The 72,089-nt window shown below is 44.2% G+C and overlaps 1 protein-coding gene across 2 annotated transcripts; it reads right to left on the bottom strand.

Moving 5' to 3' along the window:
• Positions 1 to 17,798: 17,798 nt before the first annotated feature.
• On the bottom strand, positions 17,799 to 63,381 carry LOC306917507 (sodium/potassium-transporting ATPase subunit alpha-1). 2 transcript variants are annotated; one of them, XM_079495771.1, is made up of 23 exons: positions 63,170 to 63,381; positions 50,238 to 50,348; positions 48,585 to 48,644; positions 46,569 to 46,670; positions 45,155 to 45,256; positions 44,224 to 44,337; positions 43,731 to 43,865; positions 42,294 to 42,411; positions 40,099 to 40,367; positions 38,812 to 39,120; positions 36,475 to 36,609; positions 35,801 to 35,993; positions 32,616 to 32,791; positions 32,260 to 32,396; positions 31,769 to 31,919; positions 27,936 to 28,104; positions 27,222 to 27,376; positions 25,678 to 25,801; positions 23,551 to 23,696; positions 21,026 to 21,156; positions 20,101 to 20,202; positions 19,596 to 19,687; positions 17,799 to 18,551 (listed from the first exon to the last, which is right to left on the bottom strand). In XM_079495771.1, the coding sequence occupies exons 1-23, from the start codon at positions 63,179 to 63,181 to the stop codon at positions 18,523 to 18,525; spliced, it is 3,072 nt and encodes a 1,023-aa protein (XP_079351897.1). In that variant the 5' UTR covers positions 63,182 to 63,381; the 3' UTR covers positions 17,799 to 18,522. The 2 variants fall into 2 exon arrangements, with proteins under 2 accessions (XP_079351897.1, XP_079351898.1); XM_079495772.1 differs by lacking the exons at positions 36,475 to 36,609; positions 38,812 to 39,120; positions 40,099 to 40,367; ... (6 more) ...; positions 50,238 to 50,348; positions 63,170 to 63,381 and adding an exon at positions 36,256 to 36,275.
• Positions 63,382 to 72,089: the final 8,708 nt, after the last annotated feature.

The following is a 72,089-nucleotide window of genomic DNA, read 5'->3' as shown; positions in this document are numbered from 1 at the left end:
GGTCATATCCTCTGTGCTACCTAGACATGAAAGATATTGCGGGAATTCAATACTTGACCTTTTGGAATTTATGTGGGCAACAAAAGACACTTGACAGAAGTGCTTTATTTTATTATTACTGATTGTTGTTTGACACGGAGGCATTTGATGTTTAAGGTTGTTTATTTTTCATTTGTTTGATTGGCAGTGAGTGGAGTCACTTTTGAGGCATTTTGTTTGTTTTAGTTTTTATATTGAGTTATTGAGTTTTGTACCTAGAACCTTGGCTTTAGTTAGCAAACGCCTAGCTTTTTGGCTGCGCCACGCTGGCACAGCAAATGATACCGGGAATGTTATAATTGACCTTTTGGGATTTAAGTGGAGCGTAAAAGACCGTTGACAGAAAATGTGTTTTACTGGGCTTGAACAACTGACCTTCAGTTTGCAAGGCATGGTCATATCCTCTGTGCTACCTAGACATGAAAGATATTGCGGGAATGCAATACTTGACCTTTTGGAATTTAGGTGAGCAACGAAAGACAGTTGACAGAAAATATGTTTCACTGGACTTGAACCACTGACCTTCAGTTTGCAAGGCATGGTCATATCCTCTGTGCTACCTAGACATGAAAGATATTGCGGGAATTCAATACTTGACCTTTTGGAATTTATGTGGGCAACAAAAGACACTTGACAGAAGTGCTTTATTTTATTATTACTGATTGTTGTTTGACACTGAGGCATTTGATGTTTAAGGTTGTTTATTTTTCATTTGTTTGATTGGCAGTGAGTGGAGTCACTTTTGAGGCATTTTGTTTGTTGTAGTGTTTATATTGAGTTATTGAGTTTTGTACCTAGAACCTTGGCTTTAGTTAGCAAACCCCTAGCTTTTTGGCTGCGCCACGCTGGCACAGCAAATGATACCGGGAATGTTATAATTGACCTTTTGGGATTTAAGTGGAGCGTAAAAGACCGTTGACAGAAAATGTGTTTTACTGGGCTTGAACCACTGACCTTCAGTTTGCAAGGCATGGTCATATCCTCTGTGCTACCTAGACATGAAGGTTATTGCGGGAATGTAATACTTGACCTTTTGGAATTTAGGTGAGCAGCGAAAGACAGTTGATAGAAATTATGTTTCACTGGACTCGAACCACTGACCTTCAGTTTGCAAGGCATGGTCATATCCTCTGTGCTACCTAGACATGAAAGATGTTGCGGGAGTGTAATACTTGACCTTTTGGAATTTAGGTGGGCAACAAAAGACACTTGACAGAAGTGCTTTATTTTATTATTAATAATTGTTGTTTGACACTGAGGCATTTGATGTTTAAGGTTGTTTATTTTGCATTTGTTTGATTGGCAGTGAGTGGAGTCACTTTTGAGGCATTTTGTTTGTTTTAGTGTTTATATTGAGTTATTGAGTTTTGTACCTACAACCTTGGCTTTAGTTAGCAAACCCCTAGCTTTTTGGCTGCGCCACGCTGGCAGAGCAAATGATACCGGGAATGTTATAATTGACCTTTTGGGATTTAAGTGGAGCGTAAAAGACCGTTGACAGAAAATGTGTTTTACTGGGCTTGAACAACTGACCTTCAGTTTGCAAGGCATGGTCATATCCTCTGTGCTACCTAGACATGAAAGATATTGCGGGAATGCAATACTTGACCTTTTGGAATTTATGTGGGCAACAAAAGACACTTCACAGAAGTGCTTTATTTTATTATTACGGATTGTTGTTTGACACTGAGGCATTTGATGTTTAAGGTTGTTTATTTTTCATTCGTTTGATTGGCAGTGAGTGGAGTCACTTTTGAGGCATTTTGTTTGTTTTAGTTTTTATATTGAGTTATTGAGTTTTGTACCTAGAACCTTGGCTTTAGTTAGCAAACGCCTAGCTTTTTGGCTGCGCCACGCTGGCACAGCAAATGATACCGGGAATGTTATAATTGATCTTTTGGGATTTAAGTGGAGCGTAAAAGACCGTTGACAGAAAATGTGTTTTACTGGGCTTGAACAACTGACCTTCAGTTTGCAAGGCATGGTCATATCCTCTGTGCTACCTAGACATGAAAGATATTGCGGGAATGCAATACTTGACCTTTTGGAATTTAGGTGAGCAACGAAAGACAGTTGACAGAAAATATGTTTCACTGGACTTGAACCACTGACCTTCAGTTTGCAAGGCATGGTCATATCCTCTGTGCTACCTAGACATGGAAGAGTTTGCGGGAATGTAATACTTGACCTTTTGGAATTTAGGTGAGCAGCGAAAGACAGTTGACAGAAAATATGTTTCACTGGACTTGAACCACAGACCTTCAGTTTGCAAGGCATGGTCATATGCTCTGTGCTAACTAGACATGAAGGTTCTTGCGGGAATGTAATACTTGACCTTTTGGAATTTAGGTGAGCAGCGAAAGACAGTTGACAGAAAATATGTTTCACTGGACTTGAACCACTGACCTTCAGTTTGCAAGGCATGATCATATCCTCTGTGCTACCTAGACATGAAAGATGTTGCGGGAATGTAATACTTGACCTTTTGGAATTTAGGTGGGCAACAAAAGACACTTGACAGATGTGCTTTATTTTATTATTACTAATTGTTGTTTGACACTGAGGCATTTGATGTTTAAGGTTGTTTATTTTCCATTTGTTTGATTGGCAGTGAGTGGAGTCACTTTTGAGGCATTTTGTTTGTTTTAGTGTTTATATAGATTTTTGTGAGTTTTGAACCTACAACCTTTAGTTTGTGAACCATTGACTATTAGACTGCACCACGCTGGCACATAAAAGATACTGCGGGAATGTTATACTTGACCTTTTGGAATTTAGGTGAGCAGCGAAAGACTTGACAAAAAATATGTTTCACTGGACTCGAACCACTGACCTTCAGTTTGCAAGGCATGGTCATATCCTCTGTGCTACCTAGACATGAAAGATGTTGCGGGAATGTAATACTTGACCTTTTGGAATTTATGTGGGCAACAAAAGACACTTGACAGAAGTGCTTTCTTTTATTATTACTGATTGTTGTTTGACACTGAGGCATTTGATGTTTAAGGTTGTTTATTTTTCATTTGTTTGATTGGCAGTGAGTGGAGTCACTTTAGAGGCATTTTGTTTGTTTTAGTGTTTATATTGAGTTATGTACCTACAACCTTGGCTTTAGTTAGCAAACCCCTAGCTTTTTGGCTGCGCCACGCTGGCACAGCAAATGATACCGGGAATGTTATAATTTACCTTTTGGGATTTAAGTGGAGCGTAAAAGACCGTTGACAGAAAATATGTTTTACTGGGCTTGAACCACTGACCTTGAGTTTGCAAGGCATGGTCATATCCTCTGTGCTACCTAGACATGAAAGATATTGCGGGAATTCAATACTTGACCTTTTGGAATTTATGTGGGCAACAAAGACACTTGACAGAAGTGCTTTATTTTATTATTACTGATTGTTGTTTGACACTGAGGCATTTGATGTTTAAGGTTGTTTATTTTTCATTTGTTTGATTGGCAGTGAGTGGAGTCACTTTTGAGGCATTTTGTTTGTTGTAGTGTTTATATTGAGTTATTGAGTTTTGTACCTAGAACCTTGGCTTTAGTTAGCAAACCCCTAGCTTTTTGGCTGCGCCACGCTGGCACAGCAAATGATACCGGGGATGTTATAATTGACCTTTTGGGATTTAAGTGGAGCGTAAAAGACCGTTGACAGAAAATGTGTTTTACTGGGCTTGAACCACTGACCTTCAGTTTGCAAGGCATGGTCATATCCTCTGTGCTACCTAGACATGAAGGTTTTTGCGGGAATGTAATACTTGACCTTTTGGAATTTAGGTGAGCAGCGAAAGACAGTTGATAGAAATTATGTTTCACTGGACTCTAACCACTGACCTTCAGTTTGCAAGGCATGGTCATATCCTCTGTGCTACCTAGACATGAAAGATGTTGCGGGAGTGTAATACTTGACCTTTTGGAATTTATGTGGGCAACAAAAGACACTTGACAGAAGTGCTTTATTTTATTATTACGGATTGTTGTTTGACACTGAGGCATTTGATGTTTAAGGTTGTTTATTTTTCATTTGTTTGATTGGCAGTGAGTGGAGTCACTTTTGAGGCATTTTGTTTGTTTTAGTGTTTATATTGAGTTATTGAGTTTTGTACCTAGAACCTTGGCTTTAGTTAGCAAACCCCTAGCTTTTTGGCTGCGCCACGCTGGCACAGCAAATGATACCGGGAATGTTATAATTTACCTTTTGGGATTTAAGTGGAGCGTAAAAGACTTGCCAGAAAATTAGTTTTACTGGGCTGGAACTACTGACCTTCAGTTTGCAAGGCATGGTCATATCCTCTGTAGTACGTAGACATGAAAGATGTTACGGGAATGTAATACTTGACCTTTTGGAATTTATGTGGGCAACAAAAGACACTTGACAGAAGTGCTTTATTTTATTATTACTGATTGTTGTTTGACACTGAGGCATTTGATGTTTAAGGTTGTTTATTTTTCATTTGTTTGGAATTTAGGTGAGCAGCGAAAGACTTGACAGAAAATATGTTTCACTAGGCTTGAACCACTGACCTTCAGTTTGCAAGGCATGGTCATATCCTCTGTGCTACCTAGACATGAAAGATGTTGCGGGGATATAATACTTGACCTTTTGGAATTTAGGTGGGCAACAAAAGACACTTGACAGATGCAAAATGCCTGTGCTGGACCTTCTGTTTGTAAGGCCTGAATCTTAACCATTGCACCACCATGGCACATGCAGAATTGATGCTATTGCACTCTCTACAGTGAAAGACTGGATAAAGATGCAAAGAGAAAAATGCCCATGTTGGGCTTGAACCCAGAACCTTCTGCTCCTTCTGCTCCTCCCTCTTCAACCGGAGCTAAAAGTTAGCGGGAGGAGGGAGTTGGGCTGCCTCGGTACTCTACACCTTAAAAAGCCCGAAAATGAAGGTTTACCCTGAGCAAGATTCAAACCCACCACCTTCAGCTTGTGACACCTATGCTTTTCTCTTGCGCCACTGGGCTTTTCACTCTAATACAATTTTGGAGGTAATATTTAAGGTTAAAGGGAGAGGTGGCAGGTCAAAAGAAGAAGAAAGAAAGAATCTTCAGAAAACACCTCTACCCCTGACAGAATGACTGAATCTACAGATCAGGGTTCATGATGACTCAACTGAGATTTACATTATTGTTTAAAACCATCTGTGGGAAAATTTTTACTCTGTTACCCACATTTACTTGTCAGATGACCAAAACGTTAGCACGTTTAATCAACCAGAAATATAATTGTTCTTGTTTAATACATTGCTTTTGCTGTTCTAACTCCAGACTTTATTATTTAAACAATTAAGGTGGATATAAAGTTTTCAACTGGTTTCTCAAACAGTGCTGTGACCACAGCACTTCTTGCTGAATTAAGTTAAAAAAAAAACACTAATGACAAATTTCAAATGAATGATCAATTGGGCCTATAGACAAATCCATAGAGGCGTGTCCTGGGCGCAGCCATTACTGAGGTGATTAGCAATCATCTACACCTGGCCTACAGGGCACTGCTCCATGGATTTGTATATAGACAAATACAGAAACAGGTCTTAAATCTCATGGTCACAGCAAACTTATTTCCTGTAGGCGGAGACGACATATCTACGGTGTAAACAGCCAGGTCTTCTACTACATTGAATGGTACAGTGACTGATGTTAGTCTGCTCAAACGTTACTCTTTTACTAACTGAACCTGTGTAGTTTATGGCTGCTCCAACAGTGGTGGCAACATTCAATTTGAGAAAAACAGAATGTACAAAAAAAATACACTGCAGTGGCTGAGACCAGAGTAATGGTTGAGACGAAGCAGTTAAAGGTCCTGAAAGATACACAATGTCAGTCTTACCCAATACCCAATCTTTCTGTTGTATGAACACAAGGCTGCTGTACTTTATACCACATACTAAGCATTTAAAGTATGAGGTATAAAATACATATTGGACTTTTGGTTGGCTCCGTTTAAAAGGTTAAAGAGATGACCCAGAGGAATGTTCTTGCCAACTTTTACGCTTGTATCACCAAGTGAAAGATCTTTCCTATTATCTGCTGTACTATATTGAGTTCTGCTTGAAATGTACCTATTCTGCATACTGTTAATAAATACTCCAATCAATCAAAAAGAGGGGGCCCACCACGTTTTTGTGTAGGCCTAATTATAATAATATGCCTCTAGCCATAAGATACATTGGCTTAAAAACCTGTATTTATAAGTGTCACAAATGCCTCTGTGTACATTTGGACTGTTTTTTACTGTATGCAACCTTGGCAGAAATAGACATATAACCTTCGACTACTTCAAATTTAACCCAAGGATATCAATTAGTGCAAAAGTGAAACACAAGTTCAGTGTAATCATAGGAGCAGAGACGTGCTTCTCAAGATAACTTAGATTTTATTGTAACAAAATATCAGTTTTAATTCAATCAAGTTATACAGTACATTTTAATATTTTAAAAGAGTAAACACAAGTACCGGGTCAACAATCAACTAGAGGGAGAAGATAAGAAGTTAGTGGGGTGAGGGTTCTGACTACTTCAATCTACAGCAAATCACACAAATACACTACAAAACCACTTACACACACACACACACACTGGTGGGTTAGGTGCACTCTAACACACACACACACACAGCATGCAGTGAGGGGGAAGAGCCCTCCAGATAACTCTCCCCCAACACAGTACGATGTTGCCTCCGTATACTCTGAATAACACAGGAAACAACAATTAGTATCAATTAACAGCTAATTGGCAGTTGAATAAGTACAATTAACAAGTTGCAGTTGGGTTATCAAAAAGTAAAATACAGTACAAAAAGATGAATAATCTAGAAAAGGGGCAAGCACAGCAAGGACTACGCCTATAAAACAAAACATAAATTAGCTACTGTACATAACAGTTAGCTCCCACCGTCATACATCAAAACACATGATTAAAATACATAGTTTTACCTCAGCAATTAAGGTCTGGTACATGGCAGGGACTCATCTATATATTGACATGGCAGGAGGCTCATGGAAGACATGGCAGGGGACTCATGGAAGAAGCATACTGTAGCTGTACATCAGCCTATACTGCAAGTACAAAATGAACAAACCCAAATGAGTACAAAATGAATAGAACCACAATATAAATACAAATACAAACATTACTTTGAAAATGGCCGATCTACAAGCTCCCCGCACAAGAACATACCTCCAGCAAACAGCCTCTTGGTCCTCAACACAGGCCTATGAGGAGGGCACCTGAGGAACAATAGGACCATTAAAATACACACAATAATCTGAACAATGGTTTAACATAAAAGCAACCCAATGCCTACTTTGCTCACACAAGTCAGTGCATACCGATAGGTGGCCAAGCAGGAATGATTGACTGAGTACCTGGCTTTATAGGGGGAGGGGATAATCAGTGACCACTTCCAGCTGAGTTATTGGGGCGTGGTGGACACAGAACTGTATGGAGACGGGTCTCTCTGTTACATGTATCATCTGTATCATGTATATATGTTCTCTACGTAATTGTGTTTTAATATGGACCTTGAGTCTGCAATAAAGACATTCATTCATTCAATAATTATTATTGAGCAGTTTTTCTCTTACAACATTAATATACAAATCCACTGTCACCATCATGGTTTATTCATCACCTGTACTCCTGCTTGATCAGTGAAAGATTAGATAATGTTAAAAGAGCCAGGTAAAAATTAGAGAAGATTTCTTGCTGGTTTTGAATCCAGAACCTTCTGTTTGGAAGGCCCATATCTTAACCACTGCACTAACATGGCTCCTACAGAATCCATGCTATTGCACACTCTTCAGTGAAAGATTAGATGTTGGAAAAATGCCATTACTAGCCTTGAACCAGGAACCTTCTGGTTGCAAGGCCTGTATTTCACCATTGCACCACCATAGTTCATACTCCTCATGCATCCTGTTCAGTGAAAGAAAGGGACTGCAATGCTCTATAAGGAGTTCCCAATGCAGTTACGCCCAATTATGGCCTGTGTCTAACTAACCTGATGCCATGTGTTGTCATGGCATCAGGCGCAAACAAATCAGTCAGCTCCATATATGGGCAATTGGGCACAGTCCATAGACTTGGCTGCCATATGACGTAATTTCCGAAAGCCAGACCTTGGAGGGGCTAGCTTTCTAAGAAAGAAAGAAAGCTGATAATGTGATGGAAAAAGGCAACCGATGGAGGTAGTGACATCTTATCAACATGTATAATGCACCCCCATGGTGCTGCATTATACATGAGATGAATGAGAAACCTAATGAAGAGAAATGAGCACAGCTGAGACACACACACACACACACACACACACACACACACACACACACGCATAATGTACCGTGTACGCACATCCATAAAATGGACGAATGCACAGAGACCACATTGTTGTTACACACAGATCCAAGTCGTGCACATCAACCTGCCTCGGCTCAAACGTCAACTCACACATACAGTATTGTGTGTTTTTTAATTCTTTATTTACCCAGGGAAATAAAGAAATAAAGAATTTCATGTACGAGTGCATGCATGGGCAGCAGCAGGCAATCAGGGGAATCAATCACCTGCTTATTGATTGATATTCTGCAGGGCCCCTATACGCACGTGCGCACGCGCACACACACACACACACACTCTCACACACACACACACACACACACACACACACACACACACACACACACACACACACACACACACACACACACACACACACACACACCAGTGCAACAGAAAGGTGCTGTCCACCAGTGACATCATCATTAGGCAGATTTTTTTTAAACAAGATTGTTTTTAAATACATATTTAGATTTGTATTATCGTGAGAATGATGGCTTCCATTTTCGCATTGCAACTTTTCAGGAATAGAAACCTGCAGTTTCTATTAGCTTGGATTCCCCATCGATGATGTCACTGGTGGACGGGTTTCTGAACTGCCCACAGCCCTCCTATGAGACACAGACTGAGTAGGAAAAAAAAGAAATGGTTCTATTTTATCATGATCATTAGTGAGGACCAATTATATGAAGGTAGGTTGAAAATTGGTGTGAAGTGGTCCTTTAAAGTAGCAAAGTAGTACTTGTGGTGCAGAATGTCCCGTTTCAAGTTTTCTAAGGTATAAAGATATTTGGAAAATATATATAATAGGGCTTTCCATCACTGACTGTACCGTTTATTAAACATTGTGGTTTAGCCTGAGGCTCTACAGCTAAAAATGGCTGCTGTTTGTGCAGACATTACCGGATATTAAATATTTTCAGATGGCTTTGAAACTTGCCGTCTGTTCCTTTTTTATATATTTTAAGGACATCTACAATCATGTTACAACATTTTTCAAAGGGTTTTTTATAATGTTTCAAGCGAAGAAAAAATGTATAAACCGACGAGAATGCACAGTGTTGTCACAGCCAGGTTTAAGTAGCCAGCCAGGTGATTGCAGAATGGAGAACAGCCAGGTGATTGCCAGGACCTCCCCAGTGCACATCAGCTCCAACCTAAAGAACAAACGAGCAGGGAGCACAGAGAGACGAGACAAGCCAGCTGCCATGGCCAGATATCATGTATTGTACTATATCCATTCTTGACATTTCTTTTTTTAACATAAATCTTCTATTCTGGGGTCTCTAGCACAAAACATTTTCAGATGAGGGTCTGCAGCTAAATATATATCGTTGTGGTGGTCTGAGAGGTTTGAGAACTACTTCCCTCAACACTTTTATTCTACTCTGGGAGCCCAAACCCGGCTTTTAAAGGGAAAGCCCTTAAGCTCGGCCCATGCAGCCATCCATCAGCTCCATGACTCAACAAACAAGCTACTCTCGAGTCAATACCAGTCAAATCTATATTATTAGTGTCACTGATAAATCATGCCTTATTAACACAGGGAAAAAATAAAAAAAAGTGCTGCACCTGTCCTTCACAGAGTTGAGTCCCGCCATGTGTGAATAACATCACTGCAGAGACAGACTGGGCACAAACAAGAATCAGCCCTATTTGTATTTGGACCTCGCATGCCGGAAAGAGAGGATCAGCGTCGCACACGTGAATGTGTGTGTGAGCTTGTAGATCTGCTATTTTTGGTGCATGCGACGATTGGTACGACGATAAATTAGAAACTAACCGACTGCAGATGGATAAGGAAGGAAGGAGTAATAGGGAAGGAGACAAATTGGGTGATGAATGAGGGATGGTAATACGCCCCCAAGAGAGATGGAGAGAGTTTATGATCGATTGGAAGCTTGAGAGAGGGGGAGAGAGAGAAGTATGTGAGGGAATGCAGCTGGTATTGAGTGTAGTATATTGGAAGGCATATTAAGTGAATGTGAATGGGAGACACTGTGCGTGCATGTGCATGTGTGTGCGTTTTAAAAGAGCAATAAGGAGAGGGTGAATTTGAGATTGGGAGTGTGACTGCAAAGCCTCCTGTGGAAAGGTGTTGAAAATTAGCACTTGTGTGAAGTGAGGCCTAGAGGTGCCCGAGCCAAGCCCCACACACACACACACACACACACACACACACACACGGCTGGGTAGATAAACCATCTCTGTCCTTATAAGGCCCCGATGTAGCGTTGGCACACATCATGCACGCTAGCGCACACACACACACACATTCCACAGTGAGGTATTCCTGTTACGTGTGTGTGTGTGTGTGTGTGTGTGTGTGTGTGTGTGTGTGTGTGTGTGTGTGTGTGTGTGTGTGTGTGTGTGTGTGTGTGTGTGTGTGTGTGTGTGTGTGTGTGTTGTTTTTAGACCAGCGGTTCCCAACCTTTTCTGTGTCAGGGTCTACTTGAACAAGTCAAAAGTGTTAAGGCCCACCCATCTGACCATTTAACAGGCTCAGATGGGTGCCATTCAGATGGGTGGGCCACACGGGAGTTTTACAAATTACCCCCCCCCCCTGCTGCAGCCAGCAGGAGGGGAAATAACGATAGCAACATCTGCTGGGCCATTAATGTGAGGGAACTGCAAAAAAAAGACGCTCGCCACCTGGCATTAACACCTCAACTAACACTGAGCTGACTCTGGCACTCATTTGCGGTCGACGTGTGACTTACATCCGGGCCGCCTTCTAGCACGTTCAGCAGTTCAACAGTTGGCCTGGCTTCGGACCACTATGAGACCGAGCCAATGCTACTGCAGCGATAGCCAAAGTCCATCATGCTGGCAGTGGATGGGTACACTTTGCTGGCATTAATGTGGGAGCTGATGCCCTTTATGTGGCTGCACTTTGTAGGCCAAGTCGGTGTAAATAGGAAGTAATGTTGAATGTTATGCTGCCATGAAGTGTCCCTTTAAGGGACAAACTGAATCCATTCTCTTTGGCTCTAATAGTAATCTCAGCAAGGCAAATGGCTTCTTGGTTAGAGTGGGTGACAATGTTATCACACGTAAAGATGAAATTACCTACCTATAGGTTCCATCCTGGAGGCTAATCTTTCCAGTGATAAAATGGCCACCAACGTAATCAAAAAGGTCAACCAAAGAACAAGATTCCTTTACAGGATCTCCTCACTGGTCAACAAAAACACCTTGAAGACCTTAACAGGAGCCCTTGTACAAGGTTTCTTTGACTATGCATGCACCTCCTGGTACCACAGCACCTCAAAGGCCCTTAAAACCAGGCTCCAGACTTCCCAAAACAAACTGGTCAGGCTCCTACTTGACCTCGCCCCCCGAACCCACCTCACCCCTGCCCACTTCGACAGGCTGGAATGGCTTAGGGTCGACGACAGAGTACAGCATCTTGCAATGGGTCTGGTCCACAAGATTCGATACACCACCAAGATACCCATGTACCTGTCTAGATACTTCCTTAATGTTAACGAAGTCCACACCCACAACACCAGAGGGAGTGCAACGAACCATGTACAACCCAGATTCGGCACAAACAAGGGACTAAATTATTTTCGCTCCTATGCCACCAAAATGTGGAACGCCCTACCAACAGTCATTAATGCGAATCCCTTGACTCTTCAAAACCGCTCTCAAAGGGCACCTACGGACGGCTGCAATTCGAAACTGGCCCCCGTAAAATCTGAATCCCCCCCACCGCCCCCCCCCCCCTTTTTCCCTCACTGTATATGTTTCTTTTTACCTCCTTTATGATGAATTCCTGTTCTGTCCTTTGTCTATATAGAAGTGTCTATTTGTACGTCTCTAAATGTTTTTGATGAATTGAACATGGTGGACCCTATTGGAAACAAGTGTAATGCTTAATTGGGTCGTCCACTCACAGTTAACAGCCTTTGTATTGAGTTTGTGCTTGAAATGTACTGTAATTCTGCAAACTGTTAATAAATATTTCAATCAATCAAAAAAAAAAAGGCATGCACCTTAAAGAGTGCATGCACCTTAAAGGGACACTTCACCCCTTTTGCAACCAGATATTTTTTTAATGATGTTTGGGAGACAAGAAAAACTTTCCTGGGTTTTTATTATGTGGGTAACATACATTTTTAGATATTTTAGTATTACCAAGTGTCTGTGATAATCTAAAAACACATATTACCAACACCCCAGTTTCTTGTCTCCCAAACATCATTAAAATAAGGTTTATGTTTAAATATGTATATTTCTTTTTTTTACTTGTTTATTTTTCTTGATCTCATATATCCACACTTTTTAAGCCCTCAGCCAAACAAATCATCGCTATGGGGTACACACAGACACAAAGCTGGGCATAGGGGCTTGCGTGTCTGTCTGTCTGTCTGTCTGTCTGTCTGTGTGTGTGTGTGTGTGTGTGTGTGTGTGTGTGTGTGTGTGTGTGTGTGTGTGTGTGTGTGTGTGTGTGTGTGTGTGTGTGTGTGTGTGTGTGTGTGTGTGTGTGTGTGTGTGTGTGTGTGTGTGTGTGTGTGTGCGTGTGTGTGTGAGGATGGTTGATGCATTATGTGTGCAGTGTGTAAGAGAAAGGCATAATGTATGCAAATGTATGCGTGTACGTGTGCAGTACTGTATGTGTGGCAGATATAGGCTGTTTGTGTGTCTCCATACCTTCATGCAGTTGTGCGCGCGCGCGCAAGTGTGTGTGTGTGTGTGTGTGCGTACGTGCGTGCTCACAGCCTCGCAGCGAAGCTTGGGGCGACCCTAAACAATGTGACCGTTGTGGAACTTGGTACAAAGAGGAGAGGAGGTGGATGGAACAACATAGAAACACATCACCTAGAAGAGCAGTGGTTTTGTTCCCTAAACCTTTAGCCCAAAACCCAAAAGACTAATTAGACGTTTGCCCTGTGAAGCAAACTAGTGAAAATAGCAGATCTACAAGCTCACAATGGGTTGCTTCCCACGTTGTAGGAATGTAGGAAACAAAAAAGAAGGGTATTTTTTCTTCATATACATCAGGTCTATATATATATATATATATATATATATTCTTTTTTAATATATGCATTTTTGGAGAAATAGCCATTCCATGAAGTTGTGTTCTGTAAGTGATTCTCTATAGATTCCACTAGTGGGGTCCGTTCGTGGCAAATACGGTATGCAGATTTGGTGACACAGTAAATAATGCACGTTGAATGCAGTGGTGATTTAGATTAAGGCATTTTTAGGATCGGCCTCAGGTCTAAAGTCAGAGTATCTGACAACTTGACCATGAGGTCAAACATTGGCGACAGATCCTGCACGTCTATAGGTGAGACATGACCTTTGACACAATCTAAATGTCTCAATAGAAGAGCAGGGAGAATAACACTTGTTTGTATGAGTTATATTGTATTAAAGTGTCACTTTAATAGTAGTGGTATAGAGTGAATCTGTGTGGTGTACTTCTATGATATGTGACAGGGTTCAGTGGTGTGAGGAAACTGTTCATTATCTCTGCACTGCAGTGTAGTTGGACAAAAACTCTCTCTCTCTCTCTGTGGTGGAAAAAGTATGTGATTGATTGATTGAAATATTTATTAACAGTTTGCAGAATTACAGTACATTTCGAGCACAAACTCAATACAAAGGCTGTTAACTGTGAGTGGACGACCCAATTAAGCATTACACTTGTTTACAACAGGGTCCACCATGTTCAATTCATCAAAGTATGTATGTATGTATGTAAGTAAGCAAAAGTATCAATACTGCAATGTAGAAACAATCTGTTACAAGTAAAAGTCTGGTACTCAACATTTAGTTGAGTGTTAATAAGTACAAAAGTATTGGTATGAAAAGTTAAAGTACCAAAAGTAGAAAGTAGCCTACTCATTATGCAGAATGTCCCATTTCACACATGTTCAAGTCCATGAAATCTTTTGAAAATGTACAAGCTCAGAATGCGTCGCATATAATAATCAAATAATCAAAATCTACAAAGTAACTAGTAACTGAAGTTTTCTAATGATTGTAGTGGGGTAAAAGTAGGCTATAATATTTGCCTCTGAGATGTAATGGAGTAGAAGTAAAAGTACTGACAATAGCAAACACTCCAGTAAAGTAAAACAAAAAAAAAAACTAAAAATTGTACTTAAGTACAGCATGATTACTTAGTAGCAGTGGTGTAACGTAACTAAGTACATTTACTCAAGTACTGTACTTCTCTCCCTCTCTCTCTCTATGTGTGGTCCAGGTCCTGTGTATTGTGCGTCCCCCCCTCAGTAATGAACATAAGGAGTGGACCAGGCGTCCAGCAGCAATTAATGCAGGCTGCCATGGCTGCATGCGTGCCAAGCCAGGAAACCAATCTTTGTTCTTCTTGTTTCATTCATTTTCTCTGTGTGCCACTTTTGTTTTTTTTAACCGGAAAGGGGAACAAAACAAACTTCCAAGCCCTTTCAGTTGCTGTGAAAAGGTGCTGCTTTTCTCCAGTGAGACAACTTGACTGGGTACTATTCAGAGTATTCAGTCTGCGTGTCCGGTACCTGGTCTGCAGTTCGCTGCAGCTGTCTCTTAAAGTAAAACATTTTTAATGAATAAAATGTGATTTTGTATGCCAAGATCTGTTCCCAAACATTGTGACGGGCCCCTTTATTTTTTTTGTTTCCTACTGTTTGTTTTTCATTATTATTTCAAAAGATTTTCAAAAAACATTAACCATAAAAAAGCTAACAATTTCACGAATTAAAAACTAAATTCAATTATTTTATACAGCAATTTCATGAAGAAAAAAGAAGAATCTAAGAAATTCCATGAATTAGATGTTCATGAAGTAGTGAAAACCACGACGATATAGTGACAGACGAGTATTGTAGTGTAAAATACTTAACGATCGGATGACTCCCCGACAACTTTAAAAGTCCTATCGTGTAGGGAACATTATGTTGCTCTGGAGAGTCTGGAGCTCTGCTGGAGCTGTTGCCCCCGCGACCCGACTACAGATAAGCGGTTAAAGATGGATGTTCTAATTCTGGTCAAACAGAGTTAGTGCTAATGATACGAATGAAAGCTCTGTTCCATTCAAACAGTCAGGGTGCTGATATTGTGCATGGTGGCTCGCTGGAAACACCCTGCTACACCATGGGTCTCAGTAACACCGAGTGTAGGTGTACGCATAATATTGTACCATTTGTAGTCTACACTCTGAGTTATGGGCGTCCTTGAAATGACCCCCACTCAGGGACGGATTAACCCTGAGGGCCCCTGGGCGGGTAATTTTTGCAGGGCACCCATAGCGCGTGTGCGTGCAACATTTTCGTGTTTTTATCATCTTTTTTACCTAAATTTAACAAAATCAATGGCCAATGAAGGGCCCCAGGAGCCCTTTTCAGGGCGTCAAAGCTAGTACTGCACGGTCCAATTTCCCCGAAGGGCCCCTGAGAGCCAAGGGCCCCTGGGCCACGGCCCCACTGGCCCAATTTGTCCCTGCCCCCACTCACTGGCCCCCACAGTAGGCTACTTGACATTTAACCACTTGAACCTCAGCATCCCTAGGGGACATTCACTCCACAAAAAAGCAGATCCCTATACAAGCTCACAACGTCATGCTTTGTGAGATTGTAGATCTGCTATTTTTGGCATAGAGATGTGCGTGTAGTCTGAAAAAGGATGCACCAAGTACAGTGCAACTCAGGGCGGTTTTACAAAGTCAATCAAAGTACTGGTATTCTGCGACACCCCTGGACTTGCATCACAGCAGCACCCACTGACCCACATTGAGAAAACCTGGTCTAAAACACTCATTAAGACTTTGTTTGGTGCAGCTGTGTAGTTGCATACTAGTCTGCCATGTCTTATCTGAAGAACAAATGACAGATCAGTCGGTCATGCATGAACCTTTTCAATATCAACACAAACACAACAAAGAAGAAACAACTAACATGATTTTACCTGATTTCCATCTAGAGCATGTGCTCCTCCAAAAGGGTTCTCCCCACGGTGTGCACCTCCTAAAGGATTCCCCTGAATACATGGTTGATTGATTGATTGATTGAAATTTGTATTCACAGTATGCCGAATGGGTACATTTCAAAAGCACAAGTCAATACAAAACCTGTTTAATACTGTGGACGACACCATGATTATTGATTAAGCATTACACTCGTTTACAACAGGGTCCACCATTTTCAATTCATACACATAATGTGCAGGGTTAGAAGGATTGCATTAAAAATGCATTCAGCTACAGATTACAATTCTATGTAATTAAACCAATAATTAATGGAATCCAATTCCATTCATCACCTTTTTCCATCCATCCATCTTCAACCGCTTATCCGTAGTCGGGTCGCGGGGGCAACAGCTCCACCAGAGAGCTCCAGACATTCCTCTCCAGAGCAACATTAGTAACAGCCTCCTGGGGGATCCCACGGCCAGTGAGTGGATGTAATCCCTCCATCTGCACCTTGGTCTGCCCCAAGGTCTCCTCCCAGTGGGACGTGCCTCGAGAAGCTGTATTCTGTTGATTTTTGGAGTCATCCAAACTCCAAAGTAGTGAAAGTAGTCACATTAAATTGTATCACAGGTAAGCCTTTGTTCATGCTTGTTTGTTTATATTTCGTACATTGTGTATTTGCCCTGCTACTAAAAGATTTGGTGATTTGTTGTATACTTCATAGGTACTTTGAGGTGTATCATGGATGTTTTACTTGCTGTTTTATAATGCGACATGTACGATGTAGTATTTTATTTCTGCCTCTTGGCCAGTTCCCACTGTGTAAAAGAGACACAGTCTGATGTGTTTTTACTGGTTAAATAAAATAATATCACAGGTAATTTTAAAAGTGGTACTATGTGACTTTACTTAAAGGACCACTTCACCACTTTTCAACTTATCTTCCTATAATTGGTCCCAACTAATGTTCATGATAAAATACCACCATTTTGTCCTACTCAGTCTGTGTCTCATAGGAAGGCTGTGGGCAGTTCAGAAACCCGTCCACCAGTGACATCATTGATGGTGAATCCAAGCTAATAGAAACGGCAGGCTTTATTTTCCTGAAAAGTTGCAATGCAAAAGTTGAAGCCATCGTTCTCACGATAATACAAATCTAAATATATTTTAAAACAAATCTTGTTTTAAAAGAAATCTGCCTAATGATGTCACTGGTGGACGGGTGTCCGAACTGCCCAAAGCCCTCCTATGAGACACAGACTGAGTAGGAAAAAATGGTGGTGAAGTGGTCCTTTAATAAATAGTGATGTCAATAAGTCAATACAATTTAACTCATACAATGGGGGTTTTGTCTCCCTGAACTTCTATCGAGACATTTAGATCTTGTCAAAGGTCATGTCTCACCTAGACACAGGATCTGAGACACATTCTCCATTATAAGAAAGAAATACGACACAGACGAAAATGAGGTGACACGACACCCATGTGGGACCTGACTCGAGCGTATATCTTTATTGAACGTTCATAACTGTTAAAAACATGTATAAAATATTGGTCCTGTTCATAAACAAGGCACGCATAGTCATGTCAGTGTAGTTCATAACATCATTAGCATGGTAACAACATCAGCATCTTCATCAGTCTCAGTGTCCATCTATTAGTAGTATCAAGCATTCTCTAATAACAGCGTCTATCAAACCGTTTTATTTACTTTAAGAACCTCCACAACTCTGACAGCATGCAAGATTACATAAAAAATGCATTCAGTTACAGATTACAATTACTTTTATGTAATAGTAATGAACCCAATAAGTAATGGAATCTGTTACTCATTGGTATTCCATTTGCACACTCTCAGAGTTATAGATCTTTAAGGGTCCATTTGGAACCCCCTCACAGGGAACCCCACATGAGGGGGTTCCACTTTGAGAACCACTGCGCTAATATAAAAACACCTTCCAATTTTATTTTATTCTTTTCTTACCCATCGTAGGTTAAAACATTAAAACATTTTTTGTTTTGTTTTCTTCCGAGCAGCAAGACAAAATATTCATGCAGATAATTAAAAATACTGGAGTAGGTTTGGAGGAGAGTAGGAGAATGCAGGCTGATGAGGAGATGGGGGACGGGACGGGTGGTGGTGGTGTGTTGGTTAGAGGGGGGGGGGGGGGGGGGGGATCGACCGATCCATCCACAGACCGGGGCACCTTCTAATAGTAGGTCTCTCGTTCCACCCAACCTGTGACGCACACAGGGAAAGAAAACAAAATATGCAGAGTTAGGTGACATTCACACCAGAAAGCTTTACTGCGATTAAAACTAATCCTGCTGCGTATTGTCAGAAAGTGCACTTCGTTTGGCAGGTGTGAAGGCTCATTCGAATCCTAATGGGCATCAAAGAACCGCATTCTACTCTGCAAAAAAAACAGGGGTTTCGCTTCGCTTCCAATCGCACTTGATTTCGATTCGGTGCAGGTGGGAATGCAATCCGTAGCAAATAAAGGAAATGAAGCAAACTATGTGGCGGATAAGGAGCTGCAGTTGGAGGCGGAGAAGGGATATTCATTTTACGCAGTACAAAGATGTCCCGTTAGGTTGCCATGTGACGTGGTCAAATAAGGAGACCGAAGCCTTCATCGAAATATGAGGACGAGCACATTAATCTATTGCTTAAGGAAACATAAAAAACACTGCAGTGTACAGAATATTATGTCTGTCGTGTGTAAACATGGAGGGCTGTCACTGTGTGGGGATCCGAGTGGAGACTTTCTTCATCTTGTTTAAATATAAATACTTCAAAATTAAAACGCATGTTTAGCTCAGCATGATTTATAAACTGTAGGCACAGCTAACATGGCATATGCATAATAATTGTAGGCTATATGGTGATCGGATGATCATCAATGGGACTCTGGGAGTAGCTATATATAAACTTCGGATAATTTTGCGTTAGTTAGTTCTGTATCGCACCCGTGCGAACTTGTTATAGTTACTGTGTGTGTGTGTGTGTGGTGCCTTGAAGTCAAGCACAGTTGTTGACATAAGCACAAGGGTTGTAATGACCCCTTATGTGACCCCAATCAGCAGGCTGCAAGGTCAATAGGTCGTACTCGGACATAGGGACATGCATACAGACCTATACACATATAGCTGTTCATCGGAGACGGTGTGCACTGCTCAAAAATAAAGCGTGTTGGGATGTGGCTAGTGAGAGACAGGGTGAGAGATAGTGAGAGAGAGACAGAGAGAGACAGAGTGCGAGGCGAGTCTTGTGGTCTCTCACCTCCTGGGCTGCGTCTGAGGATCAGCTTACGGATCTCATCGTAGATAAAGATGAGTAGGGAGTAAGGGAACGCACAGAACCACCAGGTGGGCCTGGAGAGGAGACACACAAACACACAGATGGAGACACAAACACACAGATGAGAAACCACAGGGCAATTTCACTTGAAAAAGACATGACACAACTCACGGTCTGTTCTTCTCTGGGCTTTTATCATTTATTTATTTTGAACGTATTAAAATAAATAAGAAAAGACAAAAAATAAATCCGCCTAAATAGTTAGTAATAAAAAAATCTACATCGACACGTTGTGAGCTTGTAGAGCGGCTAATTGAACTATTAAAAAGTATTTTTCAAAAAAGTCACTGGTGGGAAATTGGGCCCAATGTGCCCAACTCTCATGGGTTTATAAGACAATGTTACTCATTTGACAACATATTTGACAGTATATTCATAGTGTTCCGCCTTCTCTCCCAATCTTGACAAAGATACGCTCGCTACTCACTTCAGGGGGTACATTCTGAGGGCTACATCCATGCCAGGGCAGTAGGACAGGAAGGCAGCCAGGGCTGTCTCCTCAAACAGTCCAAATATGAGAATTTTGTTCCTGGAGGAGAGACGGCACCATTTTTAACCTCAATGCCATTGTTCTGACATGCAGTGGTGGAAAAAGCACTCACATATTTTACTTGAGTAAGAGTATCAATACTGCGAAGCAGAAATACTCTTACAATTAAAAGTGCGGAATTAAAATTGTACTAGAGTAAAAGTACAAAAGTATTGGTATCAAAAAATACCAACAGTAGAAAGTACACAATATGCAGAATATTCCATTTCACATGTTTTCGAATGCATGAAATGTACACAAATCTTTTGAAAATATGCGTCACATTGTGAGCTTATAGATTGGCCGAAATGTATATAGGGCTGAAGTGGGTATGTTTTGTAACTAATAACATAATAGTAACGTAAGTTTTCTAATTATTGTAGTGGAGTAGAAGTAGAAGTACTGAAATTGTGTGAAAGTACAGTACTTGAGTAAATTGACTTTACTTTATACCACTGCTGATGTGAGATGGAAAAAATATGTTTTCTGTATATTTAATGCTTGCCAGCAGAAATTGCAGAAAGGTACACCCAATGACGTCAAACAGAAAGGTACACCCAATGACGTCAAACAGAAAGGTACACCCAATGACGTCAAACAGAAAGGTACACCCAATGACGTCAAACAGAAAGGTACACCCAATGACGTCAAACAGAAAGGTACACCCAATGACGTCAAACAGAAAGGTACACCCAATGACGTCAAACAGAAAGGTACACCCAAAAGCGTCAAATGCGCCATTTGACACAAGGTGAAACCTTTTTTCCACAATTCCGTTGTGGAAAAACAAGCGTACAACACACTGCACGGCGGCCGTACTCACTTCATGCCCTGTTGGAAGACGGAGTTCCTCCTGGTCTTGCAGACGATCAGATCGGACCACTGCACGACCACGATACTGACGAAGAACGCCGTGTGACACGTGAACTCTACAATCTTTCTCTGCTCATAAGTCTGTGACGGAACAATGGCAAGAACACACAGCAGAACGCATTCACAACAGACCCAATGACAGTGAATCGGTGTGAGTCCAGTTCAATTCCAGAGTCTGCAGGTGGAACCAAATCTATTTGCACACTCTTGGAGTAAGGTTTTACCGTGACTCACTCTCTTCACATTCATGATTGTCCATTATGGATTATCAGACTACCCATCCATCCATCCATCCATCCATCCATCTTCCGTTTATCATTCATGCAATTTTATCTTGCCGCTGAACAACCCACTGTTGCAAATTCACCGTTTTGCACTCACTCAAAAAGTACAGACAATAGGCCATTTCTAATCGGATCTGAACGGCATCGAACAAATAAAGTAAAGTTAAGTACAACGCAACGTGTTGTGGGCTTGTACGTCTTGCTATTTTTAATGACTAAATTGGGGAGAAAAGGGCAGGACAAAGCAAAATAAACTAGAAAAAGTGCCCCTCGGGGCACAGGTCTCCACCAGGTTGTGGCCTCCTGGTGGCGCTATAATAGGCCAATGTGAAAAGGGTGCCATTTCTTCATAGCGCCTTTAATGGCAATTGGATGATTTGAGGCATTTTGTTCCAAAAATGTGTTTTGCAAAAATCGGCCTCCTGGTGGCGCTATAAAAGGCAGATGCGGAAAATGCAGGTCAAAGGTTGTCCTTGGCCTCTAGGGAGTGTGCATGCAACGTTTCACGCAGATCGGTGCAGTTTTAGGTAAAAAATGTGAAAAGATGCCTCATGGTGGCGCTATAACAGGCCGTTCTGGAAAATGTGGGGCAGAGGTTAATCGTTGGCATCCAGGGAGTGTGTGTGCAAAGTTTGGCATCGACCGGGTTAACGGTGCCGGAGATTAGCTGGTAACGGACGGACGGAAAGACGGACACACACACACACACACACACACACACACACACACACACACACACACACACACACACACACACACACACACACACACACACACACACACACACACACACACACACACACACACACACACACACACACACACACACACACACACACACACACACACACACACACACACACACACACACACACACACACACACACACACACACACACACACACAGTGCAAAACATACTCTCTCCCAGTGTTGGGTGTAACGGCGCTATTAATAACGGCGTTATGTAACGGACTACTTTCATTGGTAACGGAATAAAGTAACTACTTAGTTTTGCAATTTAGTAGTTAGTTACCTAGTTACATTTCCAAAAAAGTAATCCCGTTACTATAATGTGTCCCTGTTAATTTTGTTGGCAAGATTTAAAAAATAATAAAGCCCCGACTGCCCGCGGAGTCTATTTCTCCTGCCTTCTGTGTGAGTTATCCTTCCAAGCCCACTATACCATGTACTATACATCCTGCGTCTACTACATCCTGTAGTTCACTTAAGAAATAAAAGTATTGTTACAAGTAGCTTTTATTTTGAAGAGGAAGTTGTTTCGGTTGTAGCCAGCTGCCATGACAGTCTAGTCGACGAGAAGTGCCGGGTGGTAGTGGAATAATAATAACAACAACATGCTTTTAGCCAAAGTTCATGAAAACCGCATGCGTCTATGACTTAAACAATGTAGGCTAAACACTTTGGAATTACGTTTAACATGGTATATCCTCCGTGGCGGCGTCATTAGGTGAGTACTAGTTAATGAATTGTTAAGTTTCATAGTATCATTCATCATCAACAACAGGCTGTTGTTGTTGCCCCCCCAAAATTAACAGGTTACTGCCTACAGGATTCTCATTCTGTTACTGTCACTGCCTGCAAGGATGGCCGCCGTGCCATTGCTTATAAACTATCTAATTCATACGTGGGTCGTCGTGGGTCCACGTGGATTGTTGTTATTGTTCATGCGCCACGGCGCGCGGCGTGGAGAGGGCATCAGAGCGCAGCGCAACAGCCTAGTATGGCATATTGTAGTGTACTCTCTGCACTCTCTTTCTGTCCAGTCCTACGTGCCGATTGTGGCAAATTATATTCATTAATAAAGAGAGAGCTGTAAAGGGGATATTGTCTATGGTCAGTTCATGGTGTGTATCATTCTCGTTTTTAACCGGGCCGTGATAATGCGGCGCAATGACGGTAGGCAGTAGCCTAATACAATGTAACCAACTTGCGCAAGCATTCAAAAATGGGTTTTAATTGTCGGGTAACGGAAAATAACGGAAAATAATCTAACCTTTTACTTTTCTCAGAAGGTAATTTGTAACGGTAAGGGATTATTTTTATGGGCAGTAATCCAGTAACCTAACGACGTTACTTTCTAAAGTAACGATGCCCAACACTGCTCTCTCCCCATGCCTTCGGCCTGGTGGAGACAATAAATGAATACAAAAATCAATGAACGTCACTGACCCACTGCTGTCCATAGCTGTCCTCCAAGTCGTTGCAGAACTTGTTGTCCCAGTCCACCCTGATGCCGAGCAGAGTGGCGGGCAGGAAACCGTTCTCCGCCAGGATGACAAAATATGTGAAGAATCCTGCCAGGGCCTGGATCATACCTGGAGGGGAGAGAGAGGGAAAACACACAGGAATTAACGTTCAGGAGAGCCGAGTCCGGCCATCTCTGGGGCTGATTTAAAAACATTTATACGGGATGTTCGAGTAGAAAGTAGAAACTTTTACATTTCAAAGGACCCCCCCCCCCCCCCCCCCTCTCAACTACCTTAGAGTCACAGACCTGTAAGAGGCTATTTGAAACAGCCTCAAAGAACCATGTAAAATCACTAGTACCGAAATGGTCTTTGTTTTTTAAAAACGGTCTGTAACAACCAGTAAGACGCCTGAGGGCGACAAGCGAGGTTGTGTGCACGCATCCGCCTGGGTGACTATAGACGAGCGCTGGCACTTTGGCATGGGGGGGGGGGTCAAGATCAACATATCCGCCTGGGTGACAGCAGACTGCTGGGCGAGCGCTGGCGCTTTGGCATGGGGGGGGGTCAGATCAACATATGGAATGAATTCTGTACTGGCCACATATGGAGCGCGTCTTGAGTGTACAGGGTTTGATGAGGTCAAATCAACATATGGAATGTCCGAACAGGTCAGCTCCATATATGGAGATCTAAGGGTGACTGCATGGGCAGTGTCTGAGTATACAGGGTTTGATGAGGGCCCAGGTAGGGCCGAGGCCTCAACTTTCGTGCCTGTTGAGAACGTAAATATTGATCAAGGATCTCCATATATGGACTTAATTGCGACAGCAGGTCGCATTTACTATGACATCAGGGATCTTCATCACTGATGATGTCACATGATGTCACGAGACCTGGGCACCATGGGCTTTCCCATGTATGGGGATTTTGAGTGATTCACTGACGGACAGGGAATGCACGATTCAATAGTTAACTGCGACCATCGGTCGCAACAAGGGATTTTAATTATTTTAAGAAACTTTTGTAGATTATAAACAATGTCGTAAAAGTGGAATTTCTCTTTCCAAATTCACTTTTATTTTATTTTTAGTAATCACACAGAACATATTTTAAGGGCCGAGTCGCCGCATTAAAAAAACAACAACAAGGAGACGTGTGTTGTTCAGCAGGAATGTAGGCACTCAGAGGGGACTCTTATGAGAAGATTACGGGGAGTGGGAATGGTCAAACCTATTGTTGGCTTCAATACCAAAGAGGGGTAAAGAAGGAAAAGCCTGAGATAGCGGCCCGTCATCACTCGAGGATCACACACACACGTCCTAATCATCAGCCTATTTCTGGTGCATGCCTCTGTGCCAGTTATCTCAGGACCACCCACACTGATGATGGAGCCTTCCTGGAACAATCCAACATGGACACGCACGCACGCACGCACAAGCCAACCATACAAGGTCCAGGAGCAGTTAGGGGGTTCCGCGTCTTGCTCAAGGACACGTCCTTCAGACACCGGCCCTTTTTGTTTTCTTTGATACTTGAGCTGGAGATTGAACCAGAATTGAGCCTCCCTAATCCAAGGGTTTCCAAACTTTTCAGCCTGTGACCCCCGAAAAATAATCATTTGAACCGGGGGATCCCCCCAACCTGAAAAGCACTTGGAAGTTATAAGTCATGAAATTGCCACTTTAGAAATGTGCAGTTAACCCTGCCTGTATACACTTATACAGTATATTAGTTTGTTTACTGTTGAGTGAGAAAATAATGTAGCAAGCTAAGCTAATCATCTTGGGCGCCCCCAAAATCAATAACTGAGTTAGAACTGAGGGTTTGTTTTTTGAAAATTCTTTTCAACAAATAAATATATATATATAAACAAAAAAGATTTAGAAAGAAAAATCTAAGATTTTTTAATAATAGACTAAATTGATGAGTCTGATTAACCACTTGAGTGTTAATTAAGTTTTTATCGAGGCAAAAGGTTTGAAATAATCATGATATACTGATATACTAGTATACATTTTAAGTCATCTCCCTGGCCTAATTTAGGCACTTTACTAATGCCCTTTCACTGACCGTTGTAGTAGAAGTTTGTATAAGTTCTTAGGCTTACCGATCTGTCCGTAGGCTATACTGATGAGCCTCTCGTTGACAAGTTTGTCTGTCTTGGGGTTTCTGGGTTGTCTCTTCATGATGTCGCTCTCGGCTGCTTCGTAGGCCAGGGAGATGGCAGGGACCTGGGAGGACACAGCACCACATTACACCATAACCATAAGCCAGGGAGATGGCAGGGACCTGGGAGGACACAGCACCACATTACACCATAACCATAAGCCAGGGAGATGGCAGGGACCTGGGAGGACACAGCGCCACATTACACCCTAACCATAAGCCAGGGAGATGGCAGGGACCTGGGAGGACACAGCACCACATTACACCCTAACCATAAGCCAGGGAGATGGCAGGGACCTGGGAGGACACAGCACCACATTACACCCTAACCATAAGCCAGGGAGATGGCAGGGACCTGGGAGGACACAGCACCACATTACACCCTAACCATACGCCAGGGAGATGGCAGGGACCTGGGAGGACACAGCGCCACATTACACCCTAACCATAAGCCAGGGAGATGGCAGGGACCTGGGAGGACACAGCGCCACATTACACCCTAACCATACGCCAGGGAGATGGCAGGGACCTGGGAGGACACAGCACCACATTACACCCTAACCATACGCCAGGGAGATGGCAGGGACCTGGGAGGACACAGCACCACATTAAACACATTCTGCAAAGTCTCCAAGTGGCCCGTGGCTCTCCAACAGAACCAGAGATGCCATCACGTCTTTAGAGAAAACAGCTGGTCATATGAGGTTTCCACCAGACAGACAATATCATAACTGATTGGATGTTAATGCAGTTCTGTGTACTACCGTTACATGCAGACTACCTAGTATGCCGTGCCGATCTTCTAGAAGAAACGCGTACACCGCCTGCTAACCATTACATCCATTGACCACGTGCAAGCGTATACTATACGTGTGCATGTCGCGCAGGGAATAATTATGGTATACCGCCGTTCATCGTTAATCCGTCATTCTGGTCCGTTTCAAATATGTATGCAGTATGCAGCAGACAAGTGATCAGTCATAAATATCCAGGAGATATACCACAGGAGACAGCCACCATCATTTTCAGAGGCACACCATGTTAACCCATTTTGACCTGAGATCAGATTCTAAAAATGTCTTCTACATCCTGACAGTTTTCTGAAAAAGCTATGTTTCTATGTCAGTCGTTCTTGGATTTTTCAAAAATAGCAGACCTACAAGCTCGTAGCGCGCCACTCGGTGGCGCGCTATGAGCTTGTAGATCTGCTATTTTTCGATAGCTAAAGCATAACATAATGCTAACACCAAAAGGGGTTCCCGCCCCAAATTGGGTTAACAGCATTCTTCACAAGATCTTAAAAATGTGCATTGCCCAAATGCAAGTGCTTGAATGTGAATTCCGTCCAACATTTAATGTGCCATCGCTTTGATTGACTGGGTTTTCGGGTGTGAAAGTGGAGTGGAAAACTTGGTACAGTGTCTTCGAAATAGTTGGGGATAAAAACATCACAGTACAACATTGTAGGGAGCTGTTCTTCCTCACCATGTCAGTTCCCAGGTCGATACAGAGGATGGTGACGGTTCCCAGAGGTAGAGGGATGTTGGCGATGATGAACAGAAGAAACGGTGTGATCTCTGGAATGTTACTGGTCAGCGTGTAGGCGATGGACTTCTTCAAGTTGTCGAAGATCAGACGACCTGGTTAAAAAAAACAAGGCGACATTGAGTTCATCACAACCAAAACCTCCTTTGTTTTGTTTGAAAGGCTGCTCTGGTCGAATGCATTTCATGTCATTCTGAATTTCCAGTTGCACGTCGACCACATAATCCCTAAGTGTATGTCAGCAGATCTCGCGAACGTCTGATGTTTACTGTTGCTAGATCCCATGAGAGTGTGTTGCTGGGACAGAGAACGATTGATAATAAAGTTGATTTTCTGCTAATTTGTGTCTCTGAAAAAAGCAATTTTTGTTATGAGAATCTAGGGAAGATTGTGTGGCTCGTGGCCATTGGGTGCAATATCTTTGTGAGCATGGAGCTAAAGAATGGTTCAGAAACTGTATTCACGTTCATGGTTCACGGTCTCCTAGAAAGGCAGCCACCTACTCCACGCAGATATGGGAAGTAAACCGGACATGGCAGTTTTTCCCTTTCTTTTTTTTTGTCTTGGGCGCCCAACACTTGTAGATTTCGGTGTATGAAACTAAGTGTAAATCTGCCTTAACGAGTCCAGAAAGTGCCCAGATGTTCTTCTCACCCTCTTCCACTCCAGTGACGATGGAAGCAAAGTTATCGTCCAGCAGGATCATGTCAGCCGCCTGCTTGGAGACGTCAGAGCCGGAGATACCCATGGCAACACCGATGTCGGCTTTCTTCAGGGCAGGAGAGTCGTTCACGCCATCCCCTGTCACAGCCACGATGGCCCCCTGCAGAGAAAACAGAGATGAATGAAATGTCACAGCCACGATTGGCTCCTGCAGAGAAAACAGAGATGAATGAAATGTCACAGCCACTATGGCCCCTGCAGAGAAAAAGGTTGAGTGTTGCTCAGAAAGAAAAAGATTGATTGATTGACAGTTTGCAGAATTACAGTACATTTCAAGCACAAACTCAATACAAAGACTGTAACTGTGAGTGGACGACCCAATTAAGCATTACACTTGTTTACAAGAGGGTCCACCTTGTTCAATTCATCAAAACATTTAGAGACGTACAAATAGACACTTCTATATAGTCAAAGAACAGAACAGGAATTCATCATAAAGGAGGAAAAAAGGGAAAAGAAACATACAGTGAGGGGAAAAAGGGGTGGGCGGTGGGGGGGAGATTCAGATTTTACGGGGGCCAGTTTCGAATTGCAGCTGTCCGTAGGTGCCCTTTGAGAGCGGTTTTGAAGGAGTCAAGGGATTCGCATGTCTTAATGACTGTTGGTAGGGCGTTCCACATTTTGCTGGCATAGGAGCGAAAATAATTTAGATTTAGATCGTGGGGGTGAGATAGAACATTTTCATGTCAAAGACAGTCAAATGTATGTGTGTGTTTGGCTGTGGATCCCCATCTGAAAAGATTTATTGCCTGGAACCCCGCCACACAAGAGGCGGGGTTCCAGGCCCTCATTTATCAATTGAGTGTAAATTCTGCCCCAAATTCGAGTGTAGGTTTCGTAGTACACCCACGTCGAGTCGGCATTTATAAAGTGATCGCAAACAGCTGATCCTTCCTAATTTCATTCCTAGCAGTGATAAATGTGACGGCTGAAATCAATCTGGCACGCCCTATGAAATCAAGCCTCGCCCTCGTTTTTGCGACATGAACAACTGCAATACGACCTGGAAACCATGGTTACAGGAAGAAAAAAAAGTTTCACTCGCTTGCCTAAGTTGCCTTGCTGCCCCCTCCCATACACACACAGACGCACGCACGCATACGCAACTTGTTGTATCTTAAATAAATAAACCTGCATGAATTAAATAAAGCTGTAGGTAGGACTACCCTGTCTGTTTCTCCTCTCGCTTCGCTTCCCTTGCTGCCCGCCTCAACCCCCCGCACGCACATATCGCAATTTGCAAGCAACTGTCACTGTGTTGTTAGTTGTATATTCAATTATTAAAGTCTTTATTCATTTAATATACAACAAGATATATTAGTGAACGAAAACCTGAACCTGTGAACCATGAATTATATAACAAATAGGCACACACACACGCTGCTGTTTTGCAAGGTGCATCTCCTGTCCTGTCTGTCTCTCTCTATCACTGTGGTCCGTCCGTGACACCGTGACCAATTGACCATGCACGTTCGTCTATTTAAATTGCCTCGCTGTCAACTGTCAATTATATGAATATTGCAGCCAAAACCGTAGCCTCATGTGGCACTGTACAGTGGTGGTGGTGGGCTGCAGGCTGGCTTAGCCTATACTATCTCCGATGCGTTCCCACTTGCGCTGGCACGGCACATTTGGCATTCGAGCGACGCGTCAGGTTTATTAAACGAGTAGGAGATTGCACATACTGTAACTCCAGAAAGACATCGGCCTGCTGTAGATTAGGCTACAGTAGGCTACCCATGTTGGGACTCTCCGCGCTGCAGCACTGCACTATACTCTCCAATGTCCCGTCATGGAAATATTTCAGCACAGACAGCCCAAATCCTCGCATGTATGCGCTCATCATGCAAAACACTGTTTAAATGGCTTACGCATCTAACTTGCAACATTGTTTTTAAATGCGCGATTTTAATTGCTTGCTTGTAAAGTTGGAAATCTCCTACTAATTTCATATGACACAAAGACACATCGTTGATGTATTCCTTTACTTTTTTTTTCTTTTTTACATTTAGCCCATATACATACCTATACAGTTTTATATAAACATTTTAGGAGTGAATACATATGTTTCGATGCCTGTGACAGCCTCTCAGCTGGTCAAACAATGCTGCTCCGCTGTTCTACGACAGAAAAACAGGTGAGGACAAAGCGTACGACAGCTCCCGACCAGACGTGATTTTTGTCTTGGCACAAGATCATTTTCAAGCTTTGGTGCAAATCGTAAATGCCGAAAATTGCGGTAATTTCGGCGTACACCCATATTTTGGCGTACGCACGGTTGATAAATGAGGGCCTAAGTGCCTAAACTGTTCCTCATTTTACCCCTGAAACCCCCTCAAAGCCCCCTGGGGGTAGCCTTGCGCGGCCAGACTCATAGCGAGGGTTCACTGATGTTTCCTCCCTGCATAGAATCGTCAGTGAATCCCCGCTATGAGGCTGGCCAAGCCAGGCTACCCTGGGGGTCCCTGGACAGCACTCTTGGAACCAGCGGCTTAAAAGGTACATGAAAGGGAGATTTCAATTTTTCCTTTTTTCTTTGGATCTCGCTCCACCGTTAAGTCCCACAGTTCCATTAAATGGAAAAAAAGAACATTTGATTAGTGTTGATAGTTTGCCAGCCCAGCTGGCGTCCTAATTTTTCAGCTGCCAATAGTAAACAAAACCAAATCTGGTTAACGTTGGCAGCAGCAAGAAACACTTATCCACAATAGAAAGAACGCTTTTACTAAATGAATTATCAAGGGCAGTGAAGAGCAGTGGGGGAAAGTAACAAAGTACATTTACAAGTACAGTACTTAAGTACAATAAAAGTATTTGTACTGTAATACGTGAGTATTTCCAATTATACGACACTAATTGTACTACATTACAATTATTTGGAAAACGTACTAGTTACTTTGTAGATTTGTATTATTACAAAACGTACATTAACCACATTAACCAATAATGCCTTGGCAAAAACCAGACGATCTACACAAGGCCCACAATGCGCTGTGTGAGCTTGTAGATCTGCCATTTTAATTTATTTGTATGTATAATGGCATGCACATAAATAGGGACGCAAAGGTTGAAAGTGGTTAAAAAGTCTGTCTGTGGCTTTTATAAATAATATTGAACCAATAAAAAGTATTAACAAGAGCTTGTGTACTAACTAAATCATAACTACGATAGAACCATTGGAACACAAGAGGACAGAGGGGCGGTTGTGGCTAAGGAGGTAGAGCAGGTCGTCCAATGACCTGTGGGTCGGCGGTTCGAATCCCGGCTCCTCCTGTCCACATGTCGAAGTGTCCCTGGGCAAGACACTATTGCCTCAGTGGTTCCCACCGCTGGTGTGTGAATGTGGGAAGTGAGGACTCTGGCGTCGACCGCAATTCTTTCCATTTAATTATACAGAAGACAATACACATACATTGTTTTGTTCCACTTTTGCTTTATGACAAAATATAAGACCCTGTGGAACTCTCTCCCATTGGAGATTCTCCACTGTTCCAACACTGGACTCTTTTAAGCCTGCCTTCAAAAGACACCTATTCTCTCAGGCTTATATGGCAAATAGTTGTTTGTTGTTTTGTTTGTTTGGTTGGTTGGTTGTTTGTTGGCTGTTCATTGTTTTTGATGCAAAGTGTCTTTGGGTTCATGAAAGGGGCTATATAAATTCAAGCCATTATATTATTGAATTGAGAGCAAGAGAGTGAGAGAGTGCTTCGTAGATATTGCAGACAGTCAAGGACAAACGTGACCCCCCCCGTGTCATTACTAACCTGTCTCTGACAGCCCTCCACGATGATGAGTTTCTGTTGAGGGGAGGTCCTGGCGAACACGATCTCCGTGTGGTATTTCAGGATGTCGTCTAGGTCCTCCGGGGACAGGTCCTTCAGGTCTCCTCCGTGGACCACGCAGGCCTTGGCGTCTCTGAGGTGGATCATAGGGAAGACACAACAACCACATGAGGGGAAATGTTCCAACGTTGAGACACTCATTGGGGATTCCTGGGTTAGGGCACGGCCACATCTCACAGAAGCCCAGGTTCTATGTTCCCCACTTACAGTACCTTAGAGTTAGGGTTTAGGGTTCTATTGTTGTAAGCGGCGTGGGGAACATAGAACCTGGGGAACATAGGTAGGTACAGTCCCATTCCCACTATGTATGAGGATTCCGCCAATGCATCTCAATGGGAATAAAGCGTTTATAAAAGCGGTAAGTTCAGTTCTGTACACAAGAATAAAAGCGTGCTTCTGAGCATAGGCGATACCTTGGGTTGACTTCATTAATGGGAATGTTCAGGCGTGCAGCGATGTCCTCAACGGTCTCGTTGCCTTCAGAGATGATGCCGACACCCTTAGCGATGGCCTTGGCTGTGATTGGATGATCACCTGTCACCATGATGACCTGAGGGCGGAGACACAACAAACGCCACAGCTGAGCAAAAAGTGGAAAAGTCCCAAAGGTTTTCCTGCACACGCCAATACAAGTCATTCACAGCTTCAGCTACAAACTACATAAACTTTGTCACTGAGTTAAGGAATAAAAATGATAAATGAGTACCAACGTCTCAAGGATGAGCGTCAGAAAGTGGACAAAGCAGGAAAACAGGTGTGGGCCTGATACCTTGATTCCGGCGCTCCTGCATTTGCCCACGGCGTCGGGCACGGCGGCTCGGGGAGGGTCGATCATGGACATGAGGCCCACGAAGCACAGGTTCTCTGTGGGGAAGTTCACCTCCTCTATGTCGAAGGGGAAGCCCTCTGGGAACTGGTCGTCAGGGAGGCTACAGTGGCAGAAACCTGGACAGGGAAACAAAATGTCAATCGGTTACGGTCGAGAAGAACTTAAATCCCATGCACAACGCACTGACTTTTGTCTTTTATCGTTAGTACGGTATATCATATGTAAGTTACTAGAATTTCGCCGCCCTTCGGGCGGCGAATCCTAGTTCCGTGGGCAGCGCAATGGGAAGAAGGAAATAGCGGGATTTGACAGACTCCACTCCAGTATTGTGCCCTTGACATGTAGTAACGGATGGGTATTATTATTATTTGTTGTATTTTCACATCAAAGGAAATTAATGTAAATGAAAATAAGCAGACATGAAACTGCTGTTTACTGTTTTTGTTTGCTTACAATAAATTACTGTTTTTGGAAACCAAAAGCTGTAGAGAATGGAGCAGAACATACTGTAGTATATTTTTTGGGGGACCTTGACTGCATTATAGTAGGGCTACATTATTTTGGATTGCGGATTGCAGTGACCCCACATTGTTTGTTCGGGAACAATATTTGTAGTTACAATGAGGGCTACATGAGCCGAAGGGAGAGAAACACTTCGCCTCTCTCCAGTCCGTGCATATGGTGCTGGTACGGATCGCATCGCTGACTGACATAAACACACCGTTACAATTCAGAGGCACTTCAATAAGAAAACTCAACTAATAACGCTTGTGTGTGTTAATCTGCCCGATGCTGACGTTAGTATATAATGTTTAGATTGTTTTCCTGGCTGAATAACAACGGATCGCATCGCTGACTGACATAAACACTCCAATTCAGAGTCACCCCGCACGCACACACACACAGAATCCATGCGCCTCGGTGCGTCGCAGTTGTCATGTTTCCATGAATTAAACGGGTCGCGCAATTGTCGTGTTTACATTAATGAAACTGGTGGTGCAATTGTCGTGTTTGCATGAATTAAACGGTGTATTTATGTAATCGCGCCGCTGTCCATCCAAGTCCGAATCAGTGTGTGTGTGTCTGTGTGGGACTGTGTGTGTTGTGGAAGACGGGGAACAATGTTGCCAGGGTCGTGAATTGTAAGCGAGTTGTAGTGTGTGTAAGTAGCGTGGTGAAAGGCTTTGTTTCTGGGTCTGTTTGCTTGTTTCTGGGCCTGTTTTGATAGACCTGGCAACAGTGGCCCGTGTGTGTGTGTGTGTGTGTGTAGTGTTGTGTTCGTGTTGTTCTTCTAATGTGTGTGTGTGTGTAGCGTGTAACTTCCGGTGTTGCAGAAACATAAAAGCTCTCGTGGGTCACGTGGTTGGCTTTGAGCAAATGGGAGAGGGGATGTAGTGTTGCCAGGTCCGCGTATTGTAAGCGAGTGGTAGTGTGTGTAAGTAGCGTGTTGAATGGCATTGTTTCTGTGCTTGTTGTCATAGACGTGGCAACAAATTAGGCGGGGGTGTCGGTGCTTGTGGCGTGTTTGTGTTTATTATTGATATTGATGTTGTTTGTGAGTCTGGACGGGAGCCGGCTGTAGTGGCAGTGCGATGACAATTTTTACGCGGATGGTGTTCAGTGTGGGCGTGCTGCGCGACATGAGGAGATAGCCGTGGATCGACGCGGAGGGTAAGTCTGTGACGTGTTAGTGTGTTTAGTGGGTTATTGCAGTGTGTGTTGCAGTGTGTCAGACACTCTTGGAGTGACGTAGTAGCTGGTGGCTTTTGTTCCTGGGTTGGGAACAGCGTTTTGGGCACACCTTTTCAATTGTATAATAGATACATCTGCTGCTATGCTCACTAGGGCATTCACTTCTAGTCATTTTTACTAGTTGACTAGTTGCCTAGTCGACTAGTTGTTTAACTACCTATTATGTAAAAAATAAAATAAATAAAAAATCTTTTTTGAAATAAATATTTGTACATTGAAAAACTGTGTACATGGTGACTATAACTATAATCTACCTGATCTTGAGGCCTACAAAATCGGGGAAACCCCCCCCCCCCCTTTTTTTTTTTTTCTTCTTATCAACTAGTCAACTAGTACCAACAAGGTCGACTAGTGGATTTACTAGTCGACTAGTAAACTAGTCGACTAGTTGCTTAATGCCCTAATGCTCACGCATCTTTAATTATATCTTATCTCAGGTACTACGTGTAAATATGTAGATAATTTGTTGGTTTTCTTTGATTGATCTCTCTTCCCCTTTGCCCCCCCCCCTTTTTGTTCCTCCTATGGAAATAATACAAACAAATTTCACCCACAAAAGCTGATTCTGATCAAGAGGTTACATCATTTCCCTCCTGTGTCAGTTCATCGGATTCTTCCTTCCTGCATATTTCAACCCAGTTGCAGGTAGGAATTCTGGACGGGCGTCTTTGATGAAAAAGGACGCTCACAACGAGTCACATTACAAGGTGGTCTTAAGCCCAAACCACACCAAAGGGTGGAGACAGCATTCGTCCCAGCGGTGTGATGTCCTGTTGCGCGTCGACCCAAGTTATTCAACTGGTTAAATTCTATGGCATTTCACATAAATGTCAGAGCTAAAAATGGGCATGTAAACATGACATGAATGCATTATGACAGTGGTTCTCAAAACTTTTCATGTCAAGGACCCCCAAAATTGACACTCATTAGAAAATATATGCCAAGGTCCCCGGCCATTAGAGAAGATTTCTTACGGCTATAACAGTGATTCTCAACCAGTTTCATTTCAAGGACCGTTGAATTAGGCTACGGTCCCCCATTTAATGGCATTTCTATCTCTGGGACCCCAATGTATATTGTAAGATCAAAGTGAATTTAACTCTGAGAGTGTACAAATGGAACCAAATGGACCCGTTCCATTTGTACACTCTGAGGAGTTACAGACCCATGAGGGTCCATTTGGTTCCTAATTATCATTTAGCTGGGGACCCCCTGAAACTCTCTCAAGGACCCTTAGGGGTCCCCGGACCCCACTTTGGGAACCACTGCATTATGACTCTATTTTCTTTAGTGATACACTCCTGTTTGTCTTGCACCCGGGCCACGCACGGATGTGCATGCACTACACTTCCACACTTCACGTCCTCACGTACCCAGCACTCTCTCTCCCAGTCCGCCCAGTTCCAGATAGGCGTTCTGGAAGGCGTCCTTCAACTCGTCGTCGAGAGCCTGCTCTTTGCCCTGGATCAGGATGGTGGAGCATCGGTCCAGGATCCTCTCCGGAGCTCCCTTCATCACCAGCAGGTGCTTGGTCGCTCCCTCGGTTGAGTCATGGTGGACAGAAAGCTTACGAGAGACGAGAAATACAGGCGGCCATTTTGAGACAAATGCTGTAGTTCTGTCGTGTAGTTGCTGTCGTGTAGGTTTTTCTGTGTGATTATTATATCCGTGTCAACTGTTATTATTATAACACTTGAACATTCAAATCAAATCACGTTTATTTATAAAAAAAACATTGGGCCACATTGGGCAAAACATAAGAATCTATTACCCCCCAAAAATATTTCAACTGCCCCTAGTGGCATAACTAACTGGCTGACATACATACCTGGTACTTGTTGGTGGAGTTGAAGGGTAACTGGCTCACATACATACCTGGTACTTGTTGGTGGAGTTGAAGGGTAACTGGCTGACATACCTGGTACTTGTTGGTGGAGTTGAAGGGTAACTGGCTGACATACCTGGTACTTGTTGGTGGAGTTGAAGGGTAACTGGCTGACATACCTGGTACTTGTTGGTGGAGTTGAAGGGTAACTGGCTGACATACCTGGTACTTGTTGGTGGAGTTGAATGGGATCTCGGCGATCTTTAGGTTCTTGTCTCTCATCTCCAAGACGGATCCGCAGCACAGCTCGATGCACTTCAACAAGGCGGATTCTGAGGCGTCGCCGGCTACGTCTCTCTGAGAACACACATGAGGGGAAAAATGGCCATTAATAAATACACAGGAACGCTCATGAAGCAGAGACCTTGTGGTTAGAGCGTCCGCCCTGAAACTGGGAGGTCGGGGTTCGATCCCCGGCCGGGTCATACCAAAGACTGGGATCCAATGCCTCCCTGCTTGGCACTCAGCATCAATGGGTTGGATTGGGGGGGTCAAATCAACTAATCAAATGATTCCTGAGTGCGGCACGGCTACAGCTCACCGCTCCTTGGCTGCGGCTCACCGCTGGGTCAAATGCGAAGAACGAATTTCACTGCGGTAACGTGTGTGACAAATCGTACGACTTTGACTTTGATGCAGTGGATCTCAAAGTGGGGTCCGGGGGGGTCCTTGACGGGGTTCCAGCGAGCATCAAAATCTGTTTAACCATTTAACTGTATCATCGGATATTTGAAAGAACATTTTTTAATATGGAACAAAAAGAGGGTGCCAACATACGTAATCCATATTAACTTCTAGTCTTTTTTTTGTGCAATAAAATTGGCAAACTGACTCTTTCGGCAAAATCTCTACCAAGGTTTGTGAACAGAAAGACCTCCTCCACTGCACTGGGCTCATGCTAATGTCTGGGGGAAAGTAAAGGCCAGCGCAAGAACAGGCATGGTAATTGCAGCCAAGTAATTAGTGCACGTCCAACCAGTCTCCCCGGAGTGTGCGCGCGCGCACTCCGCACACTCCGGGCACACACATACACACAGAGGGTACTTAGTACTTACTGGTCATTAATGCAGGGTGGAAATGAGTAGCTTGGCTTCAGGGGGATTCAAAATGCTTGGCGTGCGTGTGTGTGTGTGTGTGTGTGTGTGTGTGTGTGTGTGTGTGTGTGTGTGTGTGTGTGTGTGTGTGTGTGTGTGTGTGTGTGTGTGTGTGTGTGTGTGTGTGTGTGTGTGTGTGCATGACTGCGTGTGTGTCTGTGACTGTGCGTGCGTGCATGCGTGCGTGCACACTCCGGGGAGACTGGTTGGAGCTGGAAAACAACTCAGAAGGAGCCAGTAAACATCTCAGTAGCAGTGAAACTAAATCAGACCAGAATTACAGCTTTGGGTCAATTTGTCTCAGTGTAATCTGTTTTTATCTATCGGATATATGGGCCTCTAAGTCTTAGAGTCTAAGAGGTCGTACAGACATGAACAAGGTTGTTGTTGGCATGCATTACAAAAGACATTTTAACAGAAAGGAAAAAAACAGGACCAGATAGAAAACCTTTGTTACGGCATGGGGATATTTTATTTTACTTCTGTATGATTTTTAATTAGTTGCATTGACGGGAACTTCCAAAGTCTTCTGGTTGCACAGAATTATCAGCAAGTGTTAAATAAAGGAAAAGCCTTGAGGCTTTGGGCCAATTTGTTTCATGCTTGAATAATTAGCCTGCTTGTAGCCGACATGCCATGTTTAAATTAGACTCCACAAGACTCCACACTACTTTAAACAAACATAAAATAGCATCCAAAAAAAGTAGGACTCCATCCATATGAAAGTCTGCATGAATAATACATTTCATCCATATTCTGGGGGGAACATTAGACAAAAATAGCTGATCTACAAGTTTGTTTTGTTTTTTAGAGGTGTTAGGTGCCTAATTCTTACTTTGTACCGAGTTGTGAGCTTGAAGATTAGCTATTTTTGGTGGAGAGATTTGGTGTAGTGAAAAACGACCGTACCTAGTAAGGTTGCCACTCGGTATATAGAGGGTTTACGGTGTTAATTAACATATTCACTGCCAGCTATTAATAAATAAATTCTTCGCCAGTGTTTTTCAGTCAAGAGCCTCGACATCTTTTCTTTCACCCGGAAAATAAAACTTGTAAAGGCGATCATCGGGCCGTTGAAAGCATTTTTTGACTAAGAAATGCAATCTGGTTAAATAATCCGAGATAAATGCATTTTTCTAAATCGGACGATGCGGCGGTTGGCACACAAACTTTTCACTTCCGGTTAATTTCCGGTTGTATCTGTTGCTTAGTAACCTCGAACCATGCATGCGTTGAAAAGACTGAAAAGACCACATGACAGAGATCTCCGCCATCGGCGGTCAAGTGTTGGAATGTGTTAATATGACTTCTTTGAGAAATCGAGACCTTTAAAGTTCAATTCATCAGAAAAGGAAGAAAGAAAATGGCAACGCCATCACCTCACAAATCACAATGGTGGGCTCACCTTGAGGATGGGAACGTTGGACTGCTCTGCCAGGAAGACAGCGCGGTTGCACAGGCCGGCGACTCTGGCCAGGGCTCCCCAGGTGGCCGAGCTCTTGTCGAAGGAGGTCCCGCTCTGGTTCTCTGTGGTGTCGGCCTCGTGGATCTGGTTGTCGAACCACATGTGGGCCACGGTCATCCTGTTCTGGGTCAGCGTGCCCGTCTTGTCGGAGCAGATGGTGGAGGTGGAGCCCAGGGTCTCCACGGCCTCCAGGTTCTTCACCAGGCAGTTCTTCTTGGCCATGCGTTTGGCGGTCAGCGTCAGACACACCTGGAATCAAAGGAGAGTCCCAATTAGAAAACTGGGTTCCACATTTGTATGGGTCCCTTTATTTTCAGTTTTTCACTTTATATTTTTATTATTATTTCAAAACCTTTTCAAAAGAACATTACCCCAAAAAAAGCAAAAAGTTTCATGAATTAATAACAAAATCCAATGTTTTGTTCAGTAATGTCATGAAGAAGTTTTTTGTCTTTTTCTTTTGAGTTTGTCTTTAAAAAAAAAAGGAAATCATGATTCTGTAATTCATTGTTTTGAATAATGATGATGTCTGCATTATCAATAAATAAACCTTTAAAAACAAAAAAAAAGTTATGTCATGAAGAAATTCCATAAAATAGAACACATTTTTAAGAATGCTGCACTCAAGACCAAATGGCAGAGAAAACCAGGATGCTTTAACAGTTAACTAAAGGAAAATGTACAGTAAGAATGCACCAGCGATGATTATATGTTAAACATCTAGCTATTAAAGCTACTAGGATTTATCTGAAAAGACCATAATCCAGCTAGCAGTTTACCAAAGACTTCTGTATGACAAGCTTTACCGTTTTCATTGGTTCCTTACGTTAGATTCAAAAGTTCATTTATTGAACGGTATTAAGCGATTTTCCGTGATTATTGGAAAGCCTGGTATGTTTGTCAAACTGTCCGAAAGTAAGTATTTGACAGGCATTGGATGTCCGGTCGGTGAACATCAAAATACAGTTAGTTGATCAAATAGTGTTTGACTTTCAGTCAGAGCAATGGAATTCAAAATAAGAGAGAAATTGACCTTTGAAGAATGCATAGTTTTCACTGTTGCTATACTTTAATATGAAGTCATAAACCTCATATCTCCATAACTGTTACTTTTCAGGATTCAAATAAAAAATAAATAGCTATAGAAATAAATAGCTAAAGTAACTTTTGTAAAGCCACCCTGGTCCCACATCCCTGACGCTGACTGGGGGCAGAAGAAGAACTCACCGTGACGGTGGCCAGCAGGCCCTCGGGCACGTTGGCCACGATGATGCCGATGAGGAAGATGACCGCCTCCAGCCAGGAGTAGCCCAGGATGAGCGACAGCACGAAGAAGGACATGCCCAGGAAGATGGCCACGCCCGTGATGATGTGGATGAAGTGCTCGATCTCGATGGAGATGGGCGTGCGGCCCACCTCCAGGCCCGAGGCCAGCGTGGCGATGCGGCCCATGACCGTGCGGTCTCCGGTGCTGATGACGATGCCGCGGGCCGTTCCTGAGACGAGGAACGGGATGGCGTTATAGCAGGGCATAGCAGACGCGAGCATGGAAATGGTGGCGTGTTTGCGTAAGGACGCGCTGTCATTTACTATTCCGTCCATATCGCGTCGCAACTCCAATGGGGCTGAGTTGGCTAAGCGACGGCGCCCCATACGTCGTGGTCTAAAACTGTACTTTATCCCGTACTACTAGTAGGAGGGGGCGTGACCATTTACGCCAACCCCCCACCAATTCCATGCTCGTGACGCCATTTTTCCCCACAGAGATTTCCCCAAAAAATTATATCAATTATTTTAAGCCTTTATATGTTTTTTAAAGTGAAATATCCCATCAATGCAGTCCCTGTTGGAGCTGTGAACTGTTATGAGTCGTCCATGTACATCTAATGAAGTCTGTGTACTTGAGATACAGTGTTTATGTACTTGATAGTACAGCCTGCAATGTACTTTATAGATACGAGAGGCATCCGTTAGATGTCGAGGTCACTGGTCAGCCATGTCATTATCATGTCATGTTTCTCTGTCTCATATCTTATAGTCACGTCACTATCCAGCACTATATGTATGTTGTCTGTGTAATAAACTTTGTGAACCCGTAGCGTGATACTGTCTCTGTGTGGTTTTATTGTTCTCCCGGGCCCGCTGTCGTACCAAAGGAATACTTCAACTGGATTGCCACACCACCCAGCCTCCACACCACCCAGCCTCCACACCACCCAGCCTCCACACCACCCAGCCTCCACACCACCCAGCCTCCACACCACCCAGCCTGCACACACTGCCAGCCTGTCAGAGCCACACCACCCAGCCTGCACACACTACCAGCCTGTCAGAGCCACACCACCCAGCCTGCACACACTACCAGCCAGACACACCACCCAGCCTGCACACACTACCAGCCTGTCAGAGTGCCACACCACCCAGCCTGCACACACTACCAGCCTGTCAGAGCCACACCACCCAGCCTGCACACACTGCCAGCCTGTCAGAGCCAGACCGAGGGTCATTATAGATTCCACAACAGTGACTTTCAGAACACGTTCTGGGAACACTGCACACTCCGCAGCAATATCACGCGCCAAGTGTGAAGCCAGTCGGATGAGCGATTCTCCAGATACGGGCGGGAAAGGCAAACAACATAGAGATTCCTGGAAATCATAGTTCTAGTTTGTCTTTCTTTGGTAAATGATCGTGGTATAACAAGTCTCCAAAGTGCCTCGATGGAAGGAAAAAACAACAGACTCTGCGGACGGAGGGAGTTTTCTTACACCTCTCTGCCTTCAGTGCCTTGCCTCTTATTTTCCTGTCTCCACTATCCCAGACCTCCCAGAGAGCATCCTGGCTTACACACTAATACAAACTACAATCACAAGTCTCACATTTTGTAACCGAGGATCATATCGCTAGAGAAATGAGCCTCAAATCAAGCTTGTTTTGGTCCAAAAAGAAGAATCCAAGATATTTCTATCCTAAAAACGGTGTTCTCAGACAGCATAAGCCAGCGGAATTTTCATTTCTGTTTTTTTGTTTTGTTCATCGCACCCCAACCAGAGTGTTACGAGTGAGGCGAGGTGGCTGTTCAGACTAGAATGCGTCAAAAGGCGTTCTAGTCGGCGGTAAATGAGAAAAGAAATGTCGTAAGTCATTAAATTTAACTTGAGAAATGTGCAGATACCCTATACATTTGTTTACAGTTGAGTGAGAAAACAATGTTGCACATTAAGCTAATCATCTTTTGACTACTAGAAAACCAGGGCCTGCCTCTACAAATCCAAACTGGACACACTCAAGTGACTCTAGTTGTTACGGCTGCTTTTTGGTGTACGTCCACGCTAGTGCTAGAGATAAACAAACCCACTGTGCACTCAAAGTCCTAACTAAAGCAAAAGCTGTAATGATACGTTGCTTGGCTGTAATCATACCTTCCACACAGTTGGTGGAGAAGAAGGCGACGTTCCTGGTCTCCAAGGGGTTCTCGTTGGAGAAGTCTGGGGTGCGAGGCTGGGGTTCTGACTCGCCGGTCAGGGAGGAGTTGTCCACCTGAGAAGAAGTGAACATGAAGTCACACTTTAAAACTGTGCCAGTGGAAACCATGTGGTCTTGTCTTAAAGCAGCACTATGTAACTTTTTTGTTTATGAATAAATGTTATCCAATATAACGTATACAATTGTTCTGCTCTGGGCCGGTGGTCAGGGCAGATGATAAGACCTGACCTCAACGGACTCTATGCACACACAACTAACTCTTCCGAATAACTGTTACCGATGATACTAATTAGGGTTCTGTTCCATTTAGTGCGCAGTGGTTCTCAAAGTTTTTAATTTCAAGGACACCCATAACTTAGAGTGTACAAATGGAACCAAATGGACCCTCACGGATCCATTTGTACACTCTCAGAGTTACAGGGCCATTTGGAACCCACTCAAGGACACTTTGAGACCCACTAGTGTAGCAGAGTGTTTCCAGTGAGCCAACATGCACAATAGCAGCATCCTGACTCTGTTTGACCAGAATGGAACATAGTCTTCATTAGCCGTTTGACCGCCTGGATTAATTAATCTATTCATCGCGCATTGCCAATGTTTTATCGCGCGCAACCATTATTTTGAAGAGCCAAATATCCCTAACCGGATGTTACAATGACAAAATGCTGTGTGTGGTGTCTTGACCGGTTGTTGTTCTCTCGGTCGGTGGTGAAAAAAACCCGACGGCGAGTATCACAGCGCCTGCTGTCAGCCATTGAAAAACCTTGTTTTCACCAGAAACGACATTCATTGCGCCGATTTGGAGATACAGGCCGTTGAAAGCAGCACATAGAGTGCAAGTGGCTGCGCACGCATCTTCAAAATGGCCGCGGCCACTGTCCCACTTTGACTGTCGAGCGGCAGCTAACGATTCGATCGGATCAAAACATGGATTAACCCATTTTGGGCAGGAACCCCTTTTGGTGTTAGCATTATGTTATGCTTTAGCTATTGAAAAATAGCAGATCTACAAGCTCATAGCGCGCCACCGAGTGGCGCGCTACGAGCTTGTAGGTCTGCTATTTTTGAAAAATCGAAGAACGACTGACATAGAAACATAGCTTTTTCAGAAAACTGTCAGGATGTAGTAGACATTTTTAGAATCTGATCTCAGGTCAGAATGGGTTAAAGAATATAAACCCTGGAAAGCGTAGGCTACGGTTCTGGCGGGCTGCACGACTAATTTAATCCTACGGTTACTGCGGTTCTGGCGGGCTCCGTGTTAGTATCAGTGGTAACACCGCAGATACTGAGGGAAGTAGGGAAGGGGCCCCAAGTTCTTTCCAAAGTAGCGTGTGTGCATGCGGAGCTGGAGCCCATCAACATATTCCCACCTTGCAGGCGGAGGCAGAGATGATCCTCAGGTCGGCGGGGATCCGGTCTCCTCCCTTCACCTCCACCAGATCTCCAATCACAACCTCCTGCGCGTTGATGGCTTTCTTCTCACCGTCGCGCACCACCAGGGCTTGCTGACAAGTGACAGCAGATAATAACAAGATCAGTGTGTTGTTTTCATCAGAAAAAAAAGGGGAAAAACAACCAGTGCTTTGATTCGTGTGCTTTCATTTGTTCCCGTTCAAATGTTTTCTATAACGAAAAGCACTTTGCCGTTAGTCGTTTTCGTATTATAATTGAAAATCTTAGTGGGAAGCGGAAATCTTGTCTATATGTCCAAAACTGTTACTTTTCAGGAAATGTATTAATATTAAATATTAATAAATACTTAACCGGGTTAGGCATGTCTGTTCAAACATTTTCCCCCCAAACTTCAGCTCTGCGTGCTGAACTGAAGAGCAAACAGAAGTAGAAAACGTCTGGGCCCAATACCTGTGGCACCAGGTTCTTGAAGGAGTCCATGATCTTGGAGCTCTTAGCTTCTTGGTAGTAGGAGAAACATCCGGTGACGACGACAACGGCCGACAGCACAACACCCAGGTACAGCTGGAGTGGAGGAAGAAGAGGCCTGCTCACATATATCCCATTAACCCATTCTGACCTGAGATCAGATTCTAAAAATGTCTTCTACATCCTGACAGTTTTCTGAAAAAGCTATGTTTCTATGTCAGTGGTTCTTCGATTTTTCAAAAATAGCAGACCTACAAGCTCGTAGCGCGCCACCGAGTGGCGCGCTACGAGCTTGTAGATCTGCTATTTTTCAATAGCTAAAGCATAACATAATGCTAACACCAAAAGGGGTTCCCGCCCATTTTGACCTGAGATCAGATTCTAAAAATGTCTTCTACATCCTAACAGTTTTCTGAAAAAAGCTATGTTTCTATGTCAGTGGTTCTTCGATTTTTCAAAAATAGCAGACCTACAAGCTCGTAGCGTGCCACTCGGTGGCGCGCTATGAGCTTGTAGATCTGCTATTTTTCAATAGCTAAAGCAAAACATAATGCTAACACCAAAAGGGGTTCCCGCCCCAAAATGGGTTAAGACAAGGAACGCATTCTGTGTCACCTTAGCTTCTAATCACTTTAACCATTATTTTAAACTTCAGCTGTTGGAAAAACAGCACATATATGAACATTTGAGCAAATCTTTGAAAATATATTCTTTCACAGTGAACGTTTTAACTAAAATCTTGTGCTTCAGAATGCACAATGCGTTTGTTTTACTAAGTCTAGAGGGTGTTTAAACTGAAGTGACGTTGATGAATTCCAAATATTATCAAAGTATTCTGTACTGTGGGACACCCCTGAACTGGCGTCACCACACCCACTTTGAGAAAGCCTTGTTCTAAGGATGCACTGCTTACGTTGTCATTGACGGGCTCGTCTTCCATGGCCGCCTGGATGCCATAGGCCAGGAAACAGAGGAGGGCACCGGTCCACAGCAGCATGGCGAACCCTCCAAACATCTGCACAGAGACGGGAGGAACAGGAGAGCTCAATTTCTGTCCGTCAGGGGCAGGCTTAAAGGTATATTCAGTGATTTCACTTAATTCAAATATCACTTATTTTTTCTTATTTTTTGGATAATCCTCCCTACTATAAAGTGTGCTGACCATATAAGGAGTTCCTCCCTGTCCCCAGTGAGCCCCTGGGGTCAAAAAACCCTAGTTTCGGTTTGGGCTTTGGGTGGCAAAGCCTTCATCCAATCAGGATGAGAGGGGCCTTCCTCCAATCATGATCGAGTGGGGCGGGCCTTGGTGCACGTGCTGTTGGTCTGTTGTACTTCCCCCACTGTAGAGTGTGCATGTGCACATCTTGTTACCGGGGCGGACCAGGGTTTTTTCCAAATCACTGAATGCTCCTTTAATGTTGCCGTCGTTGTTGTTGATGGAGGTACAAGGTTTATTGAAGACCTTGCCTTGCCTGCCCTGTATACTCTGTATACCATACTTCAGATATGTTAGGTTGAAATTAGGTTAGTCGAAATCTGATTGGCTAAGGAACCTGTCAATCTCTATATCGCTCCCATTCAATTCAACAGCAAGGGGATTCTATGGAGACCCTGAAGGCCTCACATAGAGATTTTTACCCGGGGACAACACAAGGAAAAAATCTCATTGGTTAAAAAAAACAAAACAAGCGCTGTTGTACCTGCTCAGAATGGAAGCAGCTTGTCCAGCCTGTCTGAGTGAGAGAGCTGCAATGATGGCAGCGAAATAAATACAATAATAATAAAATAAATATTTATTATAAAATATAAATTTCTGCATCAGGCAAGTGCATGGCCAGCAGAGAAGGCCTTGCTGGCCCTGACGGCACACCACTGTTAGGTTCTTAGCTTACTCGATGACTATTTGTTATGTATATGATGTATTACCAAGTGTTGTTCTTGCTTACTGTAAATCGCTCTGGATTAAGGAGCGTCTGCTAAATGCCAAAATTGTAAATTGATGCCCAACATGAGGCCGCGGTGAGACTATTGCAAGTGGGCCCCCTTATAATTAGCAACACACAGGATTTTTATAAAATAAGATATAATAATAAATAAAAAACAAAATCTTGAAAAACTTCAATTCCACAGTTCCAAGTCTGAGCACAATGGATTGATTGATCAATAAAATAAATGTGCTCGGAAAATGTACCCATCTATCTGACCGCTTTAACACGGCAGCCCGAATGTGACACCAGCAGCAACACTTGTGAGTTTCTTTCACATGAGGCCCCTCACTGGGAACCGCTGCCTTCTAGCCAGCTCAAATAAGACCAAGGTTTAAAAACCTGTTTGCAGAACTTGACCCACTCCGGGGTGGTGGGGGGAGGGGTGAGAGCGTTGGGCCCGTCCCGGGCCAGATTCTCAGCTGCCTTGGCGTTGGTCAGACCCTGGAGGTGTTGGGGGGGGGGGGGGGGGGGGGGAGAGGAAGGTACGATCGTCAGATGATGTGTACATTATAAATGGTAAATGGTGCATTTATATAGCGCGTTTATCCAAGAAACTTGTGCATTACATTCACACATTCACACACTGATGGCGGTGGAAACCATGCAAGGCACCAACATCAGGAGCAAATTTGGGGTTCAGTGTCTTGCTCAAGGACACTTCGACACCAACTCTGGGGGAGCCCGGGTTCGAACTGGCAGCTTCCCAGACGCTTCCCATCTGGCCACTCTACCCCTGAGCCACCGCCGCCCCATTAGGTGACAGGATAAATGGTTTGTGAATGTCTCATGGATCAAACTCCTCTTTAACTCCGTTCGACCCGATGTCCCCATTTTGGGCATCTTTCTATGTGAAAATGTTCAACATTTTGATGATATATAGGGCTCAAAGGAGCAGTTCACCCCCCCAAAAATACTTATTTTCTATAAATTTATATATCAATTACACACCCCATGAAGCTTCAATTCACAATTTTGTTATTGTCGCATTCCTGAGCCAATACTGTGATGACGGGGTGGCTGCATGTCAATAGGAGACTGAATTGATTGGCTCAGGAAGGCACCAAAAACAGAATTGTGAATTCAAGGCTTCACGGAGAGTGTAATGGATATAAAATAACTCCTTTTTTGGGTGAACTACTCCTTTAAGTAGGAGGAACCATCTTGTAAACAGTCTGTACTAGTGACCGTGCACACACACACACACCGCAGTGCAAATAATTGCTTAGCAACAGGGTGCCAACGCTAGAAACAGGACCATCTCCTCCCATGGGAGCAGGGGGAGGGAGGAGAGGAGAGAAGAGGGAGCAGGAGGGAGAGGAATAAAGGAGATAGGGGAGGAATCGCATGGAAAACCAGGTTGCTGCTCAGCTTCTATGAAATTATTCACAGCTGCGCGCACGCGCGCACGCGCGCACGCACACACGCACACACGCACACACGCACGCACACACGCACACACGCACACACACACACACACACACACACACACACACACACACACACACACACACACACACACACACACACACACACACACACACACACACACACACACACACACACACACAGTTTGGAGGCCCTGATCAAGTAGTCTCCTTGATACCACTTGCATAGACATTAGCATATCATTGCCGTCGGACAGAAACCTTTTATCTCCAATCTTTTTTTTAAATATGTTTTTGCTTTTTTGCCTTTATTGATAGGTTACAGTAAGCTTGACAGGAAAGGGGGAGAGAGAGATGAGGGGGTGAGACACGCAGCAAAGGTCGTCAGGCTCGGGACTCGAACCTGTGACACGCTGTCATGCTGGATTACCGGCCTAGGTGCCCGGACCGCTCAGCCCAGGCCCTTATCTCCATATTTTAACTTAACTAACTAAACTAACGCCCTACTTGATGATCACACTGCAGCGTCACACAATAGCATCAAAAGTATCAAGATCTACAAGTTCAAAACGCAACGCTAAGCGGCGCGTTTCGAGCTTGTCGATCTGCTACTTTTGATCACTTTGAATTTGAATACTGAAAAGTAACAGTTTTGGACGTATGAGGTTTCCATTTTCAACCGACGATATAGGATGCGAGGCTCCCAGTGTGCACTTGTGTGTGTGTCTCTCTCTCGCTCTCTCTCTCTCTCTCTTTGATCAACAGATGCTCCACATTGGAACAAACCTGTTAGTTTCCCACATGTTAATTTAACTCCAGCAGTGGGACCAAATGGACCCGTGAGAGAGAGAGTCCATCTGCTGTTTGTGTTTCCTACAATATTTTACAGGCATACACACACACACACACACACACACACACACACATCAGGTAATTATAACCTCTCTCTCTCTCTCTCTCGCTCTCTCACCCTGTTGAGGTCAGTTCCATATTTGCGGTGGAGCTCGTCCAGGGTCAGCTTGTGATCGTCCTGTCACAACACAGAAACACAAAAACAACATAAGAAAATGAAGACACCTTATTAGTTCAGCATCAGCTTTTAGGGGTCGCAAGTGTATATGCCTTTATTTTTTGTTTTCCTAATTATTATTAATTATTTTTTTATTTTTTTCAAAAGATTTTCCAAAACAATTCTAACATTATTTATTAATTGAAAACAAATTTGATGAGTTTTCAAAATAATTTCATGAATAAAAATACCCAACATAGTGAAAATAAGAGGATCTACAAGATCACGCAGCCAGGTTGATACTGAGAAACTGGAAGAGCTCTGATACGCCAGGGATCACAGACTGGACCCAACTTACTGCATCTTTCGAATACTCAATTGCCAGGAGGAACAATGTCAAAGGAAAGTTCCATGAAATACGGGACTACTTTTATTTGTATATTAAAGGATGGTTGCATTAACAATTTGTAATTGGTAATACATTACAGATGATATAATCACTATTGTCAACAACAGAATGTGGAGGGGTGTTGTCCATTGGGGGTTTTTTTTTTTACTGCTAGTTGTGTTTTGTTTTTTGTTTGTTTTTTCTTGTCCTTTTCTTTTGTGTAAGTCATGTGTATTTTGTATGCTTTATTGTAAAATCATTAAAAAACGTTGATGACAAAGATCACGACGCATCGCGTCGTGACACGTTGTGAGCTTGTAGATCTGCTATTTTCACTAACTTGGGTCTCTTTTGGGTCTCGAGTCAAAAGGTTTGGGAAACATCAATCTGTGTGTACGTGCGTGTGCGTGTGCGTGTGTGTGTGTGTGTGTGTGTGTGTGTGTGTGCATGCGTGTGCATGCGTGTGCACGTCTGTGTGTCGCACAATGTTTCTGTGTGCGCGTGATGGCGAAATCCCAGCGGTATTCAGTCAAAACCTTTTCTCTCAAAAACAACCCTCTCTTGGTTTCCTCTACTAATGTAGTCGTGGCCAGCTCTCCCCTTTGAGTGCCGTGATTCCCGTCGCTGCCAACTGTCACCGATGTCCTCTTCCCGGGGACAGCGTGTTTGTTGACAACCACATGTCTCTTTCAATGCCCATGAGTCACTAGACTCTACACAGCCAGGAGTTTCTTTATCCCACAATGTACAAATGGAACCAAATGGACCCCAACAGGTCCATTTGGTTCCATTTGTACACTCTCAGAGTTAAACTAACGGTGATTATACAATATAAATTGGGGGTCCCAGAGATAGAAATGCCAGTAAATGGGGGGTCCGTAGACTAATGCATGTCAAACCCGGGTTGAGAATCTCTGCTTCTCCCATGGGGGTCCCTGGCATACCTTTCCAAATTGGGGTCCGCGGGCTGATTAGTGTCAATTTGAGGGTCCTTGACATGAAAAAGTTTGGGAAACACTGCCCTAGGGGACACGGGAAGAACATGCACACTCCACACAGGAAGGCCCTTTCACCAACCCCATCTGATGACGCAGAGGAGAGAACACCCCCCCCCCCCCCAGAAGGAATCGAACCCGGGGCCTTCTAGCTGTGATATGACAGCGCAGTAAGTGCTACCGAGTGCACCACCACCGAGTGCAGGGAGGAGAGACGTGGTGGAGACTCACCATGTCCACCTCCTTCTTCAACTCGTCCATGTCCTTCTCCTTCTTCTTGGCCTTCTTGTCCTTCTTGCCTCCCTCCGAGGTCGCCGCCAGCTCATACTGCTCACGTCCGTCCTGCACACGGAGGGGAAAAGAGAGGGAAAAATGTGTCATTCCTGTTGAGCACGGCACTTTTCCGTGGTAGCGTTAAAGGGGAAAACCACCCATTTTCAACATTTTACTATGTCATTAATATACCTTAGAGCTGTTGTGTGGAAATAATAAAAAAGTCCCCCCATTTTGTGTTTCCTAGAACTGTAATTATGAAAAAAATCATTAACATCTTGATGACATCATCAAGATGTGTTTCACCATGTTAATGATTTTTTTTCAGACCTCTAGTTCTAGGAAACACAGAATGGGGGAACTTTTTTATTATTTCCACAGCTCTAAGGTACATTAATGACATAGTAAAATTTGAAAATGAGTGGAATGCCCCTTTAAAATAAATAAGGCTTAATTTAACCCATTTAGGACAGAAACACCTTTTGGGGGTTCTTGTTGCCATGTACAATATATAGCAACATGTGTTTTTTGTAATTTGTCATTTTTGTAAGTTTCTCGGAAAACTTAGATCAGGATTTAGAAGGCGTTTTTAGAATCAGCCTCAGTCCTAAATGGGTTAAAAGAGACACACGCACACGGCACACGCACGCACGCACGCACGCACGCACGCACGCACGCACGCACACACGCGGTTTGGTACACGTATGTACGTGGAACACATTTTGGGAAAGAACTGCCGATACTGACACCGCCGACCGGTAATGACTCGTTGCAGGACATGCCTTTGTCTTACTCATTCATCGCCACCAGGGGGCGCCAAAAGGCCCAGACCGCCACCATGTATCTTTTATTTTATTTTATATATTTTTATTTTTTTCAAAAAGTTTTTTTTTACCATGTTATAAAACACGAAAAACACGTCCTTGGCGCTCCAGGACATCATGAAAAAGAAGTTAAATAAGTCCTTGGCGACCATTGAGTTAAATGCAAAAACAACTTCCATTCACTGTCTGAGCCCCTCCCTCCTCAAAAAAACACAAATTAGCTCATTCCTTAGAGAGATGGTTGGGAAATGGAAATGTCATCACCAGTCATTCATACACACATGTTCAGTTTTGCAGGAAATATCCAAACCTCTGGGAATGTGAAATTATAAAGACATGCAAATGTGCTGAATGGATGCTTGTGATTAACTAGGTACTAATAGCGAAATAAGCTGACTGCGGCCTGACAAAGATATTGGTCTTATGTACAGTTACAGCAATACGACTGACTGTGGTATTAATAATATGGACAATTGGAATTATTGGATATGGATAATTCTGACGTTGAAAAATGTTGTTCACTGCAGAACATGCAATCTATCTCCACCACTCCGCTAGAGTTAAGCGTTGTTTCTGATACCGATACTAGTATCGGAAAAGCTGCCCATACTGCCAAAATGCTGGTATCTATGACATTCTGAATACCACGTCATTTATCACAGGATGATATTTCATTTACATTTTGAATGTTTCAGTTGATGTTGCACAACTGTTTTTTGTTATACTCTTCACTGTACTATTTACATTAGTTTACCAATTAGTAATGGGATATTTATTTATTCCTAGACAGTGCAGCCACCAGGGTGCATTCCTAGGACCATAGTTCACACAGCAGTGCAGCCACCAGGGTGCATTCCTAGGACCATAGTTCACACAGCAGTGCAACCACCAGGGTGCATTCCTAGGACCATAGTTCACACAGCAGTGCAACCACCAGGGTGCATTCCTAGGACCATAGTTCACACAGCAGTGCAGCCACCAGGGTGCATTCCTAGGACCATAGTTCACACAGCAGTGCAACCACTAGGGTGCATTCCTAAGACCATAGTTCACACAGCAGTGCAGCCACTAGGGTGCATTCCTAGGACCATAGTTCCCACAGCAGTGCAGCCAGGGTGCATTCCTAGGACCATAGTTCACACAGCAGTGCAGCCACTAGGGTGCATTCCTAGGACCATAGTTCACACAGCAGTGCAACCACTAGGGTGCATTCCTAGGACCATAGTTCACACAGCAGTGCATCCACTAGGGTGCATTCCTAGGACCATAGTTAACACAGCAGTGCAGCCACTAGGGTGCATTCCTAGGACCATAGTTCACACAGCAGTGCAGCCACCAGGGTGCATTCCTAGGACCATAGTTAACACAGCAGTGCAGCCACTAGGGTGCATTCCTAGGACCATAGTTCACACAGCAGTGCATCCACTAGGGTGCATTCCTAGGACCATAGTTAACACAGCAGTGCAGCCACTAGGGTGCATTCCTAGGACCATAGTTCACACAGCAGTGCAGCCACTAGGGTGCATTCCTAGGACCATAGTTCACACAGCAGTGCAGCCAGGCTGGGCAGGTTGCCCATTTCAAAATATCGTCGCTCTCGGGCAGAAGAAAGAAACCTGTTGTCTCCATATTCTAACTTTTTCTTCATTCTTTCTTACAGCGTCACACAAAAGCATTGAAAGTATCAGATCCGCAAGTTAAAAAACGTGGCGCCAAGCGGGCGGGCAAGCGGCACATTTCGAGCTTGTCGATCTGCTACTTTTGATGCTTTTCGTCATTATTGTCAAAAAGGAGCCTCCAACTTTTGCCCTCTAGATGTCTTCGCTGACAATAGCCGATCTACAAGCTCTCAACAGGTGACGTTGGTTTGCCTATCATGACATGCCCAGAATATTATGGGTGTACTCTGTTATAAGTAAAAGTCCGGAATTCAATATTGACTTGAGTAAAAGCACAACATTTTGGTGTGTGCGCGCGCGCGCGTGCGCGTGCGCGTGCGTGTGCGTGTGCGTGTGTGTGTGTGGGGAAGACAGGAGACTGCAACTCTAGAAGCCAAAACCAAATAGCAGTTAGCTCTCATATATAATTAAACTGGTACAAGGACCAGAGGTGTTCACACATTAGCCCGGGAGAGAGACATAGAGACAGACAGCGAGAAGCAGAGAGACAGCAAGAAACAGAGAGAGTGAGCGAGACAGAGAGAGAGAGATACAGAGAGAAAGAGATACAGAGAGAGCGAAAAGGCAATTGATATATTGTAAAAATGGCCTCCGCCTGACCCTTAAATGCAGAGTAATGTTACGGTCCAGATTACTGAAGACATTCTACATACAGCTTTCTCTACAGGCCCTGATAAATCATTCAGCACTGCTGGACCTTTCACTCTGTTAACGATTTACACCGAGCGGCGCTCCGTTTCTCACCACCCCCGACGGTTCTGGCCTGAGGTCAACTCACATCGTCTGCAATGCTGGACAGTAGAACCAAGTTCATTTACTCGAGTACTGTACGTAAGTATTTTTCCCCCCCTATCAGTGAATAGAATTATTGTACTTTTAGATTATTTCTCCCCTTTTATAACACCAATAAATTGGTATTGTATTTTATATCATTTTTATATACTGTTGTGTCTGCATATGGATCTTCCACACACCCTCATGAGTTCCCCAACACTGAGTGTAAAATTAATAAAGTGGAAAGAGGGAGAGAGAGAGAGAGAGAGAGAGAGAGAGAGAGAGAGAGAGAGAGAGAGAGAGAGAGAGAGAGAGGAGAGAGAATGAGCAACAGCGGAAGAGAGGTGGGAAGAGAGAGAGAACGGAAAAGTATTTTACAGTGCAGGAGAGAGAATAGAAAGAACAGGTTTGTCTAACCAAAGAGGAAGAGAGAGAGAGAGAGAGAGAGAGCGAGAGAGAGCGAGAGATCCAAGTAACCCCAACAACAGTGGGGATCTAATGATCTTTCACTCTTTCTCAACCCCCCTCCTCTCTCTCTCTCTCTCTCTCTCCATCCACACACCCCACTTCTCTCCCTCTCTCTCCATCCACCCCACCTCTCTCTCTCTCTCTCTCTCTCTCCATCTCTCTCCATCCACCCCCACATCTCACACTCTCTCCATCCTCCACCCACCTCTCTCTCTCCCTCGCTCTCCATCCTCCACCCACCTCTCTCTCTCTCTCCCTCTCTCTCCATCCTCCACCCACCTCTCTCTCCCTCCATCCACCCTCTCCCCATCCCCCCTCCCTCTCTCTCTCTCCATCCACCCCCCCACTCTCTCTCTCTCTCTGTCTTTCTCGGCTGAAAAAACAAGGTCCGAACAAACATCACAAAGACAGCCGGTCAAGCGGAAATTCTCTCTTACACACACACACATGTGTACGTATGCAACTATGCACATGTGTGTGTACATACATACACACACACCTGAATTCCTGTGAACTGTCATTCTTGGGGCCTGGGTCCTGGTGGCAGATAATACACAAGCTGGCCATTCAACCATGATATTGCGCGCACGCACACACACACACGCGCACACACACACGTTCCCTGGGACTTTGGTCGGTTGCTACCAACAACTGAAGCCACGCCTCTTGAGATTATGTGAATGGACGGGTGGTCACATGAACAAACCCCTCCTCCTCTTTTCTCCTTCCTGGCCTCCTCCTCATCTCTCTTTCCCTCTCCCTCTCTCTCAACATCCCTTTTTTCTCCATCCCTCTTTTGTTTTCTTTTGCATTGCGTTCATTGAATCATTTCCATTAAAAAAAGTGTGTTTAACAGTCCTGCCACGTCCTCTAATGAGTGCCAGCTCTATTTAGAACACAACAAAAGCCGGCGATTGAATCAATGTGGCCCGTTGTTCCACCGCTTCCTGGGTGCTAGATGCCCGTTCGCTGGAAATGCTGAGGAGCCAAACCCTGGCAAATGAACCACTGGAGCCCCACAGTAGAGTTGTTGTACGACAACGTGGAAACTGCTGATCACGTCGCGCCACAGTGTGAACTTGTAGATCGGCTACTTTAGCCAATGTCAATTTTTATATCTTGAAAACATCTGTGTTTCTTGACTTGAAAGTCGGAGATTCAGTACAGAACCTTAAACACCCGTCCTGAAATGTAAGTGTAGGTCCACTCGTTTGTGATTCAAATCTCTTATGTCCAGAAACGTATTCATTTGTGGAGGAGGAATGAAGTCTGCATAAATTAACGAATGGACTCTTTAATGAAAGTCTGCATAAATACATGAATGAATTAATGAATGCATGAATGGAAGTCTGCATATATATATAAATGAATGAATGAACTCATGTATGGAAGTCTGTATAAATTAATGAATGAAAGAAAGTATGCATAAATAAATGAATGAATGTACCAAGTGCAGGGGCGGCGCTGACTATTTGGTTGCCTCACGCATATGTTTGTGTTGCGTGTATGCCTGTATGTCGGCGGCGCTGACCACGTTACGTAATCAGTTGTCATCAATATATATTATGCTCTCAAGGGTTAAATTATTGTTAAACATCTGCATTACTTAATTTACATGACGTTTACAAAATTAGAGAATGTAGAAGAATTGTTATTTTGATCAACGTTTGCCAGTATATCTCTCCTATGGTACCACATCAATACAGCGAACAAAATATTCTTTAGTCTTGGATCTGAGAGACTAAATCTCTGGTGGTGGTCCGTGGCTCAAATGCCAAATAAATAATGGACGTTGATATGCAAAGGGTTGAAAACCACCGTTTTAAATGACTGAACAAACCCGGGTCTGTTGTCATGTGTTGTTGCAGAGTCCATTTACTTTTACGGCTGGTTACCTTCACTGGGCGATAAACTGAATCTCATCAGGGCAGGAACAGCAAACACAACAACTGCTTCGGGGCACAAGAACAGAACATGTGTTCTGCCCTCCAAAATGGAACAACACGAACAGTAATGTACTGCAAATAAGTACATCGGTTGATCTGATCAGATTTTGATGGTCAAAGTGAATTCAAAGTCTACAACATGAGTCTGTATTACACCTGTGATGCGGAGGGATACGTTATTTTCCCATGATTCATTGGGGAGGTCAAATCCACAGCAGTCTGGCAGCACTGCCTAATTTCTGACAAGTTATAACCACTTGAACCCCAGGGGGGGGGGGGGGGGGGGGTTCCCATAAATAGCCGATCTACAAGGTTGTATACTTCTGTATACGGTTGTATAGTTCTGCCAACTAGTTGCAATTTATAGCCATGTCCGTCCAGTCTCAGGCATGTAGTGAAGACTGTAGATAAGATTGGCTATTTTTGGTATTTTGTTCTAGAGTCAGCGGTCCCGGTAGTTATTTATTGATATTTTCTAGAGTAGACGGTCCCAGTGGAGTTGTAACTGCGATTCCGTTTGACTAAGAATAAAGTGTTTAACAGCGGCTACGAGACATTTCTTAATGATTATGGAAGGGGAAAAAACCCAGCAACAGTTACATTTGGTTTCCTTGGATGTGGAACGTTGCAGTTTGCCTGAAGAACAGGCTGAGCCAGCGGAGGGTCAAAGACATACGGAGCAACGGAAAGTAAACCACACGGTTGGACCGCTCGGCCAAAAGGGACGGAGAGAGAGAGAGTATTCCTGACCCTGTACTGTCTGCACCAAGTGTCTCAGTACATATAAATACCCAACAGTACAAACTACCTTTAACCCATTAAGACCTGAGGCCGATTCTACAAATGTCAAAATGTCAAACTTGCACGCATCCCCACAGCGGTGAATCCATTAAGATCCGTGGGGTGATCACCTGCAGTTCCACTAATGTGATTTATCTCGTAAAATGTCCCTGTGGGTTAGTATATATAAACCAACAGAGCCCTCCGCACCCGCATGAGCGAGCATCGCTCCAACATTAGACGCGGGGACGAGCGCAATCCTGTGGCTCTTCAGGAGCGCCACCTGCTACAACGAGAAATGTTCCATATTAATCATTTGAACACTTTCAGTAGTAGAGGCCTCCCTTAATTCGAGCTACATGTAGGTTCTAAACAAGAATGTTTACAGCTGTTGCACAGAAATTAAGTAATTTTACATGAAAAGTAATGCTACTTTTGCAATGTAGTTAAAGCTCAGGTGGAGGGGGGAGGTAAATCATAAAAAAAAAGATTCTTCGGTCATTTGTCTGGAAAATAATTTTGTGTTTCAAATATCGTGAAAAATCGTATCGTGAACCTCATATCGTGATCGGTATCGTATAGTGAGTTGAGTGTATCGTTACATGCCTAGTTATTACATATAGAACCGACATGTGTAGGCTACTCTCTGTATAGCTCAGAGAGCCGTGTCTACACTTTGGTCGGGTTGTGCAATGTGCATATTACTTTAGATATGTTTGCGAAGATTTCTTCCCCTGGTGGCCACATAGGGATATGGCTTCTTTATTTGTTCTGAGTGTCATTGCCAAGTTCAATCCCAAATTGGGGCTGCGTCCCCAGGTGTGCTTACTTAGTGTTGATTTGTATCTGCCCACTGTGCTACCTTTATAATACCCGTCTTATGCGCTGCTATTCAGTATACCTGACGAAGGCCACAGAGGCCGAAACGTTGTATATGTTTTTTCCGCTCTGGTAATAGATCTTTGAGGAGCTTTTAAAACGGTGTGCAGACTTCCTCCTTTGCAGTTTATAACCGTGCGCAGATAGCTTCCTCCTCCTTTTGCAGTTTATTTATTTTGTTCGAGCACCCGTTGAACGTACTGGGATGTGCGTGCACCTCCTGCCCACTTCTCCATTCTACAAATGCCTTCTAAAATCAGTAGTTCTCCCATTTGTTCAAAAGCAGCAGATGCACAAGCTCACAGCGTGGCACAAAGTGATGCGCTGCCAATCTTGTATATCTGCTATTTTTGAATAGCCAACGCTGAAATCTAAAACACAGATGCCTTCACGGTTTTAAAAGCGCTAAATACATTAGAAAAATGTGCTGCCCTTTGTCCCATATGTTTCAATACCAAGAGAATGTAAAACGTCAGAATATTGCTGCCGTTTGCTTCAAAAGTTTATCCCAAGCTAAGCAGTTTCCTACGTGGAATGGATGTATGACCATTTCTGACAGCAAATGCACAATTCGTGAGAGAGGAAGAGCGGGAGAGAGAGAAAGAGGGAGGACGTGAGAGAGGCAAAGAAAAAAATATGTATTTTATTTTTTTAAAGCGAGAAACGAGAGCGATGCATAAATTAGACCGTATGCTTAATTTATTACTTGCTGTGTGCTCACCCAAAACTAAGTAGAAGATATAAGCTCAGCGCATTGCGCAGCGACATATTGTGAGCTTGTAGATCTGCCACATAGGGTTCACAAATTAAGTGGTACGAAGGTGTGTGGACTGGATAGAGTTTAGAAAATTCAAGAGGAAGGAAATAATGCGATGGGTGGTGGTTGGTTGGAGTCAGAGACCACGTTATCAGTGAGAGGGCGAGAGGCATGAGCGACAGAGTGTGAAGAGAGAGAGAGAGAGAGAGAGAGAGAGGGAGAGAGGTGGGGGGCATGGCATGTTCTCTGTCACAGTGATTGGTATGGGGGGTGGCAGGGGGGGTGTTGCAATGTGACAAAAGGCCTGGCTAACACACAGTGACTGCCAGGGCAAGAAGAATGTTCAATGAGAGAGAGAGAGAGAAGGAGAGAGAAGGAGAGAGAAAAAGAGAGAAAGAGAGAGAGGGGGTGGAGAGGTGGGGGAGAATATGTAAAAGCATGCTTCCTCACATGGACCAGCTAGGGTGGAAATATCTCCAACTGAAAAAAATAAAATAAAAAAGAATAAACGTGCCACAACGGCCTCGTACGGCCAAACTACCGTTAACATAAATTACGTGAGAGAGAGAGAGAGAGAGAGAGAGAGAGAGAGAGAGAGAGAGAGAGAGAGAGAGAGAGAGAGAGAGAGAGAGAGAAATTAATAGATGGATGGGGAAAGCGGCAGATCGACAGAGAAACCAATTCCCACCCCCACCCGCTCAGTCACCACCACCCTATCCCAGCGGGATGAGAGCGAGGCAGCCTGTGGAGGTGGGTGGATGGATGGAGGGGCGTTCCTCCAACCAGTGATGAGAACTGTAACTAAGTACATTTACTCAAGTACTGTATTTAAGTACTTTTTATTTATTTATTTTACAAATCTCAGAAAAAAATATATACAAAATTGTGAACAATTTTGAGGTACTTTAGAGGAGAGGAGAGGAAAGGTGAGAGGAGATGGGGGGAGAGGAGAGGAGATGAGAGAAGACAAGAGAGGAGGAGGGGGAAGAGGACAGGAGAGGAAATGAGGACGTGAGGGGCGGTGGTCCGAGGAAGAAGAGAGGAGGTAAGGAAAGAGGAGGCGAGAGGGAGAAGGAAACAAGATCGGATTTTATGCAGTGTGAACTAAGAAGAAGAACCCCCCCCCCCCCAACGTATTACCCAATCTCTGGACCAGGTTTAATGGAGCGTTGCGACATGCATTCAAAGCACATTTCTCACCAGTCCTCATTTCCCACGTGGACCGACTGCTGAGATCAAGACTTCCTGTTCCAAAAAATACGTTTTGTGCCAGGGGGGGGGGGGGGGGGGGGGGGGGACAACAGGACAACGGCCCGTTGATTTCTACAGCACTCCTAAGTTAAACAAGGGGCAGGGTTAACACTCGCGGGAGGAGCACTTTAGCATTCTGTGAGAGGCGGAAAAAACGTAGGTTTCGATTATTCGCTTTGGAGCACGGTTCCTAAGTGCATATAAGTCTTCTCTCCTCAAATCTAGCCTCTTCTCCTCTCACCTCATCTCATAATTTGGAAGCGTTTTATATATATATATAATTTATATAATTCAACTGTTAGTGTTAGAGCTGGTTATGTGGACTTCTGCAAAAAAAAAGAATTGCAATAACGGTGGTGGCTCAAACTTTTATTTTTAAAGGACCACCATATTATAATATCCCCTTGAGACGAACCATCTCGTTTTCAAGGGGTCCGCAAATACATAATAATAGATATATTAGATATATTTAGGGGGGAAAAAAGAACACAGGACAAACAAGCTCACAGTCTCTCCAAGTAGACGGGCGGTGGCAATGCGGCAACCAGTGCCTACCGTACAGTTTAGTGTCAGAACACCCCTCCGCCTCCCAAAACAAATGTCCCAAGAGCCCACCCCCTAACCCCTCATCATCATCATCTCTCTCTTCACTCTCTCTCCAACCATCACCCAGCCTTACCTCTCCCCCGTGTCAGGTTTGGGAATAGTGAGGGCTCACGGGCTCAATCACTCATGTCCTTCTTGGACATTTCATAAGAGGCAGACATCGTTACAAATGTGCAAAAGGTGACTGAGCTTGTAGATAGATACCCATGGATGGGATTGGGAACCCATCGTCCAAACGGTGGGAAAACAATGGGTTTTTTTTTTACTTTGCATTTCTGTATCTGTATTGAGAGATGAGTTGATAGCCGACATGTACAGGGTGTGTATGTCTGAAAGACACTTTTCTTTAACCACCCCGCTCTGACTTCTCTGTTGCGCTATATCCTCTGAGACCAACATCATTTATAAAAGGTAACCACAGTGGCAAGAGTGTTTTATCGATTTCATTCTATCTTCTTCACATCATGTCACGAAAGAGGCATATGTTGCAAAACGTTTTGTCTCTTTTATCATGTCTGCAAGTGACCACACACGCACACACTTGGTCCCTGATTACATGCCCTCTCCGCCACCGCTCGCGTGTCATGTATCCGTCGATTACAATAGCAATTAATTTATGTGTTTGGCAGACGCTCTCCTTATCCAGAGCGACCTACAATAAGCAAGGTAATCAATTGTACATGGAATGCAGAGAGACAACTAGGAGGATCCCAGACACAAGACAGTGAACCAAGAACCTATCGCATCACAATGAAGTGTGTAGCACACCACAACAACACAGGAGATATAATAGCAGAGAGAGAGAGAGAGAGAGAGAGAGAGAGAGAGAGAGAGAGAGAGAGAGAGGAGCGGCGAACAGGAGATGGGGGCTGGGCTTGCCACATATGGAAGAGGAGAGAGAGAGAGAGAGCAACACTGAGGTTGAGGGAGCAAATTAAGACAGAATGAGCAATTCTCTCTCTCTCCATCTGCATCAATCCATCCATTCCTCGCTACCGGGCACAATGTACTGATACAATATCCAATCTACAATACAATATCCAATCTATAATAACCAGGGTGTGACTCCTCCACAGATAATGGTATGATGACATAATTCCAGTCCTTACACATCACCTCAAGTTCCTATTGGAACGATCTGATAATAAGTGCCACCTGGGGAGAGAAGAAGGGAACGCAACATAAAGACATGCCCAGGCTTTCAATAATTAAATCAAATCATTATATATTTTGTATATATATATGTTAATTGGTTTTATTAAAATGCTGAGGGGTGGGCATATGAATGGAATATTTTGGCGGCGAGAGAGAGAGAGAGAGAGAGAGAGAGAGAGAGAGATGGAGTCAAACATCAAAAATGTAGTTAATTAAGCGCAACGAACCCTGCAAGCCGTGGGATCGCATGCAGCTTTTCTCTGCAGGAAGTGCATGCACGGGGGGTTATTATGGATTGTGTGTTATTATGGATGCGTGTGGGTGTGCGCGACACTCTGCGTGCATGTGCCACTGCCTGCTAATCAATAAATAAACACGCTCAGAAATCCGCCTCAGGTTTTTAAAGACTAAAATATGCACGTTAAAAGTAGAAATACACAAAGAAATTAAAGAAATGCAAGATCAACAGTCCTTCCTCTCCAGCCTGTGAATATTTAATAAAACCACTAAAATAGCCTTGAAATTAATACATTGTATTGCTTTTTATTGTTGCAAGAAGAAAGGGGGTTGGATGATTTAACACACACACACACACACACACACACACCTCCATCAGAGCAACATTGTTGCCAGAGACAGGCTCTTAAAAGGGATACAGGTCGCTGGGCACTAAAACTGGCTACTTTCATCCAAAATGATAATGATGTGAAGTTGACCTGAACGTGCATGGTACATCAGCATCAGTCTATCAGACACTATTTTATCCTTCAACGTCTTGTTTATGCCCCAAAATGACTGAATTTTGGTTTTGTGTCAATTTGTAGCAGTTGCAGAAATATTAGACCGGCTTAATAATTTGTCGAATGTTTAAGCATATTCTAGTCATGTGTTCTTTAACTTAAGACCATTTCTTAAACTTTTCTTTTATCATTTTGGACAAAATAGCCAATTTGACATTGAGGTGCCCAGGTGTCCCTACTAGTAGGCTACTGCTGCATATCATTTTACCTAGCCCAAACATAGACTCTCGTAGAGGTTTTTTTTCGATTCTGACGAATCTCTCATCGTCAGAATCGAAAAAAACCTCTACGAGAGTCTAAATGTTTGGGCTACATTTTACCCCTTAAAGAGAAGTAATGGAAAGAAAGAAAAGTTGGAAGTCTTTTCTTTGCCTGCGTGTCAAAGAGAGCGGTCCTGCATGGATGGATCCTCCCTTTTGGACCCGAAGTCCATAGACTTCAGCTCCAAAATGAGGATCCACCAGGATCCAGCGTAGAGGAGCGCCGAACGGATCATTCATTGCAGCTGGAACGGATCTCCCTCGCCCCCTCCCCAAAAAAAAGAACTTGTGGGAGGCTGAAAAGCATCTGTGCTTGTTTGTTATGTAACACGAGGTAGTATCTTGCAGCGCTCAAAAACTGCCTCCCTCCTCAGCTGGTACCGTACACCATCTAGTATTTTTCTAGTCTTTCATTCATTTTTATAGCTATAAAATAAGAAATAGGCTATTATTATCGCAGAACTGTCTTGCTTTTTGCAGGGAGTTTGTTTGATGATATCACGCCTGAAGCCACCACCATGTGAGCCGCATGCATCATCATCATCGATTCGTTTAAACAAGTTAACAGCCACTTGTTTGAATATTTAAAAAAAAAAGTCTTATTCCGCAGTGTTTTGCAATAAAACACGAACATCTGTCAAAGTAAAAATGTAAGTGTACAAAAAAGTAAAATAAATTGAAGAAAAACTAAAACAAAACAAGAATACTCACTCCTCTTCCCATGTTGCTGTGGATTCAAGGGTCTGCTTCACCCCTGTTTGAGTAGAAAATAGTAAAACCGTAGAAAATACTTTAAAAAGATAAGCCCCTTCTTGGCTCTCGTGGGACCCCCACCTCCGCTGTGTCTTCTGTCAGCGTGTGCGTGTGTGTGTCTGTGTGTAACGTCTCACACGCACACACACATCAGGCTAGCGAGCCGCGGCCGTGGGGCTCTCACTACTTATACACGGCGTTCCTTCCATTGTGACGTCAGCGCCGTTTGCCATGGTTACTGCACGGAGGGGGCGGGGCATGGCATTTAATCGCTTTTTTTGGTTCTTCTGATTTTACTTTTTCTTTTTTTCCCTCCCCGCCTGCCTCCCCCCGACCCTCCGACCCCCCTTTCCCTTTCCCTCTCCCTTTCTCTCCCTCTCAGGCTCTCCCCCCCTCTCTCTCTATCCCCCCCTCCCTCTCCCCCTCTCTCTCTCTCCCTCCATCTCTCTCTCTCTCTCTCTCTCTCTCTCTCTCTCTCTCTCAATGAATTGCAATGCCAGGCGTATATGTACATTGGTGGCTGGCAACCATTCATTCATTCATTCATTCATTCATTCATTCATTCATTCATTCATTCATTCATTCATGCATTGAAAATCCATATATTTCTAAACATGTTGGCGTTTTAACCTTTGCTGTAGGCCTATATATTCATTATTGAGAGTGTGGAAATCAGATATGGGAGAAGACCTTAAGAGCTTCATAAAAGCTTCATAGCTACTGTGGAGTCAGTACTGCTGTATGGGGCCGATACATCACATGGACCCTCACAGTGGAGTCAGTACTGCTGTATGGGGCCGAGACATGGACCCTCACAGTGGAGTCAGTACTGCTGTATGGGGCCGAGACATGGACCCTCACAGTGGAGTCAGTAGTGCTGTATGGGGCCGAGACATGGACCCTCACAGTGGAGTCAGTAGTGCTGTATGGGGCCGATACATCACATGGACCCTCACAGTGGAGTCAGTACTGCTGTATGGGGCCGATACATCACATGGACCCTCACAGTGGAGTCAGTACTGCTGTATGGGGCAGAGACATGGACCCTCACAGTGGAGTCAGTAGTGCTGTATGGGGCCGAGACATGGACCCTCACAGTGGAGTCAGTAGTGCTGTATGGGGCCGATACATCACATGGACCCTCACAGTGGAGTCAGTACTGCTATATGGGGCTGAGACATGGACCCTCACAGTGGAGTCAGTAGTGCTGTATGGGGCTGAGACATGGACCCTCACAGTGGAGTCAGTAGTGCTGTATGGGGCTGAGACATGGACCCTCACAGTGGAGTCAGTTGTGCTGTATGGGGCTGAGACATGGACCCTCACAGTGGAGTCAGTAGTGCTGTATGGGGCTGAGACATGGACCCTCACAGTGGAGTCAGTACTGCTGTATGGGGCTGAGACATGGACCCTCACAGTGGAGTCAGTACAGCTGTATGGGGCCGAGACATGGACCCTCACAGTGGAGTCAGTTGTGCTGTATGGGGCCGAGACATGGACCCTCACAGTGGAGTCAGTACAGCTGTATGGGGCCGAAACATGGACCCTCACAGTGGAGTCAGTACAGCTGTATGGGGCCGAGACATGGACCCTTACAATACAACAGGAAAAAGCCCTGGATGGAGTCTACACAAGAATGCTACGAATGGCACTAGGTGTCACATGGATGGACCGCATCAGAAATGTGGACCTCTATGGGGACCTACCACGGGTCACGGACGAAGTCAGAGAGAGAAGGATGAGGCTGGCAAGGCACTGCGTCAAGCACCCAGAACTTGAGGCAAGTAAATTGACCCTATGGGAGCCAACCCAGGGCAAAGCCAGGAGGGGAAAGAAGTGTACCTATGTAGACGTGCTGCAGCGTGACAACACTGAAGAGCTCAAGAACCTGATGTTGGATAGGAAATTGTGGAGGGCAGTGATCCAGAAATCCCGAATTGGTGTTGGCTAGACCTCACTTTTGCAGCAACTAACTATATATTCATTTATTTTTATGAGTGCTCATTTTGTCTTTTTTTTTACCAAGGATTTGTTTTGGTGTGGCTTAAAAAATGTGTAAGAAGTGCAACCTTATGCAAAGCACAGCCCGTGGTGTGTGTGTGTGTGTGTGTGTGTGTGTGTGTGTGTGTGTGTGTGTGTGTGTGTGTGTGTGTGTGTGTGTGCGCGACTGTGCGCGCGTGCGTGTATTGCATGACGCCTCCGGACCACGTAGCCCCCCTGCTGTTGTGACTTCTCTCTTCTGATACAGAAAAACACACACACACACACACACACACACACACACACACACACACACACACACACACACACACACACACACACACTCTTTGGGGACAGTGTTAAGGGTTGTTGTGCATTAATGTCTGCATAATAGTGACAGTCTGGTGAAAATGCATTACCCGAGAAGGCTTTTTATAAACCCACTAAAGCCTATACTCACTCTACTTTACTCTATTTCACAAAAAAGAGTTGAGGAGATTAAGGCACTTCTTGGAATGTGTGTGTGTGCGTACGTTAGTGTGTTCCTGACCTATATTTGGGGACAAAATTCTCCCAGATATTATTATATGCCTTTATATAGCTCTTTTATCCAAAGTGCTACAAGATTCACCCATTCATACACCGATGGCGGAGGAAACCATGCAAGGCACACTAACCTGCACAAATCCAACTTTCAGTCTTGCTCAAGCTGAGAGGAAATCACTGCAACGAGTTGTCAAAAGTGCAATGAGAATTATTGGATCAGATCAGATCTCTCTGCCATGGACACAATCTAAATCCCTTTATCCAAGGCACTTTACATAGATTGTGCATTACATTCACCCATTCACACACCGATGCAGGAGGAAACCATGCAAGGCACCAACCTGCACATCGGGAGCAATTTCGGTGTTCAGAATCTTGCTCAAGGACTTCCCTGAGCCAGTGGCTCAGGGGTAATCTGAGTTCCCAGAAGTTTTATTTTTCGCCACTATAGGGGGGCGAGAAAAAGCTCAGGGGTAGAGTGGCCGGATGGTTCCCAGTCCCACCCAATCTACGCTGTATAGGAGGAGAGCACAGAGCATCCTTAAGGATCTAGACACCATTCTGCTCACCCTCTGTCCGTGTGGAGGGACTCAGGACATGACCTGAGACACCACCCACAGGCCAGAGAGCATCTCCACCCACACTTTGGACACAACCTGAGACACCACAGGCCAGAGAGCATCTCCACCCACACTTTGGACACAACCTGAGATACCACAGGCCAGAGAGCATCTCCACCCACACTTTGGACACAACCTGAGACACCACAGGCCAGAGAGCATCTCCACCCACACTTTGGACACAACCTGAGACACCACAGGCCAGAGAGCATCTCCACCCACACTTTGGACACAACCTGAGACACCACAGGCCAGAGAGCATCTCCACCCACACTTTGGACACAACCTGAGACACCACAGGCCAGAGAGCATCTCCACCCACACTTTGGACACAACCTGAGACACCACAGGCCAGAGAGCATCTCCACCCACACTTTGGACACAACCTGAGACACCACAGGCCAGAGAGCATCTCCACCCACACTTTGGACACAACCTGAGACACCACAGGCCAGAGAGCATCTCCACCCACACTTTGGACACAACCTGAGACACCACAGGCCAGAGAGCATCTCCACCCACACAACACACTTTGGACACAACCTGAGACACCACAGGCCAGAGAGCATCTCCACCCACACAACACACTTTGGACACAACCTGAGACACCACAGGCCAGAGAGCATCTCCACCCACACAACACGTTTGGACACAACCTGAGACACCACAGGCCAGAGAGCATCTCCACCCACACAACACACTTTGGACACAACCTGAGACACCACAGGCCAGAGAGCATCTCCACCTACACAACACGTTTGGACACAACCTGAGACACCACAGGCCAGAGAGCATCTCCACCTACACAACACGTTTGGACACAACCTGAGACACCACAGGCCAGAGAGCATCTCCACCCACACAACACACTTTGGACACAACCTGAGACACCACAGGCCAGAGAGCATCTCCACCCACACAACACACTTTGGACACAACCTGAGATACCACAGGCCAGAGAGCATCTCCACCCACACAACAGGTTTTTTTTCCCATGCCACTGTGTGTGATTAGTAACCAAGGACATTAAGCACGCACAGATTTGCACAGATGAACTGCATCACGAAATATGAACTGAATTATGATACCATCTTTTGCGCTGTTTTTAGGTAGACTATGAAGTACTTATTTATACTAGGATTGTATGCTTATGCCCAGCTTTGTGTGTCTGTGTGTACCCCATAGCGATGATGTGATGAGGGCTGAGGGCTTAAAAAGTGAGGATAAAAAGCGATTGGCCGGAATCAGATTTGTTCCCCTGTATTATCTGTGTATCATTTTTAATGCTGACCCTGGGTGCTGTGCTCCAAAATGTCCTATGCACTTGTGCAAATGGCAAAATATAGTCTTTCTATATGGAGCTATTTAACACTGTTACTGAACAAACATTCGATTACTCAGAATATGGAACTTTAACATAAAATAAAGAAAGAAAGTTTTAACCAAAAAAGAAGACCACTTCCACACGGTTACTTATGTTGTTATTTATGTTATTATGTGTTAAATGTTGGTGGCACTGGTTACAGACATGGAGAATCAAGAAGCTGTATGAGGGTAGGTGCCCTCACAAAAAAAACATGTAGTAATCCTGGTCTCTGTACTGATGGAGGGGAAAGGAACTGTGTGAGATGGAGGATGACTGATTTAAGCAGTCACACCTGGCCTGAGTCAAACTAGAACTGGACTCAGAGCTGGGTGTGGCTGCGCACCTGTTGTGCATGGACTTGATCAAGGCACAACAGGATAAATCAGTCATCTCCACAAACACTCGAGAGAGAGAGCCTATGTCCGGACAGTGGAGAGCTATCGCCTCTCCTGTGTAAACTAATATTGTGATGCTTACAATGTGTTATTCCCTTGACTTGGAGGAATAAAGCTAAAACTTAAGGAAGCTGCCCTGTGTTGTGTCCTTCCTTGCCCTGGGTAGTGACTAGTCGGTCACATTTGGCCAAATGTGTCCGGACATAGGCTCTCTCTCGAGTGTTTGTGGAGATGACTGATTTATCCTGTTGTGCCTTGATCAAGTCCATGCACAACAGGTGTGCAGCCACACCCAGCTCTGAGTCCAGTTCTAGTTTGACTCAGGCCAGGTGTGACTGCTTAAATCAGTCATCCTCCCTCTCACAAACTGGTTGGAATAACATGATTCCTTCCACGTCACGTGCTATACGTCCTACCGGAGAAACTCCCCCCTGTCACTGTCAGGCGATACGAAGCGACCTGCTCACTCCTCAATTTGCATTGAAGGAAGCATGCGCTCAGTTTGGGGCTCTCCCCAGGTTGGCAGAGGGAGAGTAGCACCCAGGATTGGCACCGGATGAAAAAATGGGTTACAAAATCGTGGGATAAAGAGAGAGAAAAAAACCTAAAAGCTGTATCTCTATATACTGTGGCATTACGATGTGTTGTGACCATTGGTTCCCTCAAGTTCCAGGGGGTCCCCAGCTAAATGATAGTTTGGAACCAAATGGACCCTTATGGGTCTGTAACTCTGAGAGTGTATACAAATGCAATCAAAGGTTCCATGAGTGTCAATTTGGCTAATGAGTGTCAATTTGGGGGTCCTTGACATGAAAAAGTCTGGGAACCACTGTTGTAGACCGTCTGTCTTGAAATATGCAATGTATTTAGAGTGATTAAAGTGGTTTTGATTTACCATTATCAACTGGTATAGCTATATAGGGACCCCCTGGGGGCGCTGTTGCTAATGGAGGCCAGCAGTGATGTGGTGGAGAGCATGTGTTCCAACTGATGAGACAGAGGACTGGAATAGATCAAACAGCCTCTGACCAGCTGGGCTTTAGACACCCACCCACACACACGCACGCACGCACGCACGCACGCATGCACGCACACACACGCTATATGTCCATCCATTTTTCTGTCTATCTATCTGTCTAACTATCTGCCCAGCCACCCATCATACCTTCCTCCCATCCGCCCATCATCCATCCATCCATCCATGCGCATGCACGCATGCGTACACACACACATACGCACGCACGCGCAAGCACACACACACACACACACGCACGCATGCACGCGCAAGCACACACACACACACACACACACACACACACACACACACACACACACACACACACACACACACACACACACACACACACACAGAGAGAGAGATCTTGTTCACAGATGGACACAGCAGTAAGTCCTGGCTGTGTGTGTGTGTGTGTGTGTGTGTGTGTGTGTGTGTGTGTGTGTGTGTGTGTGTGTGTGTGTGTGTACATTTGTGTGTACAAATTGTCCAGTTACTATTGTAACCATTTGAAGGCTATAGCGTCCCTGTCCTATCCTTGAGGGAACATTTACCAGAAATAGCCGATCTTACAACTAGCTCACAACACGTTGCTGTGACCCATTGTGAGCCTGTAGGCCTACAGTACAGCAGATCGTCTATTTTCGGTGGGATTTGGTGTGTAGTGGGAAGCGGACAGAGCAGAGTCTATAGTCTCTTGAGACGTGAGGCCGATTCTAAAATAACCTTTTTCATGTCAAGGACCCCCAGAATTATCTGTATATTTGGCCAGCGGACCCCCAATCTCAAAATATGTTGTTCCAACTAAGGACCCTCCAGATGCAAAGATTTGAGTTAAAAACGTTCGCTCTGAAATAATATAATCTTCAAAGATCTACAAGCTCGTAGCGCGGCACTCGGTGCCGCTCTATGAGAATACAGTTGATTTTGTTCACTAAAATGTATTTTGACCGTGTCGTAATGGCAGATTTTTACACTTGGTTGCATCATTGCATGTTGAAAATAGCAGATCTGCTATTTTCAGAGCGCAACCAAACACAAAACGACATGTCTTTTAGGCCCCATTTAGACTGCAGTCACATCCAGGCAAATCCGACTCAAATCTGATCTGTTCACGCTGCATTTGCAAGTGACCAGATGGGATCTGTCACGGATTGCAGATTGCAATCCGATTTGTTTAAATAAGTCAGATTTTAATCAGATTTGAAACCTGCACCTCTGAATGTGGCTCAAGTCGCATTCGTAAAAAAGAAATCGTAAAAATTCGGATTCCATGTGACTTGTTTGTGTTTAGACTTATTTTTTAAACAAATCAAATTCCAAAATTCCAATCTGGATGTGGCACAGACTGGGGTGATATGATTGGTCTGCACATCAGTGGACATGGGCTGTGAGGTTCGGAAGGTCTGTTTTGTTTGACTCTTTTTATTGTCAGAGTCTTGGAGGACAGTCTAAAGCAGGGTTGGGGTTATTATGTCATATGTGTGTCTGTGGTCAATGTAACTTTGAAATGTGCTGCTGTTGCCTTTCTTGGCCAGGTCTCCATTGAAAAAGATATGATATCTGAATGGGCTTTTATCTCCCTGGTTATATAAAGACAAAGAAAAAAAAAAGACAATGGCAGTGTGTGTGTGTGTGGGGGCTTGCATGGATGTGCCTTTCAATCCCCTCATGTGGGTGTGTGTTCAAAGTAGCATGTGTGTTCCGAGAGTGTGTTCTAAAAATAGCCCTGATTTTATTTAGATGTTAGAGAGAGAGAGAGAGAGAGAGAGGGAGATCTTAAATGAGTTGTCATAGCAACAGGCACGTTCTACAGCCCTGCAGAGTGAGAGGATGAAGGCGTGATACGGTGATAGTATACTCTCTCTCTCTTTCCCTCACCCTCTCTGTCTAGAATCCTCTCTTTCTCTCAGTCCGTTCATCTCCCCATATTTCTCTCTCTCTTGCTCCATTCATCTTCCTCCTCTGTCTCCCTCTGCCACCCTGCGCGGTAAGGCCCATCAGACACGTGTCACTAACGTGACAGTCTCAGACTGGTTGTTGCATCCATTTGTTCATCGGCTCCCTGAATTGTGTTCCTTTCCTTTCTATCGCTGGCAGAATGGCTGCCGAGGGGTCGCTAAACTCTCCCACCACACAGATTAACATGGGTTAGATATAGTGTGTGTGTGTGTGCGCGCGTGTGCGCGCGTGTGTGGCGTTGTGTGTGAGCACTGGATATTGGACAGAGCTCTTTTAAGTGTTCAATATCGCCTCTGCCTTGGCCCCTTCCTCTTGTCCACGCACACGTACAAACACGAACACACACAAACACACACACACACACACACACACAGCGCTATACCGTCATTAATGGCACTTCTGCGCTGCCTACGGAACTTGGCCCGTTCCTGCAGCAACGCAGGTGTTAATATAGCAGAGATATAAGTAGAGTAGAGAGAGTTCATTCTCACATACTGTAGCTGCTCGCTGCATTAGCGCTCAACGGAGTGAAGCAATGCAAACACCTCAGTGACAGGCTGGCCCTTGAGATAATGGCAGAGCACATGCACGGGTCACATGCACGCACTAAATGCATGCACAATGAGTCTCTTTAAAGGAGCATTCAGTGATTTGGGTGATTTGGAAAACCACCCAGTCCGCCCGGTAACAAAATGTGCACATGCACGCTCTACAGTGGGGGGAAGTGCAACAGGCCAACAGCATGTGCACCAAGGCCCGCCCCCAGTCGATCATGATTGGAGGAAGGCCCCCTCATCCTGATTGGATGAAGGCTTTGCCACCCGCCACCAAAACTGAAACTAGGGTTTTTTGACCACAGGGGCTCACTGGGGACAGGGAGGAACTCCTTATAATGGTCAGAACACTCTATAGTAGGGAGGATTATCCAGCAAAAAAGAAAAAATAAGTGATATTTGAATTAAGTAAAATCACTGAATATACCTTTAAGAGAGCA

The sequence above is a fragment of the Electrona antarctica genome, assembly GCF_951216825.1.
Source record: "Electrona antarctica genome assembly, chromosome: 24".
Classification (NCBI taxonomy): domain Eukaryota; kingdom Metazoa; phylum Chordata; class Actinopteri; order Myctophiformes; family Myctophidae; genus Electrona; species Electrona antarctica.
Note: the sequence above shows the minus strand (reverse complement) of the source record. Positions and strands in the feature narration are given on the sequence as shown.

Bases quoted from the DNA above. Each gene is read 5' to 3' on its own strand.
- LOC306917507 (XM_079495771.1), bottom strand. The intron at 28,105-31,768 runs GTTAGTAATGAC...TTTTCTCTGCAG, and splicing joins TGGAGGGCTGTCAGAGACAG to GGGGCCATCGTGGCTGTGAC. The intron at 18,552-19,595 runs GTGAGAGACCAC...TGTGCGTCACAG, and splicing joins CCTCAGACGCAGCCCAGGAG to GTTGGGTGGAACGAGAGACC.